Genomic DNA, 72,089 nt, shown 5'->3' on the forward strand with positions numbered 1-72,089 from the left:
CTGCCCTCTGTGGGATAAACTGTGCAACTGCAACTTTTATCAATCAAATCTGCACAAATTTAACTATGCCAGATAAATGGAAGACTTGTTTTTATGGTTTTCTTTTTTATTATTTGAGAATCTGGTGATTTGAATTTGTTATATTAGATTCATCAGCTTAAAAGTGGATTCACTAAAAGGCAAAAAATAATGTTAGCTTGACATTATGTTGTCAAAGACTTATACAATTGATATCAGTAAACATTTCGGTGTGTGATTTCCGATATTCCTTTGATTATTTTTGACCAGTTTATATTGTGTATATCAGTGGTCTCAAACAATTCAATTCAATTTATATATACATTATCTCAATGCACTGTACAGAGACAACATCATCGAGAGCAAAGAAACCCAACAATTCACACAATGAACAAGCACTAGGAATAAATCTCTGACAGAACCAGACTCAAAGATGTGCAGCCATCTGCCTCGACCAGTTGGGGTGAAAGGAAAAACAAGGTTACTATAGTTGGATGGAGAATCAGCACTGTGGACTCCTCATTGTGGACGGTATTGACAATTATGGTTGTATTGGAAGGGACAATGCATGTTACTGAATATTACAGTAATGTAAACACACCATATTATAGCCAACGGCTAGTTTCCATCTGTTGTTCCCAAATATGTTAACCAAGGCAGAGTTAAAAAAAAAGAAAAGTAAAGAAAACACAGGTAAAACACAGGCTCCTGGGTCATACACAATATAAACTGGTCAAAAATATTTAAAGGGATTATAGGAAATCACACATCAAAGTTTTAACAAGTATACATTCTTAAGTCTTTGACAACATAATGTGAAGCCAACATTACTTTTACCTTTAAGTGAATCCACTTTTAAGCTGATGAATCCAAAATATCATATTTAAAAGTAGTGTACTGAAGCAGAAATGATCACCAGATTGTCAGTTTTCCTGTTTTCTGGTGTTGTTAAATTTGTGTTGATTTATTGGTAAAAGTTGCAGTTGTGTAGTTTAACCCACAGGGGGCAGCATTGACCCGTTTATTCCTCAGCACTTTGAGAGAGCATTGGTTTGTTAGAAGCACAAAACAACAGAGCTTCTGTGGTAACTTTTACATCAATCATTATTATATGGATTCTTCATTATCAATAGACACACATGATTCTTAACTGTGAAGAAGCGCACATGGATGACCGGGCACTGATGGCTTTTATTTGGCACAGGAATATCTGCCCAGGTGTGACACTGATGGCACAGCTTTAAAGGTGCATTATGTAATAAATCTAAAGCAACTGGCCATAAAATCCTCCTAATATGTCACAGAGACTCAGGAATAATGTTCATATAACAAACTGAACTCACCAACAACAACAGTAAAAAAATTTTTTTGCAGACTGCAAATCATGTTTTGGCATGTGGCGCCACCTATCGCTGACTACCAACCATTGCATTCAGTAGAGTCTCTGCTGCCGAGCAACCACGGGTTGCCAGTTACGTCGTTACGAAAATGAAACCTGAAAGACCTCGGTATTTTGAATTTGAATGTAGTAACAGTTTTTGGCCACATTCTTACATATGGCACCTTTAAAGATGGCAAACAAGGAATGGGCTGGGAGGATTTATTTTAATTTGAACGCATCAAGGGGTGTGAATTCATGTGAAAAGGCCACACAGAAAGACACGTCTTCTTCAAACTGTCATGGGAGAAACCTGTCAATGTTTTTGTTTGCCCTCGACTTTTTTTAAAATAAAAACATCCAATAAGAGGAGAACAAAGGTAAGAATGCAGAAGCAATGAGAAGAAAGAAAAGCAAGTGGACTGAAAGAAACAGAAGATATGAAAGGATAATATCAAGAGTTTGAGACACTGGGCTTGTACATAATGGGTAAAACATGACTCAAGTAAATGTGAATTTTGTTTTCAAAAAGAAACAATTAAGAAACATGTTATAGTTAAGTGTCCATTTTTAAAACTCATCTTAAAACACATTTTTATTCTTCTGCGTTCAACTCAGCATGAGACTCTGCTCTTGTTTTAGTGTTTTGTTGTTTTCATTGTTTAAACATTTTTATTGTTTTATAGTTTTATTGTTTTTTATTTGTTTAAACATTGTTATTTTTTATAGTTTTATAGCTTTTTTATTGTTTAAACATTGTTATTGTTTTATTGTTTATATATATATATATATATATATATATATATATATATATATATATATATATATATATATATATTTTGTTTGTTTTATTGTTTTTATTTTGTCTCCTATGTTTTATGTGCCATGTTTTATTTATTGTACTGTTAAGCACTTTGTACCAGCTATAGCTACCTAAAGCGCTCTATAAATAAAGTTGAGTTGAGTTGAGTTGAGTAAGAAATATGGGACAGAAAACAATATATAGAATATAAATATAATATATATATAGAAATAAAAGTACAATTAGACCTTATAGGCATTTTATGAAACAGTTCATGAGAGGTATAAAATCACATTTCGTTATCTGGCAGTATCTGGTATCTGGCTTGCTGTCTTGATTCATACTCCTCGCCAGTTGGTGGCGGTAATGCACCATAACCTTGTTTGCCAAGCGCCAATAAACACAAGAAGAAGAGGAGTACGTCATGGTCTCGCGATAGCACACGCGTTTTATTCGAGCTAAACTGGAGGGATTTGTGTGCGGTGAGTGCCGACTGAGCAAGCTAGCAGGCTAACAACACAGTGGACATAATTTATCTGGAACTGAACGTGCTGCTCTTCACAAACTACTCAACAACTCTGAGGGGAGGACTTTGCCACCAAACGAGGTATAATGGCGTGAAAATTAAGCCTGATACCGTCCAGCAAGTTCACTGCACAAACTAACACTCGTCCAGTTTTAATGTAAGCCATTCAAGAGTAGAGTTGAACATGTTTAAACAGCGAAACTAGACGAACACATGAACGGAAAGGAAAAGCAGTATGGTGTAACGTAACAGAGCGACTAAATATTGGCTCTTGTTTTTAGCTGCTAAGTTAACGTTTAGGGCTTACCTTTTATTACTTTATAACGTTAGAGGCGTGAAATAAACGTTGACACTAAACTCTGTTTGTCTATATATGTAGATTCTATGTCTATTAATTGTTTTAATAATAGCTACTGAAATATCCAAGTTTTGGTTGTCAGTGGTGCATCATTGTAGTTTAACTTTCTGGCTCCTTTCCTTTCTTTGAATCTTCAGTTTTTGTTCCACAACCACCAGTGGCTCTTAAAATGGATTTAGAAGACGACACTACAGTGTTAACAACCTTGAAGTCCTTCAATTCCTTCATCAGCCACTCAGACCGCCCACAGAGACTGTCAGATCACTCTGCAGGGAATGGACATCTGCAGAGTCAGTACAAACGCAGCATGGAGGTACTGTAGACACAAATGGCATCATCAGTAAATAAGTCATGTAGTAGAAAGGCTGTCTGCGATGACTGATTTGTCTTCTCTTGTAGCTTTTGGGAGCTGCAGAGAGGGTTCAGTCAAAGAATCGCTACCTTCAGTTGGACCAGGAGAAGCGGCAGATGGAGCTTAGTCACAAGCGAGCCAGATTTGAACTTGAGAGGGCTGCTTCTGACAGTGCACGGACTTTGGAGGTACATCCCTCTGCGTTTATATTATGCAAATGTGTTTAGGGTTGAGTTATATTTACATCTATGTCACATTTACCCCCCCCCCCCCCCCCCCCAAAAAAGAAAAATCATACATGGGATACAAGTCTTGTTTCAATCTTCTCTCTCAAACTTTTGTTACAGCACGAGGTTGACCGTAACCAGGAACTCTTGGGACAAATAAAAAAGTTAGCTGAAAGAGAGACTGAGGCAGCAAAGAACCTTTCAGAACAGGTGGATGCAAACCATGCTCTGCGTAAGAATCTGGAGGGCCTGAACAAGAAACTGGAGGAGCGAGATTTTACATCGAATTCTGCTAACCAGGTAAACACGCACAGAATTTTGCATATGCTTATTTTCTACTTTGGTCACATCTCTTATCTCATGTTGACTTACTTCTTACATATGTTCCCAGACCATCACTTCTTTGAGGGATGAGATCAGAGAGCAGAAGCAGAAGATTCAAAATAAGGACTCAACAATTTCAGCTAAAATCCTGGAAAACCAGGAGTTGCAGGAACAGCTAGATTTACAACACAGGTATAGACATGTTTAGAGACTATTGCTTATCTAGATGTATGTTATGTTTATGCTTGGTGATTTATTGACCACATTCTTGTATCTGATGCCTACTATAATCAGGAAATATCAGGAAATCTCTCAGCTCTGTCAAAGTCTCCAAGCTGCAGAGTCGTCTTGCTCCGAACACATCATCAAGATTAAGGTACACCTTTGTTTCCTCAATTATAGAGTTTTGGCATTGGAATTGATGCGAGTCAGTTTGTTTGCAGCCAGGAGGTTTCTATGTATCTGCTGGCACCAAAAAGGCAATGATTGTTCACATAACTTGTTATTATAACTGTTACAAGGTATTACTGCTTGTTTTTGTAACTGTTGTGTGGTCATCAGGTATTTGCAAAGTTTCTTGTTGATATGCTTCAGAGATGTGTGAATTAACCCCGATGTGAAGTGTTTGCAATACAACACAATTGAATATTGCATGCTTTTAGGAGAAATGTCCGCTCCTCTTCTCCCCCTCACACACAAAATGAAAAAATACCACGTACTGGGGGAAATGGGAAAGAAGAGGTTAAAGTAAAAAAGGTTTTACATCTTGTTGCTCTCATTGCTCGCATTACCCATACATTTGAGAAGACAAATCCAGTTGAGGTGTGAGCAGCATTGTTTCAGCTTGTACCAAAATGACAGTGAAGAAAAGTATTGTCCTGTGTAGACATTCAGAAACCTGGATTATAGAGGGACTGAAGTGCTTTGGACATAAAAACATTACATTTTTTTTATATTTTCCAATTGCCAGATGTTGCTTGAGATGTTTGTTTTTCGTGTCATGCTTGTTCCACTTGTTTGTGTATATTGCTCATATTTACACAATTAATATTCATGTCCATGAACTGGTAGAGTGATTCAGTTCTTAAAAGATCTTTGTGTGTCATAAAGACATTAAATGTTTGCTCTGACTGCATGTTGTCACTGTCATGTCTTTGCTCTCATTTCTTGTGGCAGGAGTTGGAGAGACGTCTTGTCTTCCAGGAGCAAGACATTGCAATTGTGAAGACTATAAAGTTGGAGGCGGCGAAGGTTCCAGATCTGGAGAAGGAGCTGAAGCACCTGAGAGATGATAACGCCTTTCTCAGGTGAAATCCGTTGAGTCTTGAATGGTGTCCAAATAGTTTAGCAGTAGACTAGACAAACTTTGGCCTGGTTCACACTGGCCTGGTTCACACTGGCATGGTGTGAAGGTCACTACTGCGTTCTGTCATGTTTTGGGCATCATGTTCGGTGCCCATGTTAAAAGATTAGAGTGGTATACTCCCTGTAAAGTCCTTTTTTCAAGTGATGCAAATAATCCCATCTGAATGTTTGTTACCACCTTACAAAATGTGGTTTAATTGTCGCTAAGTGTTTGAAAGTAATGTTTTAAATCATGTGAATTTCAGATTCATTCTTAAATCAACATGACAAGACTTTGGGGGTGTGGCTGATATACCTGTTGCACACACACACTATTCTGGTCTACCTTCTTAAATGGGGGCGCGTCAGTGTTTGTACAGAATATTAACATAAACGCTTCAGTAAAACATGTAGAGAAGTGACATTTTCATCACTTTGGTGGCAGTTTAACAATATATCGCACATACAGAGAGCTAGTTTAGCAGCAGTCCTCCACCCTCTCGTTCCCTCTTCCTCTTTACCAGCAGCACTTGCAGCCTCACAGCAGGAGTCTGCTGCTCCATCTGTTCTCTCTACTTCATTTCCTCATCTTTAGGTCATTTTAGATAAAGTGTCGGAGCGTTTCTGTGTTTTTTACATCCATGCAAGACACATTGGACAAAGACATCTCGGCTAGCTAGCAAAACAAAGGCGGTAGTTGAGGAGACAGTAAAACTGCAGTTAAATGCACTGAGAGTCTATATATTAACACCGTGTTTGAGGAGGAGTTATGCTAACTATGGCTCCTGTGCATGGTGACGGCATATTTTTAGACAGGCCTAACACATTTTGAAAAGACTAGTAGAGAGAAAATATTCTACATATGTATTTTTTTTCACATGTTCTCAGTGTTTGTGTGTGTGTGTGTGTGTGTGTGTGTGTGTGTATATAGTTACTATGATCTCACTATATACATTATGATTGTGTGAGTGTTTTCAGCTGTCACAAGTTGACATCATCTACCTATCATTCATCGTGCACTAAATCCCAAACTCTGTTCACTGTTTAGGGAGAGCAGAGAAAATTGCAGCCTGCTGAAAGAGGAGGTTGAGGGTCTGAGAAAGAAGCTGGAAAGGATGGAAAAAACCAGAGAAGAGCTGGTCAATATGGAACTGGAGAAAGAGGTAAGTCGTGAGATGGTATGCATTTCACTTTCACTGTGAGATTCAGTGTTTCCCTTGTTATGTTATTACGGCATCAACAAACTTGTAACCTGATGTTTCATAGAGACTTGTTGAGAAGCTTCAAGCCTGGGATAACCTGGAACAATCTACTGGACTCAACATCAGGTCAGAGACTGTCTTTATTTGTGACTGTGAGAGGAAAATTGATAAAAGAAATATGGAACTTTGTCACTAGGTGGAGCTCTGGTCACACAAACAACAGGGCATCACAGTTACTGTGGGTTGAGTGTGTTTTTTTAATACCAGCTTATGAGTGCTATGACTGTAACTTTAAGCATCCTTCCAAAAGTAATGAAAGAATGATTGCATGTATCCGTGTGAGCAGTGGAGCAGCTCTGACGGATTATAATGTATGCATGTACATACACACACGTGCGCACATAATTTTCTCTGATTTATTCTGGCTGTGATATTAACGGAATACTAAACAGAACACTCTGCATATCTGCCTATACTGTTCAACCCTGCAGAAGGACAGACAGAAAAAGGGGACACTATTAGGGATTAAAAGGAGAAGTTTTTTTTCTTATGCAAGTCTTGCTTAATTTAGTCTTGCATAATGTCTTATGGAACCTAACATCACTTGTTGAATTTACAGCTATTAAGAACTTTGATGATATTTGGGTTGTAAAAATCATCTTAATTGAATATACACATGTGTGTACCAACCCTACCTTACCTATTTTTCAACACAACTGATTTGATGGTTTCAAACTCCTGAGGAGTTGAACTCTTGACAAGGCACACCTGTCAACTGAAAACCATCCCAGGTGTCTTGCTCATGAATCCGACTGAAAGAATGCCAAGAGTGTGCAAAGCTGTCTTCAAAGCACAAGGTGATTACTTTGAAGAATCTAAAATATAAAACCTTGTTCTGTATTTTTCAACTCCATTTGTTTACTACATAATTTTGGAAGCATTTAAAATCAAGAAAAAGCATTACATGAGAGGGTGTGTCACTGTCCTTGAACTTTTGACTGTTACTTTATATGTGATCATTTTGTTGGGGTTGTTTCATTTCTATGACAATTTTAAGGGTGACTAGAGAATCTGTTCCAGGTGTTTAGAGTCGTCTTAACATTGGCTGCTGAGGGGTTAAAAATAACTGTTACAACTGCGAAAGGGCAGCTTTCTATGTGATGGTCATTCTGATCAAAAGTTATTGCACATTGCCAATTAACATTTAGAAATGTGGTGATGTTGGTTTTACTGATTATTTAATGTCCAGCTGAATTGGACTAGGATGTTTTTTTCTTTTTTTAGTTTAACCTGGGATTTGTAATGCAGGAAAAGATGGCAAATGGCAGGCCATATTAAAAATAAATGATACACTCTACATCAATTACTAAATTAATCGTCAACTTTTTTGATTGTTTCAGCTTCTTAATGTGAATATATTCTCAAATATATTCATTATTTGCTCCATATAATGAAAACAATCATCATCACCTGGAACATCATAATGTCCAGGTTTGACAAACACTGATCACTTGAAGCCTTTGTCTGTTGTTGAACTGGGAATTTTTGCTGCTTCTGTGAGGCAATCTCTGCTCCTGCCTCTCCAACTTGTTGTAATGTTCATTGTTGGTCATATGCTGTGAGAGCATGGGCAGGCTTTGTGTGGGTAGACCTGTCAGTTGGTGACGGACAGGTGCACCAGTTTATTCTATGCGATCTGATGAAACGGTTGTTATTATTATTGTTGTACACCTTTTTTTTTTGTCATATGAAACCTCTGTGCATCAAAACCTTACAATTAAATTTGATGATATATGTCATTGTCCTTGGCCGAAAGCTACAATGGGGTGGTCATTATTGTTGTTGTGCTGTTATGTGGGAGAATAACTTTTGGGCTGAAGTTAACTGTCCAACAGCAACAATCAATGTGGCTCCCTGGTGGAGCAGACAAGCTCACAGCCGCGGCATGAATTTGCCAGCAGTTGGCTGGTTGCTGGTGTTTGCTTCCTTTCTGTCTGTTTTGTGGTCTGATAACGTTTCGCTTGCTTATGTGTTCATGTGTTCAACAATTGAAAACCAACAGCAGCAGTATGAAAATATTGTCTCGTGATTAGGCTGCTCTGTGGAACAATTTCGAAGAGACAATATGTGTGGGGAGACTTTCTGGAAATGTGTGTCCTTTTCACAACATTTGCACCAGCTCAACACAGAAAGGAAACCAGTATATGGGTGTCTCATGTTTTTACAGCTGGAGGAATAATTTTCAGGCAGAGATGGAGCTAATTGGGCACATGCTGCCACGTCCGTGTGGTGCGTTTAGAAATGAGGTTTAGGATGCTGATCTTTGTGTATCGTGAAAATGTTTTGAAGTTGGCACAATAACAGGGTGTCCACGGGGTCTTAAAAAGTATTAAAAGTTGATAAATCAATTTTGGGGAAATTAAGGCCCTTTAAAAAGTCTTAATCATGATTTCATGAGGTATTCAATTTTGCTCATAGTTTGACTGCAAAAAGTATGCATGAATGTATTTATTTTCCTACCCACGTTTGTTAAAAACAACATTGCGTAGGCATGCTCACCCTGCAACATCAGCGTAAACGTGACATTACGCATCTAGCGACAGCGAACACGCTCCCCCAGGTGCGAAATAAACTCCAAAATGATCAGAGATGGGAAAATATAGGTTTATTGCAAACTACAACTGTTTTGATAGTTAAATATGTGTTGCTGATTACAGGTTGAAGTTGTTATTAGGTTCTGAGAAGGTCTGAAAAAGTCAAAGTCAATTTCAAGTTATTGAAATTAACCAATATTCCTGCCCTGAATAATGCTTTTTGTGTGTCTGACCCTGCTCCTTAATCAACCCAAATTAGTAATGTCTTTTTTTTTATATTGTGTAAAACATTCTTGCACAAATTGCTTTGATTCCATGCACTAATAAAATGTTCTTATGGCACAGCTATAAAGCTCAACCCAGCACTCAGAATGCCAATGGCACGCTCCCTCATGATTTGTGACATCTGTGGCATATTGACAAGTGGCAAATGTCCACATTTTGGTGTGCCCTTTTATTGACCAGACCATAAGGAGTGTCTGTGCACTGGTCACACATATTGACCACCACTCTACCATTTCAAGTTTATGCGTGTATATTTTTACCAGTCGAGATGCGCCGTTAGTCTCCGCCTGTAAGGCTCTGTGCATTACAAAATTCATAATAAATTATTATAATTCTCTATCATATACTGTATGTATTGTTTTAACCCAGTGTTCTCAAACTGTTGTACGTGTTCCACTAGTGGTACGCAAGCTTCTTTTGATGCAATTTGGAGGAAAATCAGAAATACTCTTCTACTGTATAGGGTATGTGATCGGAGTGGAGCTGAGGAGTTTTGACCACCGTGCGTTGAAAATGAAACAAATACATTAGATAATGATTAGAGTCAACCTATCTTTTGCTCCAACTTAATCTAATTTCACTATAACAGTGTGTGAAATATATGTGAAGAAGAGGAGGGTGACGCCAGAGCAAATTATCTTATTGGGAATAAATCTGCCTTGTGTGAAAAGTCAGTCGCTGACTTTGCACGACCTATTTACACCAATGCATTTTAACATTGGGGATTGATTTCACAGCTGACTTTAAAAATGGTCCCTTGTTTGTCTGAAAACATACACAGAAAGTGGCTTTGTCTTCAGGTTTGTGACCACAAATCGTTTTCTAAATTTGGGCACACAACAGTTTAACAAGACTCTGGAGTAAACTCTATTAGATCCACTTCCCTCAGTGAATGTATGTGCTCAGAAATGTGTTCACAGGGTTACACTATCCTGACGGCTCATTTGCTTCGAACCGTGTTAACAAATCATTAATAATAATAATCTATAATTAACATGACATTTTATTTACAACGCCAATAGGGATGTGTTTGTTTATTTTTTTGTCTGGAAAAAACAACGACAAAAACTCCTGTGTTCAGGGCAATTTGGAATAACCTACCTTACCATAGTTATTCCACCGTATGAGTCATTAATTCATGTTTAGGCATGAGATTATTTCCATAAATAAGGTTCCACGCTGCTAAAAGGACGTGGTGATAAATCCACGCCAGCCAAACTTTCACATGATGGCATACTCTGATATTCCAACCTTGATGTTAACCTTGACTGCTCAGCCTTTTGCTTTCATGTACCTAATTTGTCATATGACTCGGTAGACTGCTGAATGTTGCAGCAAAATACCAGGTCAGCTCTCAAGATACCACACCGACCATCTCTAGCAAAAGCTAAAATTTGATTGTGTGTTTTTTTTTTTTTTTTAAAGTAGGAGTAACTGCCTGTCAAGTTGCGCTAGTGACTGAGCTACATCACATTTTAACCCTGTAAAGCCCAAACCATTAAATAATTGACAGAAAAAAAAAAAAAAAAAAAATTAAACTGGAGCCTTTATTGGTCCTTCTGAACAAACACGTTTTTTTTTTTAAATAACAATTTCCATATAGGGGTTTTAATTTGTATCATATATGATACAGCAGGTCACTATGCTCAAATATTCTTTTTTTTCTTGAAAAATACACAAACCAGTCCAACAAATCCAACAAAAACAACAGCAATGGAGCTGGCAGGGTGGAGGTCTGGAAGACATAACATTTCCTTTATTTTTACTCATTTTGCGGTTCACAACCTTTTTATTTTGAGTGATGGTAGGCTTTAAAACAGTTGTTCAGACAAAGATGCACTCTGCATTTCTCACAGTACACATAGGCAAATTGGCCTACGCAGTGCTTGCATCTCTGTTGAATTTCTCTGTCGGGTTTTCCTTAATTTTATACATCGGGTTTGTCAAGGAAAAAATTCACACTGCTCGTGTGGGGGGCTCAAAAACAAATGTATCACAGATGATATGTTTGTCGTTATAGGGTTAATAATTCAAATAATTCAGTATGTGCAGCTTAAATATTAAATATCCTAGTGTACATCTGCTCATAAGTTATTCAGTTATTTGATCATCATTGGTTGAGTTAAAAGTGCATCTTAACTATAAATATGGTCTGGTTTCTTTGACAGTAAAGGCACTAACTGTATTTTGTGGATGTGGATTTTGGGGATTGTCTTAATTTGAGGTGTTTTTACCATTAGGAGACAAACATCTAATTGAAAATTTGATTGATTTAAAGTTAAAATTAAAACCTTCCTTTTTGAGAAAGCTTATAGTTGGAGCTGGCTCAGAGAAACCTGGACCATTTATGCTGCTATAGACCTAGACTGCTGGGGGAATTCCTGTGGTGCACTCGCATTCACTCTCTCACACTCAGGGTATGAATATGACTTTATTATGTCATTTACCTTGTTCTTTCTCTCCCTCGTTTGTGTCTTTCCGTCCTTTCATCCTCATCTTGAACGATCCAGTTCCAGTTTTGAGGCTGCTATTATTATCATCATCATACATGTCATCACCATTATTATTATTATGCTATAATTAAAAGTTGATATCAGTATGATTTTTTTTATCCACAATCTGACACTTTAGTTCTATAAACACGTCATCACTTACTAACTGTCCTGTATAAACTTATTATTGATACAACAGTTGTTGTATATCTGCTCCTGTTGTTTCTCCCTTCTGTCCTTACACCCCAATCGGTCGAGGCAGATGGCTGCACATCTTTGAGTCTGGTTCTGTCAGAGATTTCTTCTGTTAAAAGCGAGTTTTTTCTCTCCACTGGCCCCCAGTGTTTGCTCATTGTGTGAACTGTTGGGTTTCTCTGCTCTCCATGATGTTGTCTATGTGCAGTGCCTTGAGATAATAAGTTATATGTTAGATAATATGTTGTGATTTGGTGCTATACAAATGAAATGGAATATTTCTGTCAGGAGTATAAGACCCACTGTGTTTTGCCTTCCAATTATGTTTTTGTTCGTTTTGTGTTTTGTAATCTTTCAATCTCTCCCATGGAGGGAGTTTATTTTGCAGAAGTGTGACCAGTATTTAGACCACTATCCAGCTTTCATATCTCACTCTGCTGCTCATGTTATTTTATTTCCAGCAGCTCCCCACTGGCCAACACACAAAAGAATATGGAAACTGTCATTTTCATCTATTTTCTCTCTTCTTTTTCCTTTTATCTGTGATAGAGATTTTTAGATGTTTGTGTTTCCTTACACATGTGTAAACAAATTGTTCTGTGCTGTGTGTGTGTGTTCTGTAGAAAACCAGACGATCTGTCCAGGGAGGTGATTCAGATCCAACAGAGAGAAATTGCTCTGAAAGAGCAGAACTACACACTCAACAGCTGGTAACTCACACTTCCCCATCCACTCTCTCTCACACACAGACACACAATCTTTCTCTGCCTTCAAACCCTTTCTCTAATTCTGTCCGTCTCCATCCCCCTTTTCACACCATGGATCTATTAGAGCATATCTCTGAGAAGTCCTTAATTGTCACAACTTAATTAAACTGGTCCTGATTCTGATAGCTCTCCTGACAGTAACCACTACTATCTATGTGTGAGAGACTGTGAGCAAGAGTTGGGGAATTCACTAATTAAACCTGTCCTGTTTAGGCTGAGGTGATGTCTTGTGGGGAGAGCTGCACACATGCTCTTGTACATTCATGCTGTAGCTAAGTGTAGCCAAGAAAACGTTGATTATGTAACAAGCGTCTTTTTTCTACTCAGTGTATTGGGCTCATTATGAGATATTCGGAACGTCAGGATGGGAGTAGACAATGAATGGAGAATGGTGTAATTGTCCCCCAGTGTTGTCATTAACCAGACTTAGGGAGTATTATTATATATAGTATAGTCTATGGGTTGCTTTTCTTGGGTTGTTTAAAGGTGACATAGAATGGTCCTATCTCACATGTGAGCTATGGAATTCTACTTACAAATATTAAAGCGGACCTAGAGTGGTCCTGTTGCACATATATGTTAGTTATGGAGGTCTTCTTACATACATTAACTTGTTTTTATGGTTAAAAACCTCCTAGTTGCTGTAGACGAGCCAATAGAAATCCTCTTCTCTGACGCTTTTTCCCAACTGCGAGACTTGAGACTCAAATCGCTCACCCAGAAGACAGTCTTGTGATTGGCCAGTATATTCAGCACACCCGCTCTCAGAAGCACAGCTCCCCCCTCTGGAACGGTGGATGCACTGCTCCTCATTATCAAAACACTGTTTTAACGATGTTTAAAAATAGCTTCTTCACGACTCCCTGCTGCAGTCCCTTTTATGACTTTGACCCAGAGTCAGAAGCCACTGTCGCTCGTGAAACACCTCCACAATGGACGTTATTCTTCTTCTGCGGTTCAATGTACGTAACCGGATGTGCCCTGACTAGTGCCCGGAGCAGGACGATCTGAGATTACAATAAAACACAGCGTTCTCAGCAGTGGCTGAACTGTTTGTTTTGAACCTTCAGGGCTTCTTAAACAAGGTATTGACGCAGATTACTAAAAAACAGCATTAATTTGAACTTCCTGTCTAGGTCCGCTTTAACTTGTTTTTATCAGACTGAGTATGGCGCTGTCTTCTTAAGAAGATGTTTAGCAGCTTTTCTTAAGTGTTGAGTGCTGGTTTCTTCAGCAGCAACAGAACGAGCAGTTGCCACAGCTCCTGCTCCAAAGCTCCTTCTTCTGCTCCGAAGCTGCTGTTCAGAGGAGTGGTGAGACCTGCTAGTGACGTCACTAGCAAGCACTTTTCAGATCCGCTTCGGAGAGCTCAGGAAAACAATAAAACCCTGTGTTTTCATCAGTGGCTGAACAGTTTGTTATAAAGCCTTTGGGCTTCATAAACGAGGTAATGACGCATATACACACCCAAAAGCAGTGTTAATTGGAGCTTCCGGTCTGTGTCACCTTTAAACGTTCAGAACTTACCTTGTCCCTTCTCCTCTGGCTATGCACTGTTGTTACTCCCAAACACACACCCACCCACCCTCTTGCTTTTCACCTATTCATTTATCTTCCTCTGTCAGTGTAAGGAGTGTGGAGCGCTCGCAGGCTGAGCTCCGCGCAGAGCTTTCCCAGCAGCGCAGCAAGACCCTGGAGGAGCAGAAAAAGAGGGAGACGCAAGACGCTCTCGTCCGACGACTGCAGAAGAGAATACTGTTACTAACAAAGGTACCTGGCCCTCAATATACAGCCACATTTGCACCCATTCATACTATACCGCCATGATACTTAGCTAGCTTTTTTAATTTTACTTGAAGCACTTGAAGGATGGAGCGCGAGATTGACAGGCGGATCGGGGGAGCGGCTGCAGTAATGTGGTCGTTGTATTGGTCTGTTGTGGTGAAGAAGGAGCTGAGCCGAAAGGCAAAGCTCTCGATTTACCAGTCAATCTACGTTTCTACCCTCACCTATGAACTTTGGGTTACCGAAAGAACAAGATCCCGGACAAGCGGCTGAAATTAGTGTTCCGCAGGGTGGTGGATCGCTCCCTTAGAGATAGGGTGAGGAGCTCTGTCACCCGGGAGGAGCTCGGAGTAGAGCCGCTGCTCCTCCACATCGAAATGAGCCAGCTGAGGTGGCTCGGGCATCTGTATCGGTTGCCCCCTGGAGGCAGGAGGGGTGGTTACAGGGCGTCTATTCAGCACCCACCCCCAGAGTGCCAAAACTTGAAAAACATGTTTTCATGCACACGGAATTTGGCCCTATAATGACGCCATAGTTCCCGTCAACAGCAACCAAGCATCCCTGAACAGCTGACCAACTACATGCTTGTGTCAGTCTGCCTGTGTCTGCACCTCACAGGTCTTATGGCAAAACGGTGTATAAGGTGCAAACAACAATATAAAACAGTGCAAAATACATACTAAAAGTCCACATTTAAAGACTTAAATTTTCCCATGGGAGGAGCTGATCCCTATCGAGAGTTTTTCTCCTTCTAAGTTCTGATAAAACCTGTTTATATACTGTATTACTATTATAGTCTATTATAGTTTGTTTTATGACCATTGCACATCGGGCTTTCCATAATTGTGAGCCTACAATGCAGATGACCAACTGCATGAGGTCTTTATCTTTCTGGTTTATTTGTTATCTATAAGTGAGTAAATTATTGTTTTATAATTGATGTCTAGGTTTCGCCTCGGCATGGCACAGTTACATTTTCTACTGGCTTTGCACCTGGTACCAGGAACTTTTATTAGTACCTGCCCTCGCGACCTTGGTTTGTAAAACACATGTGGAAAGACTACAGCAACACTTGCTTACAAATCATTAATGATTGATGTTAAATTGATGATTAAATTCCTCATTCTGCAGAACCTTGATTGAGGTTCTTAAATAAGTAGAGAGAAGAATACATTTCTAGTTGTTACAGTGAAATAAACCCTCCCCATCTCTCCTGCTGCCTGTCTCCCCTATTCCACTATTTCTCACATTTGTTTCTTTATACTTTAGTGGGACAGAATTACAGATCCATTAGACGCTCAGTCGCATTTTTTATCAAATAGATAAAACAGCTGACATAAAAGCAATTTAAAAAAAAGTCACAGTGATGGTAGTGTTTTCACTCTGTCTTCCTGCTCCATGATTATTTTCAAAATGAAAGTTTTATCAGAGAAAAGCCAGCAGATTTTTGATTTAGATGGAGTGAATTTCATTGCACATTAGTTGACAGTAAATAACCCAAGGGCCTGTTGTTTAGGATAGAAATTAAACTCCTACACACTGACCTCTAAATGTGTTTTCACCTTTTGGTTTTTATTTGTGTTTTGTGATTTGTCTTCCTATTTTTTTTTTTTATTGTCTTTTCTTCCCAAGGTTCTCACAAGGATTTTAGTACCGGGCAGTTGTGTGATATTACATGACAAATGATGCTGCTTCAGTGGCAAACAAAATAAAGTTGAATTAATGGAGTTTTTAAATATAGTATTTTTTAAGAACCTGACGCTGTCACTTTAAAATTGTTATGTTATGTTGCATAATTTCTGCTTTGGCTAATTACAAGCTGAATCTAATCAGCCAAACGTTAGATCTGTTTAGATCCCCATTACATCAGTTTGTCTTTTGATTGTACCCCATCAGCTAATCTCACATGAAAATTGTGGCTGTGTGGTTTATGCATAGAAATACATTCCACAATTCCAAGATGCTTTTAAGCCATTCTAGAAACACAGCACTACCTAGCACCCAACATATGGTTTCTTTCACATGGCTGTTTAATATTAGACTATTGAGCTATAAAAAAAATCCAAAATCCAAAAATCCTTGCAACCAGCAGGTACAATATTTTTTGGAAGTCTGATTGCCACAAAATGTAGCCTTCTCTGGCCAGGCACGTTTATTTATCTAGCACCATTCATACCCAAGACAATTCAGTGCTTTAAAGATGGAGAAAATACGATACACAGACATCTGAAATTAAACATTACATTAAAAACATTGGCATTGAAATATGATGCAACGTGTAAAAGTGTGATTTAGAAACAATAAAACCAAGAAAAGTGTCAGTTTCGCTTGGATTCATGACTTAAGTGCATATCAGTGTAGTACAGGGAGAGAAGGGAAACCGATCATTTCAACTGTCTTGACTGACTGTGTAAAATTGACTGTTTGTCCGTATTTTCATTAGATTATACTGATTAGAAGTCCCACTTATTCTTCAAACCTTTGTATTGTTATATCTTCTGCTTCTTTTTTGGCACATATCGTGTCCTGCAACATTCATCATTCAAATAATTCATAGCATAAATGGAGTGAGAGAGTTTTAAACTGTTACTAACAAAAACATTTTTTTAGTTTGCCTCCAGCCAGGGCCACAAGTTTCCTTCTACAGTGTATGTAATGTATGTTAGTAGTCTGACTCGCTGTACTTGGACATGTTTGCCTGCTGGCCATGCCTGTAGGCCATGTGTCTCACACAGCATCCTGTCCTTCTATCCGTCTCTTACTGTTGCCACCAAACTAGAATCCTACATGTTGAAAAATGGCTTTGACACAGATTTGGACTGTGCAACCACGCATTTGTTATACTGAGGTGTTTTCTTTGGCCAAAATGAGACAATTTGCTTCACTGTGTGCAAATGGGCCTTGTTTTGTTCCACTTTAACAAGCCCCCTCACCACTGTTTTGAAGTAGCACCACTAATGTATCCCAGGCTTAGAACAAATACAAACCAGAGTGTTTTTTCCCCCAATAGCGGAAAGATAATGGGTGCAGCCAGACCATTCTGCAACGCTGGCACCGTGCAGTGGTGCCTTTGAGAAACTATCAAAGCAAACATTCTTTGTAGCTTTGTGAGCTTCTTATTATCATACAACTGCCCTAAAGACTGCAAAACCAATTAAGAATCAGAGATATAAGATATAACTTTGTAAATATTCCATATTTTGTACAAGGCAAATAAATAATTAATATCACTACATTCAGTGGTTTCCTGCCATGTTAGGCCATTTTTAACATGTGTCGTTTGTTATTCATGTTCAGAGTGGTAGAGGCTTAGGTCTCTTAATGGTAGACCTGAGTTTAAGTCTTCATAGAAATGCATCCCTTATCACCATGGGAACTCAGATCAATTGATAGAATGACTCCTCAACATAATGACTGACATTAATGTCAAAATCTTGCTTCATGCTTTCGCCACAATACAACTAAGATTTGTGAGTCATGTCAACAGTTTCCACTGTAAACACTTTTGTCTTAGCTTTATTCTGGAGCCATGCAACTTTTTCCAATGGTGCTTTTAGCTCAACACACACACACTCTCTCTCCCTCTCTCCAAGACATGCACGTTTTATTTGTGTGTGAGAATGTCAGACACAGACTGACAAAGACTTGAATGCTACTTGGAGATGTTGTGTTAGTCTGAGTGACACTTGTGATGATGTTGACTTGAAGAGGTTTGATTCTCTCTTCTCCAAGAAAAGCAACTACTTGATGTAATGGACAGATTACAGTGTTGAGGATGTTCCGGTATTACAGGGGATGATTGCTCTGTCGCAGCTCTGATTTATTTTTATTTTGTCTTTATGTTTGGTTTATTACATCGGAAATGCAAATGAACATGACCATCACCAAGCTTTTGTTAAATCCTTTGATCAAACATCTATAGTTGCCTCATATTCTCTTTATTGAAAGGCTTTTACCTATTCTGTGAACACACCCAACAGTCAAATGAGAAAATTTGATGTTCTTAAATATCTTGTTTTGTCCACAAACCAGAATTATTCAGTTTTAATGGTTTCTTGTTATATGGAGCAAAGAAATTAAATAATTCACATTTAATTTATTTAAAAATCCTCCTTGAAAACATTTGGCCGCTAATTAAGTAATCACTTAACAATCTATTATTTGTTACAGCCCGATACAAAAGTGCCACATCAAAGAGAGCTCAAATAGTTGATTATTCATGCACATAAATATTGCATGTTTGATATCACAAAATCTTTCTTGGTGATGTTGCAGCAGGATTCTGGGTTTGTAGGGCTGTGTGGTAATCTCTGTCTGTTTGGTTGCGTGTGTTGCAGGAGCGCGATGGCATGCGGGCGATACTAGAATCTTATGACAGCGAGTTGGCCCCCACCGAGTACTCGCCTCAACTCAGCAAACGGCTCAAAGAGGCCGAGGAAATGCTGCAAAAGACGCAGAATCACAATGCGGAGATGGAGGTTTGTGTGCACTTGCACTTCAATACGAAGCTCAAATTCCTGTTCAATTTCTTAGTCTTCCATATAGCCAAGTGTATTGTTAGAAATTAATCAACTTAAGTTTAGAAGATACATTGCAGTCTTGCACTTGTAAATTGCTGGTTGAGGCAAGTTGACAAATTCACTGTATGCATTACAAACTGATGAATCTGCTCTTGTGATGTAAAGAGGCATTATATGCAACTTTAGAACAAAGTGATGGAGGCTGGGGTGTTTCAAAAATGAATGAATAGCACATTTTTCTTGAATTATGGTTGCACTAGCTTCTGCATTCTGCTCACCGGCGCGGTTTCTGTCAACATTGTAAATCCATAAGACGAAAAGTAACTTTTCATGTGTGTATTTTCTTTTTTCTCCAATGCTCTCCTTCAGGTCCAGCTCTCTAAAGCACAAGAAGAGACGGGGACACTCAAACTGCAGCTGCAAACGGTTAGTAAACACATACATGGTGTGTGCCTCATTAAAAAACAAACAACAAAACTAGGGATGCATACTATAAAAAAGTAAAACTATACAGATTGTGTAATTACTCACACTGTCAGAGGGGGATAGAAATGTTCTGTACTGCAAGTTTAAGCTGTATCAGCTGATTTTTGAGTTGCAAAAGTTATCCTGGCTGCTGTTCTGTGTCAAACATACTTTATTATGTCTGTGACCAATGCACTATTACCAGTGACGTGCGGTGAGCTCTAGGGTAGGGTAGGCAGGCAGTCACGGACCAAGACGTACACACACTAAATTAGTATTTCAAACGTTCCAGACAGTGTACCGTGCAATCTGAGAATATCAAGATTGTAGTACTGTCCTATAACAGAAACTTAAACGGTGTGTGCGTGCTTGTGCGTTAAAACTTGCTTAGTTCATTTGTAGATGAATTCCATGCGCCGATCCTTCTTCAAAGTTATCGATGACAGTGTTCTAAAAGTCTCCTGACTTGGCCTTCAGTTTACAGAGTCTACAGAGTTTACAGTTGATCTGTCCTTTCTTTTCTTATACCACTCCTTTTGAAAAGTACATATAATTTTCTGTCCCTTCCTTTGATGAAGGTCCGGTAACTCAGGCGTGGGTCTCCTGCTAATAAAAGCTTCCGTTTTTCATCAAATGCCAGCCTTAAGAACTGTTTAAGCCTCTCTTGTAGAGCCATCATTACACCTCACGCAATGGCAAATGGCTTGTCCAGCCGCTGCCTGACCAGAAAACAGCGCCGTTGAGTCGCTTTTATTAGACTATGAAAATCACCAAATGCGGACTGTAATTAAAAAATCCCCCCCAAAAAAAAAAATCAAACCTTACATGAACTCAACCTCAAATTTCCCCTGACTGCAAGTGACATTTACTGATCATTTATACACTATAACTAACAATCAAGATCATCCTGCAGACACTGGAACATGCATCCTCAGTAACACATAGTGACAGGAGAAATTAAATGTTCAATTAAATGTGGAAAAGTTCTGCTTAAAATTGTTTTGCGACAGGATAGTGTGGTCTGTGAGGGGGTTCTGGCATTGAACGTTTAAAAATTAGAAGTTTTCTCCTGTGTTTTCACAACTTTAACAACTTGTTTAGTAAAATACTGATAAAGGATACCAAGTGTAAGATACTGGTACCTGTATCAATTTTAATGTTCACAGTGCCCAACTCTATCTGTGATTGACATTAACATTTCAACTGATATGTTTGCTACGTAATTTTTAATTTTAGGTTGGAGAAGTTTGAGAAAAGTTCCTGAAAAGTAAACTGCTGGTGTGTTGCATCATGATAGAAATCGGGGAATAATGTGAGGAGTTGGCATATGTGACATAGACACTATAACACACACACTCTGTGACTCTGTTTTTGTCTCTATCTATGATCCCCTTTATTTTTCATGGCTTCTTGTTACCAAGGAGACATCAACATAGCCATGGCAATGAGTATTGAAGTGTGAAATCCACCTGGTATAGCGGTAATTACTTACTCGTCTTGGGAAGACTGTGAGTGAGGATGTGCTAAGAAACGGACAGATGCTGTCAGACGGAGAGGAAAACGGTTGTGCAAATGGAAATGGGGGATAATTGTCAGGAGGAGAGTGTAATCAGAGAGAAACTAACTAAGATGTACACAGAATAAAAGCAAGCACTAGGGGAGAAAAAAAACATGACATTGTGAAATGAAGAAATGAGTCTGAGGACTAATTGTGAATCCAGGATAGAGCAGTTGTCTGTCTGGAATAGATGGCAGCACTGGAAGAGAGTAACCAAGATGTATTTGTAGACAAAAGGTGTCTGCCAGGCACATGGCTAAAGGTGGTCTGACATAAGTGCACCATGCTCGTTTCTGGTCTGTCTCAGGTGGAGTTGGAGCTGGAGTCTCTAAAGAAGCAGCAGGCCTCTGCAGGTGACAGCAGCTCCTTACTGACCAAAGAGGAGGTCAGCATACTCAGGTAAATTGGTGCGCACAAACACAACACAACCCCAACACGCAGCTATCATGTCAAAGCCTGAAAGCTGCAACCATCAAGTCAAAGCTTGACACATTAAAGGTTACCTTGCATGCTTGTCTCTGAGGATTATTTTACTTCTAGGTGTAAACCTATTCAGTTGCTATTATGCATAGACTCTGTTCTACCTTGTAGATATTAATTGCTAGCAAGTGAGTTTTTGCGTGTGCTGTTTTCAGACAAAAAATTGAAGATTTAGAGGCAGAGCGGCAACGTTTGGAGGAGCAGAACAACATTCTGGAGATGAGACTGGAGAGACACAACCTGCAGGTAGGCACTAAAACCTCAAACTGTTTCTTGTGATAGATATACTCATCTAGCACAAAGGAACCAATTTAATAAACCCAAAGGCAGAGGCCTAGTCTGTATGACACCTCAGATTGATACGCACAAATGCACCCCATATCTGACAATATTTCAAACACAGTTGGACCCAGGTGTGATTCCAGAAATGACCAATGGAGAAATTGCAGAAATTGTAGCTGGTGTAAAGTCATCCTTTATTGGCTGAAAAGGGTTAGAATTGGGAAAAACATTTTGGGTGGAGGTTATCCTCAAAACAAATGTAGGCATTCCCCAGTGTTGGCTGTAAATGAAACCGGATAAAATGAAGCCTGGTTGGGAGTCGGCTTAACATTACTCGCATGCACAAACGCATACTGTGGCTGTGAGAATCTAATCCAACTATTTTCATCTCAGGGTTACTAACTAAGTCCCTGTTACACTGATCTCCTCTCCTTTTTAAATTGTCTGTGTGTCTGTGTGTGTCCGTGCTTCACCCCAGCCAGGTCCTCTAACTGACTCATATTGTGCCAAACCACATCTACCAGTGCACTTTAATGAAATGTGTGTGGGCAAGCGTGTTGGGTCCATTTAGCCCGGGGCTGAATGAAATCCATGTGTTGTGAAGCATGACCACCACTTTTAAGGCAATTGACAACCGTGTGTGTGTGTGTGTGTGTGTATATGCATGTGCAGGTTTCAAGGCTGCACAGTCAATGGATCAGGTCAGTTCTCAGGAGTTAACTTTTATGATTCCTCCATGGTCTAATGCACACAGAGGGACTTCTATCAGACAGAGTGAAGAGATGAGTGACTGAGTAACGAGGCATTTGTAAGGGAAAATTAATGAATAGGCACGAGTGATTTTGAGAATTGAAAGCTTGAATAAAGTAACAGCAGGATTTTTCATTATGTCAGCCTGCACTACAGATTACTGTGACGTAACCCATCATTTATGCTCAGTGTTTGTGTTCAGATCACACTGAGTAAAATGACTGCCAACCACTCAGATTACCAGTATAATGAGGCTGCTTTTTGTGGATGCAATTTTTGCTTCAATCATGCCAACCAGCAGTCAGGAGGGACTTCTGGGAATTTAAGCTTGTCTTATATCAACATGACACCTTCAACTCTATTTCAAATATATACAGTTCACATTTGCACATAACATTAAAGTGTGGGAAGTGTAATTCTTTATTTTGGCGACATAAATAATTTGTAATTCATTGACAAGGCAATACTTAATAAGATACATCAACTATATCGATAACAATTTAGTTTTTATTATTCATTATGTTGAAAATTCCGGTCCCATTCAGAGAGTCCCATATTTTTACAGCTTTTAATGATGTTGGTATTATTCATATTGATTTCACTAACCCTTGTTATATAATCACAATTAGAATACATTATTCTAATTGTGATAATCATTCACCAATAGTTCTGAAACTGGAACCTGGAATTACGACAGAACAAATGCTTTCACACATGCACTACAACTATAAAAGTATTTCGAGGGTTAGGCCTCTCGACAAATAGGTGTGGCCTATTTATCTCGGGTAGTAATGCAGTTTTCCTTTTAAATAGTCCATGACACATGACATGCTAACCAATGGGGGGAAGGAAGGGAAATATGTAATTTTATGATATTGATTTGATTGATTTAAAGCACCACTGTCCTTTCCGTCTGTCAGTTGGGGACAATTTAATGGAAGCTACTGAAGATGGATAACCTTTTGTATTTTAAAATTTGATATTCATATACAATGAAAGCTTAAAGCACTGTTGACTGAACTGCACGTGTAGTCGCTGTGTGTGTGACAGTGAGAAGATTGATTGGCGCATTATTTAGGTGAAATTGGGTGAAAATGTGGAAGGATTAGTAGGGTTAGTAGTTAAACTAAAGTAGTTTTTCCAGAAAAACATAGTTATGGACTTAATCATTTACTCTTACCAAACAAAGTCACATAAAACACATGAATCGAGAACATACACAAAAATACCATATATCACCAGGAGCCAAGAGCTACTGTACTTATGCATGCTGCCATCTTAGATGGAAGAGTCCATGTGATTCATTTTGTGAAAGCCCTAGTGCATTTCAATGATTTGGTCAGATTTGTCAAACTTTTGAAATTAAGGCAGTTGCTATAGTGCCACACTCAGGATGAAGGCTCCCTTAATTACATTTGGTATGGTCACTGGACCCATTGTTTGTTTACTTGCATGGGAAGTTTGATTCCTTTAGAAAAACAGTGATAACATCAGGCCAAAAAAAAGGGCCTCTGCACCACTTGGTGCTTTGTGGCTTTAAATGTGAAAACAGAAACAAGTTGGATTTGAACAGAATGTGCTGTATAGTTGTTTTATTGAATTCTTAAGTGTTCCCTCTGATTACTCCACATTTGTCAGTCATGTTTATTTCTAAATGGCTGCAGTATTCTGTTCAATTTTGTTTCAAGGAACTAAAATTTGCAGACGGGCTTTTATAAACTGTCAAGAGCTGTTCTGCTCTCTACCATGTGTGTTCTATTTTCTTATTTTAAGTAGCTCCTCTGTTGTTTGGACCCTGTGTTCCTTGAGCTGAGATTTTACATCATCGAGACTTCAAAAAAATCTCAATTAAGTCCAAGTTTTTTGAAGTATTAAGTTACAATCAAGAGCCTCTTATCAGGCCATAACCTACAACTGTCCTCCTTATTATGCACCAGAGGATGTATTGGCTTCAATAGTGTAGACACTACTGTCCTTTATCTTTGTGTTTTTGTTGTCATGTCGATGTCTAGACAGATACTATGGTTGCTGTTGCAAGAGATTGCATCACTGCGGCTTCTCTGTTGTGCATATACATAGTCAAGTCCATAATTTGCAGCCATAGCAACATTAAGAGATGTAGTGTTTGATGACAATGTGATAGTTTGACTACGCCATGCTTGTAGCAGTGGTGGTATTAGTGTTTCAAGGTGGATGACTTTAAGAAATACCAGTCTTTATTACTGCTCATGGTTTTAGTAATTCTTGATGAATCAATGGGTAATTGCTCATTTTAATAGCCAGGCAATGTTTGTATAATGTAATTAACCTTCCACATTTAGCTAGGTGTTTCTTCAACTATGATATTGATTCGTTGTTTTGTTTTAAACCCTCGTAGGTTAGGCAGAGTTGCTTACGCACACTTTTAAAGCACACCTTTGATAATCTCTATTTTTCATTTAATTCAGTCATTTTTAAGAATTATTTTGTATTTATTTGTTATTTTTATTTCATTTTATTTTATCATTTAAACAATGTGTGTGGACAGAATACAGTTGCCCGCTATTATCTAACTTCTATCTTTGCTTAGCAAAAACAGGCAGCTCTTATAGCTCCTTGTGGTTAGCTTTTGATATTTCTCAATTTTTACACAAATCAACATCAAACCTTTCATACTACATAATAGAGATTTTTCTCATACTTATTAAATGTGTATATGGTTCCAATCATCTGTATTTGATGGAGACTTCTTTATCTTCATAAACTGAGCACTGTAGCCTTATAGTAAGATTGGACCCCGGTTCAAATTCTTGTTTTACCCAGCCCCTCTTTGTGGAGTTTGCATGTTATCCCTGGGCATGTATGGTGTTCCATGGTTGAAGTTCTCAAGTAAGTTCTCACTCACCAACTATAACAAGCACTGACAGTCGAAAACGGAGAGCACAAAAAACAAAGCCACAGTCAGATTTAATTTAGGCCTGTCTTCAAGTTATGCACAAAATTATTATTATCTTTTGGCTCCAGCAGATATGATGTACAGCTGAGGACTTTTTTGTTTTGTCAAATTGACCAGCAAAAGCAAAGCTCAGCACCAGCTGAAACTTCTAGGTTAACACTTTCTACACAATTTTGCTAATGTGATATTAGCATCGGAGCTCAGTGTATCTGTGATTCAGTGCCCCTCCACTGCTGTACCCAACCAATATTTCACATCATACACAGTCATTTCTCACTAGCTCATGCAGTGGACTTTTGCTGCACAGTGGAGTCTTGTGTGCTAAATAGTACTAAATAATACTCATGTTGGCTAGTTTAACATACTTGTATTGATTGTTTTTGTTATTTTGCTGGTGAACCACGTTCCCCTCTCTCTTGTTGGCTTTATTAACATCTTTGTTTGATTGTTGATCTGTCTCCTCCCCTATTGTCCCCTATTTACTTCTCACCCTAACCAGTCGAGGAAGATGGCTGCACATCTTTGAGTCTGGTTCTGTCAGAGATGTTAAAAGGGAGTTCTTTCTCTCCAATGTTGCCTGGTGTTTACTCATTGTGTTAACTGTTTGGATTATTTTTTGCTTTACTTATGATTGATTAGGCTAGATTGGTCTGTTGAACACCTTTTAACATTTTGTTAAGTGCTATGCAAATAAAGTCTATTATTTATAATACATTATTATCATTATAGAGTAATGCCTAGTCCAAAGATTTTATGTGCTATTTTAGCGGAAATTATCTCTGGAGTGGAACTAAAATAGATCTTTTATAGTAACTTGGGACATCATCATGATTTGATGAAAAACATTAAGTGTCTACACAGTTACTGCCCCAAATGAAATTATTTTATCGTTGACTCAATCACAGCAATTACAATTATATCTCCGTGCTTTCTCAACATACATAGCCATATATCTTTTTAAATGGTAAGCACATTTTAAGCATTTTCTCATTTTACCGCTTTTCAGTCACTTTGGAAATTTGTCACAGGCCCAACTTGTGGAAGGCTGAAGTTGACTTCAGGGGACAATGTACTGTTGATGGGTTTTCCCAAAAAGGGCACCAAGCTTGGATTGATTTTGATATATATAACTGTCCGATTGCTGCAGCAGCAGTGATTTTCTCTTCCATGTCTGTTTTGGAAGTAACTTGGTTAGCATCAGTGCCAGACATGCCTTTTCCAGTATTGAATCTGTCTAAATGAGAACCAGGCCTTTATCACTCCTATTAACTTGTCTTCCACTGCTTTTATTTTGACTGATTTTTGACTATGGCATATGGGTTTTTGTTGTAGGGGAGTTGCTGAATAAAATTGGTGCCAGCTTACGGACGTTTTAGCAGAAAAGAGTATGCAGTGCCACTCGGTTTATATTCATATAAATCAATGAAATGATTCAAGATGTCAGTGAAGAGTGCCTCATCCTCCCTTAGCCGGCTCAATACAAGATGCAGTTTGAGAGAGGAATGTCACTAAAGGCATTTAGGGGGAAATGATTATGCGTCAAAGTATTTTTGCAGCTTCTTCAAGCAATACAATGTAGAAAATCTATCAGTCTTGTGGCTGGTAAACTACAGCAACCAAATGGAAAGACCAGTTACCAACCCAAAGACACAAGGAAGTGCCACTCCAGTGGTTGTCATATTTCACACCCCAGTTGTTCCTAGCTGTCATGCTTTCTGGGTTCAACCTCAACCTCCTCTTGTGTATCCATTAACAACCTCAAAGAACCAAAAGTGTATATGGCAAAGACCACTGGAAATGTTGATGCTAAATTATTGCATGGTCTAAAAATCTCATCCTGCATTCTTATCCCATCCTGTGTCTTGGTTAGATTATAAGGAGGGGAAGTTAGGTTTGTAGTGCATCCAAATTATTACTTGGGGGAGTTGAGGTAGTGGTATTAGGTCCGCATCCCCTTGTTTGGTGTTTTTTTTAAAGGCATAGATAATTAAAGAAGCAAATGGACATATGAGTGCTCAGCAAAGATATGCTTTTTAGCCCAGATAACCAGATATGTGTGTCCTGAACTAAGCCTTACCTGGATAAGCCTGCTAACCCAACAAAACCTTCATGCAGTGATTGCTGTTGCTCTAAAACCAAATGCCCCACTGTGTAATAAACTCATGGCATTTTGAAAGATGAGACATATTTTCTTGGTATCTCTTGAACTCTTTGATCTTTAACACTAGATGTGTGTTGCCAGACTTGCTGTTGTGCAGCACTTATCAGTGGGCATTTTGGGATTTGTCAGAGTTGCCACATCGACGACTGCTGTATCACACCACTTTCAGTCCACACACACACAATTGACATCAAGACAGTAAGAAATCTAGACCCAATATGGTTCTTACAGTTTGACTCAAGATGAAAGAGATTTACTGTTCCAGCATATCTTTTAATTCAACCACACCATAATCAGAATTGCCTGTGTTGTAATTGTATCAAAATTCTACTCTATGGTGTTGGCATAAAGCACACAAGTTATTATATCAGCTCAGTAGTTTAAGGGTGTGTAGGTAATCCTTTATTTTCTGATAGTACCCCTCTCTGCTCACACTCACATGAACATACAAGTGCAGTGAAAGGTGAATTCCTCCATTTTACGAATTATCTTCCATTGCACTGTGCCAAAAATAAATAAATATCAAATGTCAAAAGACAGCTTCAAAATATTAATGAGGCAATTTGGCAATCGGATGAAGGAGATGGTATGTGGAGACTGTGTTTCATTGATTCACAAATATGGAGTTGAAACCTTGTTAGTTTTTTTCTTTCTTGTAAAATGTCCAGGTGATCACTAACTCTTCAGTTGTCATGAGTTTATCTGTTGGGAAAATTTGCTAGCACAAAAGTGATTTAACTGACTGATGTCTAATCTTTGTCTTTGTCTCTTTTTGTCTCAGGGAGACTATGATCCAGTCAAAACCAGAGTTCTTCACCTCAGAATGAACCCCACAACTGTTGCCAAGCAACAGCGCCATCAGGAAGTGGAGGCTCTTCAGGAGGAAGTGACACATCTCAGGGAACTTGTGCGCTCCTTGCAGGATGGTGGCGCTATGGGTCATTCTCAAGACGAATCCAGTCTGCACAGCTCCAGCCTTGGCCTCAGTTTGCCGCCATCAAAGGAGGTGTTGGGTAAGATCAGTGACAAAGACACATTGACACACATTGTACTGCAGCTGAGTTTAGCTGTAGAACAAATAGTAGTAGGTCTTGAACAGGGCATCTTAAACATATTGGGATATTAAATGTGAGAAACGGACAGCATGTGCATGGAAATATAAGCTATGGATCTACATGCTGAGTTATCCTTGGGCAAGACACTTAACCCTCACGTTGCTCCAGAAGACTATGCCGGCAGCATGTGAATGGGTATGAAAGTGTGAGTGAATGGCAAAACTGTAGTGTAAAGCAGCTTTGAGTGGTCATTGATGTACTGTATATCAATTTAAAGGAGAGAGAAGCCTACCCCCTCTGGTGGCTGTTACTACTACCAGAGAAAGCAGATAATAGCTGCATTGATATTTAGGTCACTGACGTCTTTATCCTCTTGGATGTGATGAGCTAGCGGGAAGTTGTGTAGTTATGACATGATTTAAAAATTACTAGTACTTAAGGAAAGGAGGTCTGGTAATATCTCTCTGTGTCTCTCTGTCTCTCACGACGCTCTTAATTTATCGCTTGATCCGTTTTTCTTCTGTATTTGTGTTATTTTTTCCATGTGAATGATTGTCTCTTATCCAAGGGTGGGAATTATCACAATATTGCGCTATACTGTGTATTTGCGAGACCTATATTGCGATATAGAGATAGTGAGCATTGGCACCATCTAGTGGACTAAAATGTCTACTGATTTTAGTTAGTTATTCTTTATTTGTATCAGCTAAAACAATTGTGTGTTGATAAATTGAATCATGGTGTCTCAAAAGCAGTATAATAAAGGCTCGAAAAATGTTTTCCCTCCACCCCGACTTTCCCCGTGTTCTCAGTTGAAACTCTAGCAGGTAATGCAGACCTAATGCGTAATATCTTTTGTTATTATTCTACCGATCAGGGCTGATAATATTTGTAAAGAAAAGTTTTGCTCTTTGTTCATGAACTACGTATATGAACTAAAATACTCATCGAACCCACTCTGTATAGTGGTGGAGCCTCACATTAAAATCTATGTGCAATTTATATGCTTTGTAAAATTATGGTTCACAAGGAGACAAACATTGGAAATAGTGTGTGCAGACTGTGTGCGTATGTGTGTTTGTCAGCAGTGTTACCATAGTTGAGAAGTAAGGTTATTTTATAATTATGCCTTTTAATGAGACTTTAAACCATTATGTCTGCAACAGCATTAAGAATGTAGTTTGCAGTGAAGCTGCAGGAATTATTGTTCATTTTGCACCAGATTAGAAATCCTTCCATTAGACTCATCAAGCTTAAAATAAAACCTGAATTAAACCAGCCTTAAGTCATCTTTCAAACCCTACACATGACTGCATTTTGTGAGCATGTTTTTTTTTTTTTTTTTTGCTTCTCCTTGGAAGCATCCTGAAGGTTACTTTGCTGTTGGCAGTGAAACGTGATTGAACATATTGAGGTTTAATACTCAATTTAAATGCCTTTTGCTGTAGGCATTTAATTTCAGTAAAACATTGTCAGTCTATGATATAGCCAGAAGGAAGACCAAACCACATGCAGAATCATCCTCCCAGACCACCCCCTCCTTACATTCATGCTATTCTGCATCTCTTTTTCATCGCCATGCTCAGAGAATTTTACTTAAAGCTATACTTACCTTCCTTGCATGTCTCACAGCACTTAGTAAAAATTTAAACATGAACACCTCCACCTCTGCGAAAAGTGTAAAAATGCAAGAAAGGTAAGTATAGCTTTAATTATTAATGTAAGATCTCAGTCATTACCAGTTGTGACAGGGAGTCGTATTATTTTCACCTTTGGGAGTCTGTGTGTGTTATGTGTCAAAATGTGGCCCTGAAAGTGACGACTGTAGCCGGAATTACCAATGTTGAGGCAGTTGAGTACTTTGGCAGGTCTGAATAGATTTTGACAGTTCAAAGTAAGTGTAGGATTTGCTCTCGGGGTCCGCCTACAGTTGGGAAACAGTATTGTATTAAAATATATGTTGTAGTACCATAAGCATTTGCAGACGAGGCATATGCATACAGGCGTATTCTGAATCTATGGCATATGTGAGTATAGTTTTGTAGTTCTTTGGTTTTTTTTTGTTGGAACTTGTGGCAAACTCCACTCAGAAATGCCTGAACTATGATACAAACCTTTTTGCTGTGAGGCACCAGTGGGCCACCAGGTGTCACAACCTTGGAATTTGGTCACACAACTTTAAATAAGTGCTTAGTTTATCTGTAATAATGTTTTACTGACATGACTACTACTAAAATGTCTCTAGAGTACATTCATGGAATGTCGTTGTAGTTTGAATGTAGTTTGCATCATTACCCACTATGTTCTATTAATTTAAAAAGATGCTGAGGGAGCTCAGTGGTAAGTATATTTTACACACGCACACACAGACGATATAAACTGTGTATACATGAAAGAAACTCCCTCCGTGATGAAATGTTTTTGACAGTTTTCAAGAGAGGGTGCACACACAGCCGCAGAGACCAATTAAGGGAAAATGTCAGAAGTCAGCGACTTTCTCAAAACTTGGCGGTTATTTAAAAATCCTCTAAGTTTAATACTTTGACTCGACTACTTTGTTTTAGCAACTTAACACGCACAATGACAATGATGTATATCAGTGTTGACGGTGGTGATTGCAGTGGCAGTAACACTTGCAGTACAAAAAAATGTAACAATGTTTTTACCAGTCACTCTCAGGTCAGCGTGATAGCTGCCACACATTGACGGTTGTGTCACATTCCCAAAGTCTTGAAACGGCATTGTCATCTATGACTGACACTAAAGAGGAGCCCAGTTATCTTGGAGACAGACGGGCGCACAGACAGACTTTCTAACCATCGACTTGCTTAGTGTTGACAGACTAAACTGTAATAGGCCAAAGTATAATTTATGTGCCCGACTTCAGCTCATATGCAGTATCACTAATTGGTGTGTATGCAAAAATAACACATTCTATTAAGTTAGGGAAGGCAGTGAAATAATTGGCGTACAGTAGCTCTCGCTCACACATACATGTTTTGCAGAAGGCCTGGTTGATCCTGTTAAGTCGTGATTGTCCAATTCTGATTAATTAATTTTTTTCCCCTCTGCACAGACACATTGTCTTCCCAGAGTTAAAACTAAAAACGATACAAATGTTCCTTTTCCTCATGTCCAATCTATTGCTATTCTATTATACTATTCATTTGCACAGTTCTTGAAGACACTGTTCTCATTTGATCATTTTCTATCACACTCTATTAGCAGTTCTTGAACTTGAAAACTGTTGGGAATTGTTTTAAGTTGAGCTTGGATGTGCTTTGTATGTCTTCTCATTTATTTGTTTATTGTCTTTCTTCAGTTGTTGTTTTGTACACAAACAATGGAAATACAATTTGTTTTTCAATTGGCTATGTTAGCATTAAATCAGCCTTTGTCTTTTGCCCCCGGAATTTAACTTTGACCAAATGACCTGATTGAAAACAACTGTCCTCGGTCTTGTTTCTTCATATAAATGCTAACTTACTGCAATTTATACCCTGATACTCCACTTGCAATGCATGCTATGGTTGCTCACAGTTTCAGTGTCGTGTAAAAGGTGGTTCACTAAATAAAACCTTTTTTGGCCGAAATCATGATGACTCGATATCAGTGGAGAGTCTGCTTCACTGTGATGAAAACATTTGCCCCATCTCTCAACTTAAATTCATGTGGAAAAAAGATGATCACATATTACATTACCTTCATAAAGCTCCATTCAAAACGGTGTCCGAGTACATCAGGAAAAAAAAGAATGAAGAATGTCAAACATTACAAAAGTGATTGTAAGAGTGTTTTTGAACAGTCAGAAGAGAAACATCAGAAAATTGTTTGTATTGTTGTTCTAATCTCCTACATTCGTGAGCTATGTTCATGCACAGTTTCCCAGGCTCACATGCACTTTAACATTTGCTGCAGTGATAACATTGTAAATAATTATATGTAAATTGTAATGACTAATTTTAGCTCAGACAAACACATTTTCCCTGCCTTCTCATACCCAGCCTTCAAATTAAAGTCATTATGGTAAATTGATTTTCAACAAATTAAAGTCGAACCCATTCCTGCTTCTCTCGGCTCCCAGCTAGAATACACTACAGGCAGCTTAAGTCACCGCTGTACTCGCTTGCATTGTAGTGTTGAGCAGCTGGTGAGCTGCAGACAGAAGCTATTTGATATAGAGCCCTCCATCTATGCTGCTTTCACTTAGTGAGTTGGATGTCCTTGCACTGCTCCACAGAAGAGTCTTGTACATATTACACACATAAATGAATTACACTTTACAAATTAAAAATAAAACAACCGTCCATATTTTGTTGACCTGCATGGGAACTAATATATTCTTCTAACTTGTGTTTGTGTGGCAGAATTACGTAAGCAGATGGACCGATCTGAACTTAGGAACCAGAGGCTGAAAGAGGTGTTTCAGAAGAAAATCCAGGAGTTTCGCACAGTTTGCTATGTTCTGACTGGATATCAGATAGATATCACCACCGAGAGCCAATACAGACTCACCTCAGTTTATGCAGAGCACATGGACGACACCTTGCTCTTCAAAAAGGTATGTAGAATTCGCATTTAGAGGCAGGTAATGTGGACACAGTCATTGTTGAATAAACACATGAAAGAAAAGATTTTTGCACAAGTTTAGAAATGTTTTTTCTGTAATGCAACCCTTAGAAGAGAAAGTGACACGTCGAAACCATATTTTACCACAATTTTAACATCAACATAATCCCAGATTTTATCTTTCATATGATATGTGTATTTATTTAATCTTACAGGCTGCAGTATTTGTGTGAGTGCTGATATCAGTCTTTTACAAGTGCTTCTGAAAGTGCTTATTTGACCTTGCAAGGTGTTCCATTTTTCTATTGCCCCCTTTTTTACTGTGCCCCTCCCACATCCATGTGTATGCACCATTACGCCATGTCATAGCTTAGTGCCCAAGTCGGCCATGCAGTGAGAACACTGTGGCGACAAATATTTTCTGTGCTGTTTGTATTGAATGAGTCGAGGAACGGGGCTTGTGTGTGCATGTTTTAACTATGTGTGTGGGGAAAAAGAGACGGGGAGGAAGAGTGATGACTGGGCAATGTCACAGGGCTGGGCTGCATTAATCGATCACCACTCCCCATACACTCATTTAATGGGCTAAATAAAAACTTTAGTTCTGTCCCTAAGCTGTTAGGCAAATCCTTTTCTTAAGCAGCTCTGCAGTGAAAATATCCTGTTGTTTACACTTAAGGACTGCTTTGTCTCTTTCCTCTCATGTCTCGCCCCTCCATCCCATCCCTGCACCTTTTCTCCATTGATCTGCTTCTTGTTGTTTTTCTCTTGCTCTCTCTGATCAGAGTGTGTCGCAGTAGCTAAACACTGTGTTACTGTTTTGTCCTATGATAGGTGTCTTCCTACTAGAAAAGAAGCCACATAGAATCCAACTGTACTGCAGGTTAATTGTTATGGCCAAGCGGGGTTGACGATTGCATCTGATCATTGCCTTGCTCAAGGACTGGCTTGATGCAGAATAGTATTTATTTTTACAAAGTATTTCTCTTTTCTGTCCAATCTGTTCCCTCCGAACCCACCTGCGACCTGCCAGAAGAGATAATTCACTGACAATATTTATTAACCTCAGGCTGCGTTCCATACGACACACACACACACACACACACACACACACACACTCACCCCACCTCACCTCCCTACTCTGGTGAGTGCACATGCATACAGATGTACAAAGACACACTCACAAACGCATAATAAAGATACCAACACCTCCAGTATTAGTATTCGGGATGTTCTCCACTGCCTGTGTTGGACACACACGTCTGGTGGCCTATGGGAGCAGAGAGGCATGTACTATTAACACAATACGACACCCAAACCATACACGCATGTAGAGAACACACAATCACAAGTTGCATGCCCTTTAGGTATGTGTATGAGCGTAATCTGCGGTATGAGAATTGAAAGTGGCCTAATTGTAGGATGAGGCAGGAGTAAGTGGATAAAAAAGTGGGAAATTTGGATATGGAGCAAAGGCATTTTTACAAACAGGATTCCAATGTGATTCACCTCAGCCACAGGGTTGCCATATAATCCTGCTAATATCCGTCTTTTGCAGAGGCACCTAAATCCCTATTCCTTGGTCTAAGCTGTTTAACCTGCAGCTGTTATACCCCCCCCAATTCTCACTCTCTCTCACTCCAAATGTTATGTCCAATGAGAGTACATTTAATGTTTCAGATTAAATTGTTTGCTACATATGTGCAAGATATGGAAGTGTGTACAGTCAGTGCATTCCCATACATGCTTTTCATCGGATAAAGACGATAATTAATTTGTCTTAATGTCGTGTAAACACAGTCTTACTCTGGGTACTCCTGCATATATGCCCTTAGACGGACTGGAGTCGGACTTGGCGTTCCCTTGTCCCGACATGGAATCCCAATCCAGCATTAATACCACTGTAATTACTAGTTAATACATTACAATTTTTCACCAGTTTCACCATATCGCAATCCTAATAAAGGTTGTGTTTTGCAAGGTCAATGTGTCACATTGCATTTGGGCTGAACTGTTAAATGTTTTCTAATTGTTGTTGCGATGTGAAACAACGCAATTAGAAAATCGTAAAGGCTGCAGTTTAATCAAACTTTTATTTATTGTTCTATATTCAATGCCAGTAAAGAACACTATAATTGCATGGCACATATCTTTAAATTCCCAACTGTGCATAATTATTTATTATATAATATTATAAGGGGTAATATTGTCGTAATGCCCCATCTTGTTTATATCACAGCAATATTGACCCAAACCTTTATAAAAAAATAAAACATCTGAACTGAAAAATAGTCATATATTTATTTTTTGCATTACGTTTTTTCATGTTCTTGTCGTGCGTCTCTTATATTTATTGCGACATATCTCCAGATACATTTTTACACTTCAAAGTCAAACGCAGTCTCTATTATGTTGTCACGATCATGCCATTATTTTTTGATCAGTGTTACAGAATCAAGTCAGAAGCTCAGCTGTGTGTTTCTATTATCAGACAGTCTTGAAATTGTGGGAGATGAAACAGTCAGTGTCAGCGTTGCCTGCGTTTCATTCTTTCTATAGTGTTGCGTTCAAGTACCAGTGCAGTGCCACATCTGCTTAGCCGTAGCTGGTGTATGTAGAGAAAATGTGTTTGTGTCAGTTAATGATGGATAAATGTAAAGTTATGGAGAAATGTCTGTGAAGTTGGAACTATTTTCACCATGAACATGTAAATGTGCATTAGTCTATGCTAGGCATGTGTTTCATGTTTATTTTTAGCCCAAACCTAGGTGAGAGGGCTGATGAGCAGAGGCTCATAAATACCTAATCACTGATGATAATCAGCAAGATAAACACCTTAGCTGTATGAGCAACTTATATGAACATTTTTCTTCTTAAAGTTTCAAGTATAGGGAGGGGCATTTTACATTATTAACATAACCCAATTTAAGTATTCTAAGAAACGTCCTACTTGTCTTGAGAACTCAATAACGGCTTTGTTATTAAAATCCATACAAGAGCAACCTTAGCAAAGTTACTTTTAGTCGAATGAGATCAGTTAAAAACAAGATTTTTATAGACAAACAAGTTTGACAGGTTGTTTGTCTTTACGTAATCTTGTGAAGCAGATCCTCTGCTGGGCTTACACACCTCTACTATTGATTAGCTCATTAACAAATAAACAAGCACAGAGGCACAGAGCTGCTCTCTCCTCAGCAGTCGGTAATAGCTTCTTGATGTTACTGATTGACTCACTTTTCTCTTTTTCTTTCCTTCCCTTTGCTTGTTCCCATTCTACCCACATTTTCTTGGGTTAAGCTTGTCATCAAAGTGAGATTGAGGGAAACTAAAGAATATTTAGAGAAATAGAGTGGAGGGTGGATAACGCACAAACGGAGCAGAATTTTTTTTTTTGCCAGTGGTTTAAAGAAACGATGAAGTCATTCGTTTAAGAAGAATATATATATATATATTTCTATGTGTTAGTATGAGATTAAAGGTGCCATATGTAAGAATGTGGCCAAAAACGGTTACTACATTCAAATTCAAAATACCGAGGTCTTTTATGTTTCGTTTTCTGACGTAACTGGCAACCCGTGGTTGCTCGACATCTGAGACTCTACTGACTGCAATGATTAGTAGACGGTGGTAGGTGGCGCCACATGCCAAAACATGATTTCAAAACATAAACATGATTTGCAGTCTACAAAATATTTTTTTTAATGCAAATATTTTGGCTGTACTGTTGTTGTTGGTGATTTCAGTTTGTTATATGAACATTATTCCTGAGTCTCTGTGACATAATAGGAGGATTTTATGGCCTGTTGCTTTAGATTTATTACATAATGCACCTTTAAACGTGAGAAGAGGTCAGTTAATAAAGTACAGTTTATGAACAGTGCTGAGTCAAAATGAACTGTCTCTGTTTTATCTACCACTTGGGAATGATTAACACGACACAAATGTGTGTTTGCCCGCAAGCTTGTGTGTGGTAAGACAGACAGATTGTAAGCCATCGCTGCTTGAATGGTTCAGTCGTATGTCTCAGATAAATTTAAAATTACTTACAACTTGAAGCACAGCAGAGCTCGTGCAGTGAAGCCCGGCTGAAGCAGGGGCCCAAAAGCTTCCTAGTGTGTCTTTCTTGGTGATCCGCCCGTTTTCTCTTCCTCTTTTCCAGACCAGTCAGAGTTGGTCATTAAAGTCTTTAAGTTTTAAGCAGGCAGATTGGCACCTATTTAAAATGATAAGCGCTCATTAAGGAGTTGCATTTCTTGTTAAGCCATTTTAAAATCAATTTTGTTGTAAAGTTGGATGAGAGCTCAGTTTAATGGGAATGGTAGTTGGCACGCATTTATTTTTCACAACCGCACTATTGACAGCTCTCCATGGGGTGTAAAAAATATCAATACGTTTGATTTTAAAGACGAGGACAATTGGAGAACCATTCTTTTTCTTATCATGGCTGTCATAACATTTTACTTCTATTATATTACTCTCCTTATGTTGATTCACCTACCACACATGCTTGTAGAAGCACCAGATGCAGTAGCTTCAATTAAAGCGGACCTAGAACGGAAGTTCCAATTAACACTGTTTTTTGGTGTGTATCTGCTCCATTACCTCGTTTATGAAGCCCTGAAGATTCGAAATAAACAGTTCAGCCACTGCTGAGAACGCTGTGTTGTATTGTAATCTTGGGCTCACCGAGGTTTCTGAAAAAACCCGGTCAGGTTACATAAACAGCATTTCTCCTGAACAGCAGATCCTCCTGCTCCGGGCACCTCTGGTTGCGCACATTGTACCGCAGAAGAAGAATCCCTGTTGTGGAGGTGTTTCGCTTGCGAAAGTGTCTTCTGACTCCGTGTCCTACTCCGGGTGAAAGTCGTAAAAGAGACTGCGGCAGGGAGTTGTGACAAAGCCATTTTTAAACACTATTAAAACAATATGTTGATGATGAGTAGCAGTGCATCCACCGTTCCAGAGCTGCACTTCTTAGAGCTGGTGTGCTGATTACATCACTTCCAGGTATTGGCCAATCAGAAGACAGTTGGGAAAGCTGTCGTTGGCTGGCCAATCACAACACAGTCTGTCTTTTGGGGGTGAGATTTCAGTTTGAAACAGCGCGACTGACGAGATCTTCACTTAGGAGAGATTTCTATTGGCTCATTTACAGCAACTGTAGGTACCCAGCAACACATAAAAGTAAAGGCTCTTTTCAAGGCATTCCAGAGACTCCAACCCATTATCAAAGCCTATCAATTTTAATCTTGTGATTCTGTGTCCAGCATGGAATTTAAAACAGTCACATCAGAAGGCCGTATTTGTTTCATTGGAGACTGAGAAGAGCAGGTTGGTTGGAGTAAAACAGATGTAAAACAGATTGTGATTCATAACTGTGTGCAGTAAAGAGACTGGAAAACACTTTTTGTTTGTTAACTAAGACACAGATTGAATATGGGTATGTGGCCATTTGGAAGATAGGAATCAAGTTTTGAAGAAAATCCTGAACAATATATGTTCAGGAAGAAAAAATATATACCAGGCATGGTCCAATAGACTTGAAATTATAAAACACATATGTAAGTGAAATATCAACACGACTGGGGGAGGATTCCATGCTGCCCACCATCCCCAGTTTGGATGAGTAGAATGAAGTAGAAGAGAGGTTACTGTAATCACCAATATTTCTGACTTTATAAAAATAAGAATAAAGTGAAAATAATGCAGTTCTGATTGGTCAAAACTACCCACAAAAAGTCCTGAAGTAACAAGGTTTTTTAACATTGTCAAACAGCAATTTGTGGCTTTGTTTACTCCTTGAAAAAATATCAGCAACAAAAAGAACCCCTTGTATATTTAATCATGCTGTTTAGCTAAGTTAAAAGGTCTTCGTAATAAAGCCACTCAGCATGAAGTTCAGTGGATTTCCGCACTCATTTTGCCCTCTGACATTTACACAGGAAACAACAAATACATTCATTTAACTCATGGGATGAGTTAACCAAGGGGGGATATTGCATTTTAATAGGAGGCCACCTCATTCAGAACTGAAATGCAATGTCAGGACTGAACTATATAATCTACATGTGCACATGAGAAGACAATGTTATCCGTGGGTGAAAAGCTGCAGAGAACATTTTAGCAATAAGGTGATTTAAAGAGTGCACCAAAACATGAGCGCAAACATGCTATGTTGACTTCCGTGCTCATTGGGACTTCACAATGTGATAAATTCCTGGAATTGTTGTCTCAAGGAGCTACGCTTTGTCCATAAAACATGCGAGAGTGCTCGCAAGGGCAACAGTATTCGAAAACCAGAAGTCCACGAAACGTTCTATTCTTGGCTCCACAGTGCAGCACAGAGTCCTACACAAACAGGTTTGGCAGGTGATTGAACTGCTGTGGTGCTTCATTCTTATGGTATTTTGACCAAAGCATGTCACAGACATGTTCATTAGGACACCAGGAAACTAGTTTAACTTGGAGAAATAGGTTATAATATGTCCCCTTTAATGAAAATGAGAATAAAAATGTTAGAACTCAGGGATGGATAGGGACATGATTTCATCAATACTTGTACTGATACAGTTCTGCTATAGTTCTGATATTTCTGTATCAGTTACATCAGCTTTTCATCCCCCAGTGAGTTTTCCTCATTTGGACTGTCTTCTGTGGCTGCTGCTTGTGTGACACATAAAAGTCCTTCAAAGTAATGGCAACAGATTTTTCTGTAACAAGTGAGTGTCACCTTGTCGGGTTTCTATCAATGTTGGAGCCACAAAGCTGCACCTGGGACGCTATAGTTCTGTTAGCAGCAAGAGAAACGATCTTGCTGGAGCAGTCACACATGCTTAGCTACCTCACATTAATTCTAGACATGATGCAATGCACAATGTCAGCAGCTGGTTCCCATCCTTTTTAACGTGAATTAAGATATAAGCAAAATAAGTATTGATAGCGGCATTGTTTGTCCAGATGCTTATTGATTCTTCACTACTGACCAATGAGGAACCAGTACCAATTTGACACTGGATCTCCATACATTACTTTTAAAAAACCAGTGCATTTAGATGTCATGAAATGCAAGAAAACAAAACAATCGGATTAAATCAACTAGACTGGATGTTTTGCCTGAAGGCCACAGTGAGTCCTCCACTTAAGCTTGTGGACAAAGTACAGTACAGTTACAGGGCTTTTATCCACAGACCTCAGACAAATCTTTTTTTGAATGAGAAAATCCAGGGTTTCTGATGTGAATGAATCATTCAGAACAAAGGATTTTTTAACCTGTCCTGCCCAGTACCTAGGACATGTAATATGGTTGACTGCATGCCTTGTGGTGTCAGACAGATTTGCTGTGCACAGGACGATTCTGTGTAGTTATTATTATTTTTTATTCCTACTTCTTTATTTTATGATTATGTGGTGTGGGCAAGCGGACCGGACAGAGACGAGGAGTGAGAGAGAGAGACAGATGGGTAGATAGATGGAGTAAGGAGGATAGAGAGAGGCGTGGACACCTATATCAATGTTAGTATTATGTATAGGTTAGCACTAGGGATGTGAATCTTGGGGTGGCTCACGATTCGATTCGATTTAGATTCTTAGGGTCACGATTCGATTCGAAATCGATTCAATGCATAGGACCATAGGATTGATACAATGCATATTGTGTTAAGGCTGATTATGGCATCAAAACAATACAGTTTTTATAAGATAATGTGATCACACAAAGGCAAACTTAAGACAAAAGTTAACATTTATCCATTCAAAACAAATAAAAACTTACTTACTGTACAAAAAAAACCTTAGGCTAGCTGCCTTTTTCTCCACAAAAATAAACTGTACACAAATAACACAAACTGGTCTTTTGTGTGGTTTTTCAAAATAGAAACTTAAAAAAAAAAGATTTTTGAAGTTTATGCATTGATTCAGAATCGTGGATGATTAGAATCGCGATTCCTATGTGAATGGATTTTTTCCCCCACCCCTAGATGGCAACATAAAACAATTAAACTGATATTAAACCTAAACAGAACATACTTAACAAAACACTGACATTCATTTGTATAACAGGTAGTTTCTGTGGTAATCGTTAACAACCACATTAAGAGCAGGTATCCAAGCTTACAACAGATGCAGCAGTTTAAATTTATTTTATAATGTAGTGGGTGTGTGTTTGTGTGTGAGAGAGAGAGAGAGAGAGAGAGAGAGTATGTGCACGGCTTGTCATTAGATGTGGTTGGGAATCTGAGTAGCCTTGTGCTTGATGATGCTTGAAGACGTACTAGACCAGAAGTGATGCTTTAAAGGGCAGCAGGTGTGTTAAAAGACATGGGGCCATATTTGTTGAAAAGCATCCGTGTGTGAAAATACATAAACTGTGTTTTCCAAAACCAAATAATTGATATGATATGATAATGAACATGCACAGAAACATTCACACCTTTTTAAACTCATGTTAGATGGAACTGGCTTTATTAATCATTTACATATGATTGGGGGTCTTGTGAGGGGGGGTCTAAAGCTATAGCATTTTACTATTTTATTCACCACTTTTAGATTACCAGGTTTCATTCATTCATACTGTGCCAACTTTATTCATTTTGGAAAGATATTTTCAGTATCTGTTAATACCCATTTTTATCTACATGTAGACAAAAGAACAATGCAACTGGAAAAAAAGAGATGCAGATATTGCTGAATGATTGCTTGTAAGTTTGTGGATGAATGTTGTCTTTATCTATAGTTATAATCTTGCATTGATAACATTAAGATCCATTAGTTCTTGCATTCCTCCCTTTTGTTTTTAGTGATCTGAAGTATGTGTGTGTCAATGAGGCTCTTGTTTATGTGCACACGTTAGAGTTGAGAGCAATGCAGTGAATACGAGACAAACAGAAGTAATGAGGCCCTGGATGGAACTGAATTTCACTTTGCTTACAAAACACTCACTGATATATTGCTGATGGCTATGAAGATAGACAATGGGCAAAGCGCTAATATACAGCAAGCACAGAGGCTGACGGGAATACAAGAGTGTATAAATTAATGACGTTTGCAGTGGATATGACTTTGTGTACTTAAGCCATCTGAGAAAAATCTTGCAGTGAGAAAGAAGAGAATGTTGTCTGTTATTTTTCTCCTGACAGTTCTGTGCCCTTCTCACCCTCAAGGTGTATGTATGTGTGCATGTGTGTGTCTGTCCGTCTGTCTGCATCACTAGCTGTTCTGGTTGATGTTGTGAACATATGCCCCTTGTCTCCATGGTAACATGATACATCAGAGCTACACCACACAGTTCACCTCAATATCATGGATATTTCAGTAGAAGAAGGCCACAGACTTGCTATAGTCGAGTAGGACAAGTAGGGCTGGATATTGGCACTGATCTGTGGAATTTATTAACATTTCAAAATTAATTACATTTGATCTGTAACCTGATGGAGCAGTTGTATCAGATCAGGGTATTAGGGTTTGAAGATAATATGTTAATATAATAAAGAACAAATTCCACTAAAGCTATTTTTGCCTTTCGAACAAAAAAGACTAGAGATGGATCAAAGAGAGATTTGGCCCTAAATCGTGTGCATTTTAGCTGAATGGTGTTGAGTTTCTGGCAGATTTTGATGCCTTGAAAAAAAAAAAACAAAGAAACAGGCAAACGTTAAGTTTACACTTCAAACTTACACTTTAATAGTAGAGCTGGGTATTGCCACCAATTTTCTGAATGGATTTGATTCTTATTCACAAGGTCTCAATTTGATTTGATTCCGATTTAATTAGGAATTTCACAATACCACAATTACAATACCACTCTTAATTGTTATGAAATTTTTTTTACAGAATGAATACTGTTAATTATACAAAGATTCCTCACAGCTGGTATATAGAGAATATTTGTGTTTACATTAACAACAGAATCCAGCCGTTACATTAATGCACTTTTTATTTAACATGACCAGCACACCGATCACGTGACATTCAAGTGCTACATTTAGTACCGAGGTAGAATGCATCATACATTCCATTACCTGTATTTAATAAAACACATGTAACTAAATAAATCTGAACAGCTGCCCAGTCCCTGAGAAAGACGGTAGAATTCTGAAAATGTAAATAAATTACACATTAACCAGCACATTTACAGTATGTAATAAAAAAACTGCAAGAAATCTGCTTTTAGCAGAAAATTAAAAATTAAAAAATCAAACTCTGCACATGAACAGTGCAAGGCGCATATATAAAAGTGTTTCACGCTGGCATAGATGTTTGGGATAGCCACTTCACTCAAATGTTTGTGTGTCACGGTTCCAACAAATTAACAACACTCAAGTCTCACGCATTTAGCGTGAGACACGCAATTTCACTCTCACATGACATTTGGCACGCTGAGAAGTGATCAAACTTACTGCACATAAATTAGTAAATTAATCTATGAATCGGTAATGCGGAGGCAGATTGCTCTGCGTGGTTCACGCGGCCTCGTCGTTAGGTTTGTATTTCAAGATTGATCACGGCAACTAGAAATAGAAAATTCTGACTGGGTGATAGGTTGCTAATTCAAGACAACTGGATGAATGAATTACGTAGAGCCATCTGATTTGAACAGTAGCCAAAAACACAACACGTTACAACAAGGAAATCGGCAAGACACTGAAAATTGTGGACCATTGTGCTCGTTTTTGTCCTCGACATGCGCTAGCTAGAACCCTGGATACTGCAACCAAGTGTAGTACATCCACTTAAATGAATGCCTTTTCACTTGGAATGAGCTGCAAAACATAATTGCACAGTAGAAACTGCTGCCTACTTTAAACACCTTCAAGGGCATTTTATGGACCGTCATGGAAGAAACATGTTGTTTTACATAGCCGTTTGAGTGATTTAGAGGATGTTGTTGGTATGCCCTGTATACTTCTGCACTTTATTATGTCTCTCTTTTTTACTCTCTTTAACTACTTCCCTTTAGCTTTTATGTTCTGTTCTGAGTTTTATATCTGAAATTGTTTTGTCTCTGTGACTATTTGTGCTGCTACCCTGACCAGGACTCCCTGGAATGAGAGATCTTGTATCTCAATGCGACCTTCCTAGCTAAATAGAGGTATAATATAATAATGTATTTATATTAATATTAATATAATAATCAATTCACATTGTTTGTGTTGACATCAGCTCAACTGCTATTCGAAGACGCAGAAATGTGGCAAAATCAAACGGCACTGGAAAAGAGTGCAGTGCTCAAGTTTGTTGCGATACTTTTCATTTCCTCTAATGGGAATCAATAGTTGCTATGGAAACCTATGATTAAAGGTTGAAAGATTGAAGGAACATTTTAATAAAACATTTTGACAAGATTAATGATTAAGGGTCAAATTTCAAGTATTAAATTGTTGTAAGGTTTTTTTTTTTTTTTTTTAAATGAAGCATATATTTATTAAGTAATTAAGTAAGATATCCAACTTAATTGACTAAAAAACATAACAAGTGACAGTTTACATTATTTTCTTCATTTTTTTCCAAAACCAGTTGTAAAACTGATTAATTACATTTGCACCCTCCCATTAAAGCAACCTCATTAAGATATCGTTAGTAAAGCAAAGTTATGATTAAATGTGTGGCAAGTTATTATTGTTAATTGCACTCTTTGAAATTGTTATTTTAATAAATATGATTAATTATACACTTAGCCTGTATCATGGTTATGTATCCTCAGCAAAATTAGCTTTTATTAACCTGGTAGAAACGAGTAGAGGAGCTTTAATACATTCAGTCCAACAATTGCCTTTGAGTTCAATGCTGATGCTGGGTTAGTGCACCTGCGATCTAGGACACGTTTGTGTTACACTCACAAATGAATGCATAAACTAAGAAAGTGCTCTACCAGCACATGCCTCCACTAACAGGAAAGTGCTCTAACCAACTGCCAACTCCTTTTTGCTGAACTCTGCTTTTTCACATCTTCTGCCATCATCGCATCGCATATTCATTCATTTTTAAGTTAATATATTTTTCTTTGGCATTTTGTAGCTCTTTTTTGACAGGACAGATTGTAGTGTGAAAGGGGGGCACACACTAAAGAATAACATGCCCTCACTACATGTGGCACCTGCTGCTCTACCAGCTACTTGTGAGCTACTAGTGCACCAAACACCATACTATTTCTGCTGAACACAACACTTGCATAATAACAGTAGCATTACATGTCTGTCCTAACAGTAAATACTAGGGGTGGGTCAAAATATTGATTTGGTGTTGGTGATTGGCGGGATAATGGCGGAGAAAGCTATGTTAAGAGATGCTCCATCCAGGTTCAATAAATATTCCACTTTATCGTTTTATCTCTATGTTGTGAATGAATAGAGAAATCCTGTCCTCAGGGTTCCTACGCAGCATGGAAAAGTATGGAAAAGTATAGAATTTAATTTGAGTGTTTTCAAGGTTTGGACAAGTATGGAAAACATGGGAAAAGGTATGGAACAATGTTTGTGTTGTTTCCAGACTATTATCCCACTTTCTAAAATTAAATATATTAATATATACAAATCCAAACTAACGTAACATAGCCTACCTGTAGATGATATGAAACTAATCAAGCTGGCTGTACAATGGTGTCTAGTTACCTTGGTTACTGTTTGCCGTGCGACTGTGATTCTCATTTATTTATTATTTTTCCATACGTGTAGCAGAGTCAGCCACCTATTGTCGTCAGCGGATGCAAGTTTTCTGAGGGCTGTCTTCATGGAAAAAGCATGAAGGATTTTAAAAACCATTTATGTACATAATAAGCATCTAACAATTAGTATTCAGAGCCAACCAGGCTGTCAGAGTATGGAATTTTGAAATGGAAAATGTGTAGAATCTCTGTGTACTTTTGAGGGGCGTTTTGTGTGATTGTCTTGTTGATTATCACAGGAAAGTTGTATTGTGATATTATTGGTATTGTGGACCATCTATCATACGGTATCGCTGCCATTTCATAGTTTATGTAGGGGAAAATTTTTTTCAACCTTAGAATTTGTTTATTTTTCAATCCAATTAGTATTGCATCATATATATAAGACTCCACAGTGGTTTGTGGCTGAAAATCATCCTGCATATAAATCAGTCATCTCTTCCTCACCTGGAACACATTGTTTTGAATTTTAAGCAGCAAACCTTTCAGCCTGGTGGACGTACGTCTTCTGTGAGAGTCTCAGTTGTGTTTCATGCTACACAGAGAATGACCTGTCAGTCACCAAACAGAGGTGACCACCGGGGCAGAGTGGAATTGCATAATTACAGATATGTGAGATTTTCTCACTGGGAAAAAAGTAAAGACAGTAATATCTAATGTATTTTCTTATGCAAAATATTAACTTATATTTACTACACATTTCCTGTTGCTTTACAGAATGTTAACAATATAATAGTTAAGTATTATAAAAGTCAGGGCACATTGTAAGTAGTAAGATGTTTCCTTCTGACAACTGTAACTAATTAATGTTTTATGTATCTGTGCCAGAGAGAATCAGGTTGATCAGTTTTTTTTACGTAAGGTGTAAATTGTATGATTTACAAAACAGTTTTTGTTAGATGCTTAGTGTGTAGTCATTAGTAACCTATTCCTTAGCGACATGAGCAACACTTTAAAAACAGTAAACAAAAAGCCTATTAGAATAAAAATGAGAATAGAATAGCTGCTGATTTATTCTTTGGAGAGGCTCATTCTGTCTCTTGCTGTCATTCTTTCTCTGACATCCTCCCTCTGCAAAAAAAAATGCCAAAATCTGCATTTAAATTGAAAGCTATTCATCTGCATATTTCTGATTATTCAATTAATTTCCCTTCTGCTTTTTCACCCCCACCAATCAGCAGCTATGCAATCTTGTGGAATTGTTTATTGTTGATGCTGCTGCTGCTGCTGCTGCCACTGCTGGTGGGATGGTGATATGTGTATGTGTGAATACTGAGTATGTCCATGGATAGATGGACGCAGTGGTGGGCAAAGGTGTGATCTGAAGGGGAGGCTAGGATGTAAATGAGAAGTGAATAATATTATTTATTTCTCTATTTCCCAGTTGTTCTCTGTCACTGCACTATGGTAACAGAGGTAGAAGAGAACACGGCAGAGGAGAAAAGGCTCTTCATTAGTTTGTGGAGATCAAAGACGGAGGTCAACTGATCTATGAGCTGCATGTCACCACCTCAATATAGATCCATGTGTCATATTCATGCATGCTCTTACAGTCCAAGGCTTCTGTTTTAACAATACAGGTACAAAAATGCCTGTGTAAAGCAGATCTATTCGGACAGTGAAGAAAGATTAACAAGAGTTTTAGTAGAAAATACATTTGAAGCTGAATTTCAATAGGTTGACTAAAGTTTTTGCATGTGGAACTTTGATATCTGTCTTCAGTGAGGTGTTGGGATTTTTGAATCCAATATTCTTTATTGGCCCTAGAATATACATACACATACAATATACATTTGCTCAACTCAATAATAGCAATATATAATGGCAAAGCGAAATAGTGAGAAGATCCTGTAAAACAAATTCAGCATTTCTTGTCTCTTGTAAAAAAAAATGCACGTGTAAAGATTTATGGAGTTAAAACTGAAAAGTTTCTCCCCAGTAGTCTTTACTTTTTTTGTTGTTTCTTAAAATATGGCATCATGTCACAGAGCAGCCACAAATAGCGTTGCTTCTCCTCAAACAGTGTCCATATAAAAACTCTGTTCCTCCTTTAACTGTGGTCTCCCTTTCACTCGTGAGTCTCTGCACCTGCACTCACTGTCTTTGTTTTACAAGCTAGCAGAGATGTTTTTGTCCACCAAATGTGTCTTACCTGGATGTAAAAACATACAAAAGCTCTGACACGTTATCTAAAATTCCAGATGATGAGGAAATGAAGTGGAGAAGAAGAACAGAAAGAGGAGCAGACTCCTGCTGTGAGGCAGCAGGTGCTGCTGATAAAGAGGGAGAGAGAGAGAGAGTGTGAAGTACTCCTGCTGCTAAACCAGCTCTGTATATGTGCAATATGTCATTAAGCTACTACCAAAATGGTGAACATGTCTTTTCTGTACATGTTATCGGAGCGTTAACATTAATATTCTGTACAACCACTGATTAACTGTGACGTTTGCGGACTCTGGTCCTCACTTGGAGAGAATAGAATGTTAATGTTCCAGAACAGAGCAGAGAATGGAGCTGAATTTAACATCATTTAAAACCGTTTTGCGACTTATTTATAATCAGTCAAAATTGGTATGGTAGTTTTTTTACATTTTCCAGGAAGTGATATTTTACCACTTTACAGGGACTTTGAGACAAGTAGCAGCTTGAATGTTGTCCTTCATAAGGCTGTTTTATATTTTGGTTTGAATGCGGTTCGATACTGTACAATAATTTCATCCTGGTTTAGTGGCATGAACTCTTGTTATCCTTGCTCTTGGGTTTATGTCATTGCTATGTCAACCAACCGCTAAGTGGCTAAATGGTCCCTGCCTCAGCACTATACAGCTTCAAAAGCTCATGTTCCTTTATATGCCTAATCTTCACATGTCTGATGAGGTTTGTTGTGTGGAAATCTTTTGGTGGTTGTTCTTATTTGCCTACCATAGACCTTGAAAATCGCTGTTTTCAGACTCCAGATTGAGTCCAGACGTTCTTCCATTTTAATAACAATAATAATAATAACAACAATAATAAAAATGACCATTGTTTAGTTATCTCATGGCCACCTATGAGGTAGGTGGGACCACCCACTGTTCAAGGTGCAATGCTTATTGGACTATGTCCCTAAACACATTGAAGGTTTGTCTATTATCTAAGCATTAGCCAAAAAACCGATGCCTCTTTTGTTTAGACTTCCTTTTCTTTCAAGTGTTTCCTGTCTCGCTGACTGAGGGTGTGGATGTGCACTTTTACGCTGATGTAGTCTGCATTAGGAGAGCATCATCATTGTCATTCAGGGTGCGTGTAACTCCTAAGTTGGATGAGGTCACGATAAAGCCCCGCCCTGCATCTCAAGGCAGGAAGTATTGATTTCCTTTAATTGGATGAACATATGAAAAGAGGGGATGAAAGAGACAGCACTGTTCTGTTTTTACATTTTGTGTGCGCTTTAGATTCTTCCGTCTGATCTTGGGGGGGAGGGGGCATGTGGGGGGGGTTTCTTCCAACGAATGAGGTTGGTTTTACCTAGGAGTTGGTGTTACCCAGCCCACTGAATTTGGTAAATCAGGTTGTTTTTCTGTGTAAACAGAACCTTGTTGTATTAATGAAGGTCAGACATTGTTTGAAATGCTTCTGAGGGGTGTGAGAATATGTGAACAGCCATTGATAAGGTCAGTATTTGAATAGATTTGATTATTTATTTATTTTTTAAGAAAAGAAAAAACTCATGTGACCTCAATATCAATGTATTTTTGAGCTAGTCCCTACAATAAATGTGTAGGGAAACCTTTTGACAAGCATTTTCTTTCACCTGTCAAACAAGTCCTATTATCTTGCTTTTAAAAAAAAAAAAAAAGACAAACCGTCTTGTAAAGACATAATTAGTTTTAATCAAAAACTATTAATGAGTCATTAAGTCAGACTAGGGATGCACCGAAATTAAAATTGTTGGTCGAAACCAAAAATCAAGAAACACTTGGCCAAAAAACTAAAATGAAGCACAGAAATAAATTCTTATGCAAATTCCGTACCATTGTTTTTTTGTTTTGTTTTTTATGTAATTTTGTTTTTATGGCTGGGACTGTGTGTACTTGGCTCACTAAAGTCAAGGCATTGCTATTGCATGTATATATACATGTATATATTTATGTACGTATACATATGTGTATATCTATAAATAGTAATATTCATGCTACAAATAATAAACAATTAAGAATCTATGAAAATAGTTAGGAGGATCTCATCGTACATATCAGACAACGAGGCTGACCGACGAGCCTTTTTTTCTGCACGGTCTCTCGAAAATCCTTTTTTGGCCATTTCTGGCCCAAATGTTTTTCGATGGCCAACTTTTTAGTGCATCTCTAAGTCAGACCCTCCACTACCAAATGCAGGAGCATTGCTCTCCAACTTCAACAATGTCTTTGGAGACTTGTCTTCATGGATAAACACAACCACAGTCATAACATGCTGAACTAAAGTGCACTTTCAATGCACCGTGTCCAAGTTCTTTAATGTCTTGTTTTGTCCACAAACCAACATTATTGCGTTTGAATGATTTCTTTGTAGTATGGAGCAACAAAACAAAGAAAATGTTGTTGTTTGCTTGTTTTAATAGTTGATAAATAATTTAGTAATGGATTAATTGTTTCAGCTCTAGTTGTGACCCAGTTCACAATAAAGAATCGAGACGAGCAAATTCAATGCAAACCGTCATTGTGTGTGATGAGCGATATATCATTCTTATGCATGTTGTTTAAAATATATACTCATAAACATTAAGTAAGAGGTTGTTACAAGTTTGCAGGTCTGAGCCAGTCTCCAGAAGAACATGAATAGAATCATGCAATTACTGCCAGGCACTTCATCAGGTAGATTAGCCAACGTGAGCTACAGATACAGTTAGTGGTGTGAGACAGCCAGGTATGAGCTTTCAGTGAACATTGCTACAATACGCCTGTTTCCCTTAATTTATTTTTATCATTCGTTTAAATTATTTGCCGATTAATATTAAATGAGAGGAAATTAACATTTAATTTTAACTTGGCCTTCTTTCCCTCCAGTTAGGCCTTAATGGAAATCAGGAATGTTTAATATTTTACTAGTTCAAATCTTTTGAATTACTCCAGTCTACCAGCACATTCATTTCTGATTTCAGAAAAATAATCCATAGCCTCTTTGTTTTTGCCAATGTTGCACTATCGTTACCTGATTACAGATTCTGATTTGTTGCATAGGGAAACCTACATTCTTATTATACAACAGTGCAATTCTGTGGTATTTTACTGCAAATGTCAGCAGACTCTAGACAATTATGTTTTTATGTTTTAATACAAATAAATTGGTAATGAAAAACAAGGAAAGGCCCCCCGGTGTTTGGTTTGGATAAAGAAAATACTGGAGTAAAACAAAAATAAAAAATGACAAGATGAATCACAAGCTTCAATGTGTGGGATGTTACTGAAGGCTTTTGTACTTCAAGTGTCACCATATGATTAAGCAGTTATATGCCGTCTTTGGTTATTCGTGTATTTTTGTATTGCCTCACAGCCTTGTGGGGAAGAATAGGCTTATTTGAAATGTCTATGATAAATTACCTTTTCTTCATTGACAATGTTGATGTCAGGAAGGGAGGACAATGTTAGCTAGTTGTTCTTCCACTTTACACTTACTGGCAATATTCATCAAATGTCCGATATATCCGATATATTCATAGTTTGTAGAGGATGAGAATGATCCCAACTTGTGTTCTTGTGCCACCAATGGTGCACAATTTCACCTTGAACAGTGCTTAAGCGTGCACAGAGCCTTCATTAGGATTAGGATGTGCCCTCTGCACAAAGCTGCAAATTACTTAGAGGTCAATATTGACACACCCTCACTTTTCACATTAAACACAACACAATTAAGCGAGTCAATTATACAGACGGGCAAAAAAACATGAGGTGTGTTTGGTCAACACCTATTGGTGATAAGTCGGTGCGTTGTCATTTTGCCTAATAAAAAGAATAAGAAAAGACATATCTCAGTACAGCAAAAATAGTACTCCACTTCCGTTTTCAAGTCCAGGATGGACTTGTGGTTATTTTAAAATGAAGGAAAGGTCCCATATATTGTTTTGTAATATTCTGTGAATTTGCTTACATCATCAAATCAATATTTTTTGATTGGTTGGTGTGTATCCATTAAAAAGCGATAATTTCGCTCTGCAAATTATATTGCTGAAGCTTCATTGACTGGATACAGGTTTGAAAAATACCTTTGTAAATTGCACCAAAAAACACAACTACTCTGCAAAAGCCTTAAATATCCACTGTGTAATATTTCAGTGAAGTTATTTTAATATGCCAGAAATTGAAGATAGAATTATAATTATTATGCGGTATGCAATCACCTGATTGTATGACGTGTTGTTTCTCATTACCCCAGCATCAGCTTTTTAAATTCATTATGAAGGCACTCATTATGGACCGCCATGTTTTTACAGTAGCCCACAATGGACAAATTAAGCAGATTTGATGTTAACTGAAGGCTACAAAGGTTCTTCAACACATGAGTGAGTTGAGAGATATTCATGTATTCATATTAACATGCAACTTCACCAATGGACATTGCTAAATTATACACATTGTACCATTAAGTCTATAAATGAATAATACTTAAAAAAAAAAATAAAGCTGCAGCTACGTTTTAATACATGCAAGGCATCAGTCACTAGGATTTTATGTTACCAACTGGGAGTAGTCGGTTCCAATAGACCACTGTTATCTTGTCTGCTGTCTATCTCTCACAAACACACACGCACACACACAAACATGCCCACTCACACGTACAGTCTGCTCCGACGACCAACTTTGGCAGAAGGTGTTTCCGACACATACAATCTCCATGGTAACTGGGCTCCCTGCATTTCTGTGATATATGTCCTCCATGTTCTCCATGTGCGCGTACACATGTTTGCGTGAACATGTGATAGAGCACAGCAGCCTGAGGGTATGGCAGAGTTTTCACGCAGCTACATGGGAGAAGAAAAACACCAGGGAGTATCGGGGGGGGGGGGGGAGAGAAAGCCACAGAGTGAAGCAAATCAGAGTTCTGTCACAGGAAAGATTGTGTGATTACACCCTTCCCTACTCCCTACTACTCTTCATTCTGCAGACGGGTGTAGTGAGGATTGATTTTGAATGAAAATCAACACCACATGATCAGATCCATGTAGATTTGTGACGTCATCATATAGTGTATAATGTTATACAGGCACATGCTAATTAGCGTATCTGTGACTGATGGTACAAGGCAGCTGTGAGATGGTTCTCTGGCACTCAGCATGTCTTCTTCGCCACTTGTTCACTTAAGTCATATTGGTGTAAGTATCTTTTGCCCCAGAGGCTGAATCCTTATGACTCAGTCAGATTTAGTCCGTCAAGTGATATTGAAATGTGCCAAGAGCTGCATTGGGAAAGTAATTTAAGTCACAGTACTTGCACTCAAACTGAGGAAATACACATTAGTCAACGCTCTGAAACCATCTGATTTTTTAACTCTGTTATCTTTAAATGCATTAAGTGCATTGTGTAATAAATCTAAAGCAACTGGCCATAAAATCCTCCTTATATGTCACAGAGACTCAGGAATAATGTTCATATAACAAACTGAACTCACCAACAACAACAGTACAGCCAAAATATTTGCATTTAAAAAAAATCTTTTGCATACTGCAAATCATGTTTATGTTTTGAAATCATGTTTTGGCATATGGCGCCACCTACCGCCGTCTACCAATCATTGCAGTCAGTAGAGTCTCAGCTGCAGAGCAACCACGGGTTGCCAGTTACGTCAAAAAACGAAACCTAAAAGACCTCGGTATTTTGAATTTGAATGTAGTAACCGTTTTTGGCCACATTCTTACATATGGCACCTTTAAAGTTAGAAATTTATAAAAATGTATTGAAGTCTTATTTGCATATTATAATAATAGTATATAACTTAAAAAGTTAACGAATTTAACACGATGTACACATTTAAAACTCATCATTACAGTCCAGTGGTATGGTGACCTTACCACATAACTTCAATGAAATTATGGTGAGGTATTTGTTGTGTGTGGTCTTCTTCTTTCTTTTCTCCAGCTACTAAGCTGTAGTCCGTAAGAAGAGAGAAAATGTACATTTCTTAAAAAAGCCAATTCCCTGTTTTGTTGACGAGGATGACAGAAGTAATTAAGGCACTTATGGATACTATCTATCATTCCATTTTCAAATATACATGAACCTGGTTAATTTTCAAGTGTGCTGGGCTTTTGTATGTCCACTTAAAATATACAGAACTTTTTTTTTTTACAGAACATTTATACACTTGACACCCATTTGTTTACTTTATTATTAGGTGTTGTTAGTGGTAGTATTGCTTAAAGTAACAGAGCTTCACAGTTGCAGTTCACCACAATGTATGCAAAAACATTTCTACATGAAGAAATAATAATTAGAGTCACCTTATCGCTCGCTCCATCTTAATGTAATGTAATTGTGAGGAAGAGGAGGATGATGAGAGAATTGGGAATAAATCAGCCTCCTGTGAATAGTCTGTCGCTGACTTTGCTCGGCCTATTTACACCACTGTATTTTAACGTTGGTGTTACTTCAAGAGCTCAGTATTTTCTTAGGTGCTACTTGAGTTTGAGAACCACTGATCTCGATCATAATTCTTTGAACCTTAACTGAGTTGGACCTTCAGTTCTAACTTTTACCCCTAATGGTTGCTCCTTGAAACTGTGTTACAAGGCTTGGTGGTTAAAATGTAGCCCTATGAAATGAGACACCCCTAAATAAAGGACTTATCTTATCTACGTTATGCAGATGTTACATTGAGATGCTATTTAAATGCTCATTAAAAAAAAGATTGTCCAATGTTGTATCGCTATTGTTGCAATAAATAGGCATTTCTGTGCCACTGAAAAATGCTGCCTTTTATGGTAAAGTGGTAGAAGCAATGGGGTAAAATGGGCTGGAGCTGACGTTTTCATGTGGTAAATGTTTACACTACATCTTCCAGTGATTACAATAACTTTTAATGATTAATTTAAAAAATGTTTTATTCAATAGTGTCCCTTTACTCTCTGTTACATAAACCCCCCCCTCACCATAAATATGGCCACGGTTTCACACGTTGGCACGAGGAATTTCTTGGATGTCTCGATGTCTTCCCAGCATGTCATGGGACTCTGCTCCTCTTGCTCTCTTCTTCCTCCCCGCATCGATTTAATTACTTTATCCCTCGTTTCCCTCATCCCTTTCTCCTTCACTCCATCGCCTCAAGCTGCTTCCGTGTTGCTTTTAATTAATCCACACAGATTTGGACACCTTCTCCCTGCTGTGACTGTGTGTGATATACACATTCACAGCAGGGAGAAGGTGTGTATATATATTATATATACAGACACACATGCACAGAGGACATTAACACATTTAAGCATATTTTTTCCCATCAAGCAACATTTCTCTGTGGATATGGATAAAGTATATCTATAGATCTCATTTTTTGATAGTGGATATTGTTTTTTGATGAACTTGTGTTGTTTGTTTGTGTGTCTGTGTGCAGGGCTCTAATGGAAGCATGCAGCTCATGGAAACTGAGTTCTCCAAAACTCTGGGTGAGATGGTGGCCCTTCACCTGCATCACCAGAAGAGCATCCCAGCGTTCCTCTCTGCAGTGACCCTCGACCTCTTCAGCAGGCAAACCACAATCTGAAGTAACCTGACACATGTCTCAGACATGGGGCTATAACATCTAAGAATGGGATTAGTTTTGATTTTTTCTGATTTTGCCTGCCCCCATTTGAAAATATTATACGATTAGAAAAAAGCAAAGTGTAGATTTTTTTTAGTGCAGTCAGTGATTTGCCTTGAAAGATGAGCACCTTCAAATTCTGCCATCTTTCATCCAAAAGGAAAGCAATTTGGTTTCACTTTGCGTGCTGTGTAATTCACCGGTGAATCTCGGAGAAATAAGGTTTTTTCCTCACAGGACAAAGTTGTTCGGGTGAAACACAGAGAAAGCCACTGACATTTAGATGTGGAGCATGTGTTTCAATCAAATGAATTTGACATTTCCCAACAAGTTTTAACACAAACAGTGTAAACGATAAAAGAAACACTCGTGTTGTCTTCTGAATCTGCATTAGCTGCGTCTTGCATGGCCTTTACCAAGGCAGAGTCTTGATTGATTTTTACTTAGCTTTTTTTTGTCTTCTTCCTAGAGGCCCAACATTCTGCACATTTTTACATTAACTTCCTACCTATTTTTACAAAATTTCTGTTTTAGTTGATGCCATAGATGCAATGTCTCTTTTCCTTTAGAAAAGCAATAAGGTAGAATTTGAAGCATTTAAAAGCATCATAGATTAATGCCATGCTTTAATTCCCCAAACCGCATTCAAAATTCACTCTACTCCTCCAGTATGAGAAAAACAAAATCTTTATTAGATGATCACCAAATTTCAAAGTGCAGTGTTGAAGCTGTGCCACGTATGTTTGTAATCATGCCATGTGTTGGCTCATCTATTATGTCTCACTTTAAAGCAAAATGGAAATAAATCGTGACATAAAAATGTTATAAATCACCATGAACAAATAAGAAGTGTGCATTACAACTGCATTACATTGTGAGATTAACACAACAACAAATCAGACTCTCTTGTTTTCCCAGTGGCTCAAGTGAGATGATAGTTACTGTGAATAAAAGGAAAAGTGTTGATCTTACAACACAATGTCAGTGAAGGATAAGGTTATGTGGGCTGACCTGATTTGATTCCAACAAATTGTTATTTCCTATTTAGGAAACGAGGGCAGAAAGAGAAAGGAGTAAGACGAGCAGTTAGTCGCGCAGCTGGGAGTCGAGCTGCAGGTGAAGTGGTTAGGCTGGTTTTACTCAAACCATTCATTTTTTTAAACCCATATATTCATCATAGCATATGTATATATTTATTCATCAATTTTGTTTTCCTCTGCTGCTCATTGGCCTCATAAAAATGATAGTAGATGTGTCATGAAGTAGAGACAGGAAAACTCCAGGGAGGCTTTAATGTCTCAGTTCAAATATTCATTAAAAATCCTAGAAATTGACAGAAGATGCATCTGTGACACAGATTGTCTTTGGATATGAATTTCATTGTGAGGAACTCTGAATAATTCCTCTTTGGAATTTAGTTAATGATCGCGCCTGTGTATATTTGTGTGAGTACAAGCATGAGATAAGTCGAGGGAAATTTCTTGGCAGCAATAAAGAGAAATGGCAGAAATAAACATGGAGTGAAGAGGGAAGCAAGGGAGCAATCCAATAAAACTGAGAAACGAAAGGAAGTGAACTGAGAATAAAGCCACTTATCATAGCAACAATATCAGAGCTGCAGCTGGTGCTGCCGTATGTCTCAAGAGAAAACATATTCTTCTGTACAGTACATGTCACAAACTGTACCTTTTTTTTTCCCTCATCTTTTATCTCACACTTTACTCAACGCAGCACATGGACTGTACACCCGACAGCTCTCACCACAGTGTGGTAGTTTAGAGGGATTCAGATGGGGATTGTGGTGCATGACATACATTAGTGACGTACACAATGTTCTTCCTCAGTAGTGTGAGATACACTTTGGCTTCATATTTTCCTCCCCATGACATTGCTGTATCCCTTTTTTTGCTTTGTTTTGAAGTTAAAATTGAAAGTGGTAATAAATAAAGAATTTGTCTGACTGGCTGTCAAAAGACTGACTACACTAAAGTGAATATTAATTTTGCTGTGAGACCATATCTGTCCATTGACAAACGGGTGGAGCCAAAAAAAAATTCTCTCAGCACTTTGTTGTTGCACATCTTTATGTGATAGGATGTAGTCAGGAGGGACTGACTGAATTAATTAATGAATAGGCTATAATATAATAAGAGCTGTTCCTATTCCCACACGCTTTACATTGCACTTGACAGGTCAGTTATTTATAGAGTTGAATACTTGACGAGGCAGACCGTTATATAAGCAAAATTAAGTTACAGTCAAGAGTCAAAGTAGTAAACCCGAGCCTGAATTACTTAAAGACAGGAAAATCAACAAATAACATGACAATGTTGGGCCAATGTTCGGTCACAAACAGTTTCAGGTTAACATTTCTGATAAATTATTTGTGTTAAAGGTGCATTATGTAATAAATCTAAAGCAACTGGCCATAAAATCCTCCTAATATGTCACAGAGACTCAGGAATAATGTTCATATAACAAACTGAACTCACCAACAACAACAGTACAGACAAAATATTACATATATATATATATATACATTAAAAACAATCCTTGTGGACTGCAAATCATATTTATGTTTTGAAATCATGTTTTGGCTTGTGGCGCCACCTACCGCCGTCTACCAATCAACCACTACCAATGCTGTCAGTAGAGTCTCAGCTGCAGAGCAACCACGGGTTGCCAGTTACGTCTGAGCTGCAATAGTGGAGAAAACTAAACGTAAAAAACATTGGTATTTTGAATTTGAGTGTAGTAACCGTTTTTGGCCACATTCTTACATATGACGCCTTTAAAGTCTTTACCTCATGAATGCTGTTATAGGAGAATAAATGCTACTGTGACCATTTTTCAGAGCAAGAAAATGTTTTCCTGTTTTATTATAGAGCTCCAGTAGCTGATGTTACACAATCCCGTAATGCATTGGCAGGATGAACCAATGTCATTTTGGCAGGAAGCCGCACAGTACAAATCCATAGACTACAAAACTGTATATAGTACTTGTATATTCCTATGTTAAAATCTGCCAGGGAACTCTTTTGCCAGCTGTTTTAAGTATAGATTGGTTGGATAGCTGTTATGCCTTGGAATGCTAAAACAGCCAGGGAAAAGCAAAGGTCAGAGCATTTTATTGGATCCCCAAAGATCCTGAGAGAAGACGGAAGTGGATTACTGCCCAAAAAAAATCTCAAATTGACCATAGAAGGTAGAGTATTGGGAATCCGCAGCATACAGTATCCAATTCTTACTTACATCATGTTTATGTTGCATGCTTTTATTGTCTAAGTGTTCTCTAGACTACGAAGACGGAAAGTTGTCAGGTCTGGATTAATATGCTCTCTGGCTGTTTCAGTAGTACTCTTTTAAAACTATTTTAAAGTTCAGGTACATTCAGTTTGTTCAGTTGTGTCATTTATTCCTCGATCGCTGTCAATTTAAACTGCACAGTGAACTCACTTGAAACCAGCAGTGATGCCGTTCATTTTTTCAAAAACTTTTCCTGCCAACATGGCGGTGCAAATAAATTGAGACGCATGACGTCCCCAGGTCAATGAACCACAGTCAAGTTTTGATGTTTGTGCCATTATAATAATGGATTTGGATCACATTTCATCATCTCACTGACTCCTCAAATAATACACCCCCACTAATGCAGAAAATATGACTCAAAGTTCTCTTATCTGCCCAAGCTGTAGGATACTGTGCTTTGGAGTTGGGCGATAATTAGATAACATTAACTCATTGGCTGCCAGCCATTTTCAGCTCAGAAATGCCGAGCATTTTACAGCATTTTGACTGATTTTCCACAACCCACAAAACAGTGCGTTCTATGACCATGTAAACACCGAAACTACCAAAAAAAAGAGTAGACTCTCTTTCATCACACATCATTGGCAGTGAACGGTTGTATTTGAATTGACGTCTATAGACGTCATTGGCAGCCAATGAGTACCATATTTGCATTTACTAAAAAAATCTGTTTTGATTGTTTAACATTTGCCATGATAATTATTAATATCAACAGCATCGAAGCTTTTTATTGTGATTATCACTCAGTTCTACTACGGGTTCAGAACACCTGAACACATAGGTGTTCTGAACCTCATGACACCTGCTGTGGTCTCCATAGAACTTGGGTAGATGACATCAAGCAAACTCATCATAATCCAATGTCGATGTTTCTGGAGGTTAAAAAAAAGCTATGGGTGTTTTGTTTTGACGAGTCACCAACGTGGTGAGTGTGATTCCACTGCTGCTAACAGCCGATGACTGATGCGTTGAACAGCAGAACTAATGACAGAGCTAACAGAGCTCCTGTGAAGTACCATAACGATTAAAACAAATTCTGTTCCCAGGAACGGGTCCTGCAGTGGAAATGAGCCCTTAGTTTCTACTCCGTCTGTCCTGGTTGTGCTATTTCAGAAATTGACAGCAGAGAAGAGGTGGTCAGAAGGATGATGTTCACATGGGTGTTGGTCTGGGGAGCTTATTTAACTGGCTGACTGAGTTTGATTCACACTCTCTCTCGGCTCACCCCATGTAGGGGCTTTATTCACTCATCCGTGCAAATCCTTACATCGCTGTGCTCTCACAGATTGTCACTTATTCACTCGTTTTTTTGTGGTAAACACAAATGTTTCATAAAAATCTGCTTTAGACCTTTTGCGTGTTTTCCCCTCCTGAACATCGAGCCTGTTCTTGACAGCTGCAGGAACACTAAGTGGGAAGTGATCATTCGACATGGACATTTTGCTCAGGCAGCAAAGAATGAAAGATATTTTTGGCTGGTTGTAGCAGCACTTTGAGTAACTTTACACTTTACTTTAAACTTTACACCCAACAGCATGCTCTGCAGAATTTGAAATTGCTTTTAAACTCAAACAAAACTAAAACCATTTTTTTCCTTCACGGTATTTCCAACTGTTCCATTAATACTCTTGACTGTATGAGTCACCTTTCAGTCGGTCAAATAAAAAAAATATATATAAGATATAAATATCTGTGAATATGCCTGCATAAAAGGTTACATTTTAAAATTTCATACCGATCTAGCAAAGAAATGGAAATTCATGCCAGGATTTCTGTACAGACTTATGTTCTCGCCGGCCAAACTCAACCCCCCTGAGATGCATCACCAACTGTGGCTGTGACGACCCATCACTGTTCTCTACACAACCTTTCATTGGTATGTTTTCATTTGCAAAGTTATCCCAGGTAAGCTTCCTTCTTACTCGAGGCAGAAGTTTACACTTGTACAGTTCTTACATCCAGCTTTGCTTTAAAGTGAAATGATCTTCAGTCTAAACTCAAACTTGAGGCCAATAAGAGCTTCCTTCACTTCAAACAACTGATACATGGATGACTATGGGCCAGTTCCTATCTTAACCCTCAATCTTAACTGGCCCTAAAAACCAAGTGTTGAGGGTTATTTTGTCACTTAGAAATGGGACACTCCTTAAATGCAGATACGTCTTCAGACTGTGGGGGGCAGAATAACGCGAAACCTGCGTCCAGTCTGTCAACTCCAAAAAAGAAGAAAAACACATTTATGTCACTATTATTTATTTATTATTTTATTTCAGTCAAGTTATTAGGTTGTCAGTTATAAGATGATACTCATACAAATACCACAACCACGGACATATTCAGCTGACAGTTACCACACACCACGGCTTATTGAAAAGTAAACCATAGCAAACGATCGCTTGCCCGCACCGGCCGGCTATTGACAAAAGATCGTAAAATAAAAATAAATGTTACGCAACAATGACGTCAGTAATCCATAATATGGGTCTAAACTAAGATAATACAATGGTTTTCATCATTTTTATATCTCTATTAACAAAGAAAATACTTCATTTGTAGCTGTACTCGTTTCGCTGCTTTCGGCGCCATCTTTCTTATGTGAAAACACGCAATGCATTCTGGGTAGCCCTTGCTCCCAAGGGTGGTCTCGGAAAATCTCAATATTGAGGGTGATACAGCCCTTAAACTTGCCACTCAACTTAATTTTTCTGAGAATCGGGAAACAGCACTTGCACTAGAGGGAGTGCGCATTTTTGAGATTGAGGGTTAAGATTGAGGGTTAAGCAAGGAATTGGAATTCACCCTAATCATTGCTGCCTTGTGCTTTGTTTGTCTTTAATACTTGCATGAATAGTTGCTTGATGTTAAGTGTTAATAATGTGGTTCAGCTCAAACTGTCACTTGTAAGATTTTAATCTCAATGTGATTTCCTCATAAAATAAAGGTTTGATGAGACTGTCCAGCACACCCACTGAGGACAGAGCAAACGTTATTGAAATGTTTCCTCCCATTTTATTCTTCATTAACGCAGTGAGACTGTCAGGACTCAGAAAAAAAAAGAGAACAAAGAGGCCGTGTCAATCATTGTTCAGAGCTTTGGCTTGTAGTCAATTTAGCTCCATTTCACCAGTGAGACTTGACTGACTCTGAAGTCATAAAGTAAAGGCATTTTCTGTCCATGAAGAAGATTTAGCGCTGGTTTCATAGTGTTATAACTACAATGTCACACCCAAGAAATGTGTATTGATAAGAGAAAAGAAGGATCCTCTTGATATGATTCTATGGCTGTAATGTGACTTTTCCCAATAGAGAAAAAGTGCTTTCCCATTCAGTGGAACTATATCACTTCTATTTCTGCCTTTCACCACCTGTTATGCCCTAATTAACGTCCTGCTTCTCATTCTTCCTCTGCTTCTTTTATTCAGTCCTTATCTTTATTTCATCAGTCCATCATCTCTCGGTCGAAAACAATTAGTCCGGCCGTGATATCTTATTAACTATAGATGAGGTGAGGTTGAGAATGCCAAAGCTGAGCTTTGTTGCTCTGCAGCATACATCAGCTGTCACACACTCACAAAAATGCACCGCTTCTCATCAAGTGGTAAACGATCAATTCTGAAAGGCGCATTCTGAAAGATTATGCAGCAGAAATCATTTGGAGGCAGCACTAAATCTTTAAAAGCAATTCTCATGCGTGTTTAATTTATGAGCGAGTACAGGAGTGGCATTTGAATTTCATCCTCGTGTAAATATATATATATATATATTTTTTTTTCACTGCAAAAATATTTGTGAGCATGGTTCACTGAGGAGAGAAGTCCCCACTATAGTGGAGTCCTCCAAACCAGAGAGGTCTGTGGGACAGAGTGAGAGGACACGGCGCGTCCTACCTTTCATCTCTCATCCCTTCCTGTCTCTACCTTCCTCCGCTAAACTCTCCATCTGCCTGTTTTTTTTTTTTTCGCACAGGAAGCGTATAATTCTCTCTCGTGAGTCTTTCTCCAATCTCTTCCTCCACTCCCTGGCTCTCTGTCAACTGAGAGACATAGCAGCTCTCATGCTTTAGTTCAGATCCCAGTTCCTTTTCCGCAAGTTCCCCTCAGAGGAGAAGCAGCATGATAGTGTACCCACTGAGGAAGGTGTATATGAATGTGTGTATGAGTGCTTTATGACCTTTTTTGCTGCTGAATTTATTGCAGCACTTGTGTAGCATGTTCACTGTATAGATTGTAGAGGATGCTCTCCTTTTTAAAGGGTTGTGCTATTTTTTATTTACCTGGGGATGTAATTTGTTTAGCCCGTCATTTTCATATGTCATATAATGTGAGTTATGGAGGTCTACTTGCATACATTAACTTGTTTTTATGGTCAAAAACCTCCTAGTTGCTGTAAATGAGCCAATAGAAATCTCTCCTCACTGATGCTCTCGTCAGCCGCGCTGTTTCAGACTGAAATCTCACCCCCAGAAGACAGACTGTGTTGTGATTGGCCAGGGAACGAGAGCGTCCCCAACTATCTTGTGATTGGCCAATACCTGGAAGTGACATAATTAGCACACCAGCTCTCTGAAGTGCAGCTCCCCCCTCTGGAACGGTGGATGCACTGCTACTCATTAGCAAAACATTGTTTTGACAATGTTTAAAAATAGCTTCATCACGACTTCGCCGCAGTCCATTTTATGACTTTGATGTGCCCGGACTAGAGCCCGTAGCAGGAGGATCTGTATAAGGAGACAGGATCCTTACGTAACGATAAGAGCCTTTTTTTTCAGAGCACTTGTAGATCCCGAGAATGCAATAAAACCCAGCGTTCTCAGCTGTGGCTGAACTGTTTGTTTCAAAACTTAAGGGCTTCATAAACGAGGTGATGGCGCAGATACACACCGAAAAACATCGTTAATTGGAACTTCTGGTCTGTGGGAGCTTTAATAAATATTGAATTTATCATTTAAAACGCATGAATACTCATCAGTATGTAGTTTATAAACACTGTTATAAATGTTTTACTCATCCCATCAGCTGAGGAACAGTGCCATAAAATAGCTGCTGTACTCAAGCAGCCGATCAGCATCCACCTCCAGCAAACAAGCTCTTTGATCGACTTACTAACAAGCTCTCTGCTCTCTCACCTCTCTGTGTGTCCAGCAGTCGCTCAGTGCATGCCAACACTTCAATAACATTAATTAATAACAAACAATCATCATCTTCATCATCTCGTCCAGGTTGTGACATATCTTCTTGCCCCATCTGGGATTGGTTCCAGCTCCTCATGTGACCTTCAGAAAAGGACAAGCCATAGATCAGAGGTGTCGAACTCATTTTCACCGAGGGCCACATCAGCATAATGGTTGCCCTCAAAGGACCAGCTGTAACTGTAAGATAGAATAAATGTAACTAAATGTAAACGCAAACTCAGACAAAGACTTTGAATCACAGGTGATTTCTTCAGCCACAATAAAGTTAGCTTTCACTGCCGCATAGTTTTTTAGGTTATGGCTTTTTTGAACACATTCTGCTACGATCGCAGTTTGCCTTTTAATTACTTGACAATTTGTTTTTCTATGAAGGCTAACTTTGGCATACTTGGCTCCTTGTTCGGTGTCAGCATGCCGACGTAGATTATAGTCTTTGACGACTGTCACCGCCTCATAACACAAAAGACATACCAGTTTTTCTCCTTGAAGCACAGACGGTATTCGCCTTCCCATCTTTCTTGAAACTGCCTTCCATCTGCGTCAATCTTCTCTCTTCTCTGGACATTTTGGGATCAGTAGTGGATATTTCAATCTCAATTTCATTTGTCACATGATGCATATACAATGATACACTACAAAGTAGTGGCGGCATCGCCATGCGTTGCGGGAAATGTAGTTTATGGTCAACACAAGCCTTAAAGCAGCATAGACCTCGCGGGCCACATAAAATGATATGGCGGGCCACATCTGGCCCCTGAGCCTTGAGTTTGACCCGTGCCATAGATGAAGGGAGAATGAGGGTAAAATGAAAGCAGTAATGAGTATCTATATGATACATAATAAGAGTTATTGTAATTGAGCTGTGGTGTTGAAGCTTTGGAAGTAGAACAAGAACAAAAGATTAAACTATTGTTTGCGAGGAGAATGATCTCATCCCTCAGGATGGATGCTAATACCAGGTCTGATGTGGGTCTGAGTTGCTGTTCTGTGGCCAACTCTGAAATGTCAGTCGACTGCGTCTCTGTGCTTGAAAGCACCTTTCGGGAGAGTTCTCGGTTTTACCCCGTGCCCACGACAAGCTCTTAACTTTGACAACACCTGAAGGTGAAGAGCTGCTCATTGTGATGGATGACCAAGTTCAACCACATTTCACATTTCTGCGATTAGATTTTCATGCTTCCCTAACATGCAGCGATATCAGAGGGAAGACATCTATCTAAAGCCCTCTAGTATTTCTAATCTGCTCACCAGCAATGTGATGCACATTGTAGATGGACTTTTGGTCTCTCAGTAGGTTCAGTTCCTGACGCAGATGCATATAAAAATGTAAAATCATGTTAAACTCTGCTGCAGATGAAATGGGCACAGAGCAGCACACAGGTTGTATTTGTTTATTGTTTGTTGGGATAAAAACGTCTCATGCAAGTAAATAGAAGGATGCTGTTGAATTATATTGTGATAGTTGATTGGTTATCTGCAGAAACATGCAAAAGTTAATGTACAATATTTATTGTTTATCTGTCTTTTAACGTATCCAGACTGCATTCAGGATATTTAGAGCTGCCTGGTGCAGCAGCAGCTCGATCTGCATGGCATTCAATGACCAAAGAAGGTATTTTCCATTTCAGAAGATGACGATCAACTGCAGTCCTACTAAACATGCAGGTTTAATCTTAACTGTAGAATCCTCTTTGAAAACTTTTCGTACAGTCCAACTTGATGCCGCCGTCTGACTCTACGAGTGCCATATACCTGTCGTGCTTCTGCCTTGCCTCAACTCAATCAGTCATGACATTCATAGATTCCTGTGTGCGGCACAAGAATGTCACCAGTGCCACGAAAACAAACCAAAAAAGAACTATACTGAGAAACACACAGAGAGGTGTGCAGAGCTGATGGGCTTCATCAGCATTGTGTCAACTCATTTCTTTATATTTGAGTTATGCACTGCATCTTTAGGCCCCGTCCCATTTCTCCCCCTTAAAATTTCCACTTGGTCTGGAGTGCCCTCAACCGAAGTGGCTTCCCTATGGAATTTATGCTGCGTTCCAGAGCCCATCCAAACCAGTTGGACACGGGACTTATCCTACCTCCAACGAGAAAAAGTGCACTGGAATGCCTTATCTCAACTTGTTTTTCATGTTATGGCGTGAAATTATGTCGTTGTTGTTATCCGTTAGCATGAAGTTATGTAGGGCTACGGTAAAAGTATACTCATGACGTTATATGTATCGCTTTTACATAAACGGCTTGCTTGTTTAGACTGAATTGCTGACAGTCAAAATGCCTCTTCAAACATAAATCTAAAGCGCCGCGATCGTCTTCGTTTTTTAACATTCGACTTCAATTGCTGGAACGCTTTGAAGTAGGAGCTAGTACAATTCAGGTAGGATGTCCCACATCCCATTTGTTTGGATGGGCTCTGGAACGCAGCATTAGACACCACCAACTATGTAAATTAACGTATTGAACGTAATGAACGTGCTAACCTACGTCACATGTTGACAATTCTACCGGTGGAGCGTGCTACTACTCTCTCGAAGCACTCAGCAAATAGCCGCTAGCTAGCTAGTTAGCTAGCAGCTTTCATAAATCATCAGTTATTTTCTGACATTAGTGTTCAAAGCTCAACGGTCCTTTGGATGTATATCAAACCAACATATTCCAACACATTTCCACATTGTAACATGCTTATTTGCAAAAATATACAACAATATTGTTCGGCGGCCACATTCTGCAGATGTGCAAAGCATCATGGGTAATTTCATTTTCCACATCGTTTTAAGCCCGCATCAGAGCTCACTACATGTTGAGGGTTGATTATAAGGGCGTATTCACACTCTCCCTTGCTCCGCCTACACGAGAACGCGCAAAATTTAGGATTAAGGCAAAAATTGAGGGTTAAGGGAGGTATTGGGATGGGGCCTAATCATTAAGGTGTATTCATATGAAATTTTAGCCATTGTCGGCCACAACCAGAAGCTATGTAGTGTTCATTGTCTGGCCCTAACTGTTGGACAAAACTAATGGTGCAATTACGCGGCTGATGCCAGTTGGTGATGGGCCAAGTGGACGATTTTGGAAGGCGCTGTAACGGGGCAAAGTTTATACCTCTGATGATGGACCTCGACAGAGCGGCTCCATTAAGAGTTCTCTCCCCATTCATTATTGCATTTTGGAGTTGTTGCAGTGTTTATCGTCTGGCATGTGTAATTCTCAACAGCCGCTGCCTCTAATCCTCACTCCCATACAGTATACATGGCTGCTCAGAAGGCCTGTGGAAATGTGCAGGCAGGTCTCCAGGCAGACTTCAACATGGCTGCCAGAGCAGGAGAGTGACAGTTTGGCTAATTAGAGCACTTTTAATTTGCGCTGCCTTGATCTCTCGTCTTAGCCTCGCTCAATCAGTGAGTGGGTGTGCGTGTGCAGGAATGCCTGCTGGTGCGTGTTTGTGTAGCTAGAGCCAGTGCAGTGTCACCTTTAGTGGTTATATAGAAAGGAGAGATAGTTTAAAGGAAGGCCAAATGCCAAAGTACGTCATTTAGTCTTTCACAAACTTTGTCTGTCCTCTGCATCTCGTTCCCTGCTAATTCATTTGACTTTTTAAATGCTGTTTTTTTAACAGATGACTCACTCTGTCTTCCCTTGAGTTTCATGCATCTGGCTCCACATCTCTACACACACTCCTCACACTCTTCACGAAAACTGCTAATGCCCTGGTTTTGAAACTAAATACAATCGACCTAAATATAATTACACTTTTTAGACTTGTAACATTGCTGCTCTTCATCATGACTGGCCTCCATATAGGCTCTATCTCGGACGACATTGAGTTTTATGACCCTCAAAGATAAAGTTAACAGTTTCAACAGTCCTGAGTCACTATAGCATTAGATATTAGATATATAACATTTTACAGCAGCCAGATTTGAACCTATTCCAACATTATGGTCATCCTCATCTTCCCTATCCTCCGTCCACCAGTATAGTGCACCATCTGAGTGAATTCACAAAGACAAGTAACAAGTATGAGACAGAGGCATCTAAAATGTTGAGTTTTTCCACACCTGCCAATGAAAAGGATGTGAATGACCTGGCATTTTTCCTTCAGAGCTCCTCAGTGGTCTATGGGTGCAACAATTTATCATCATTTACAAAAATCAATGACAAATTTAATTGCCAACGATTGTGTGTTTCATCATTGTTTTCTACTCATCTCTCTCCACATCAGCTCTAGCAAGACCTCACTTACTAATTTAACATCTGAGTCCACAGATTTGTTCGTTACAACAAAACATGTGGAGACCAGTAGTGATGTCAGATGCTGTAAGAACCCTGAAATTTGAAGCCATGTTGAGGTTTTGCAACAGCAGTTCACAGATGTCACCTGCAATCAGGCTCCCATTGGACAATTTCCGCTGTCAAACACGCTTGTGTCCACTCAGGTGTTGTACTTTATTTTCCATTTTCCTCTCAGTTTTCTATTGAAGAAGACCTGAAACTAATGATTGAGACCATTAACTCCGGTGGTCATTCAATATATTCTTACTTCCTGTTTAGCTTCAACTGGCAAACTAAAAGACTAAAACATTTTTTTTAGTGTGAGCTATGAAAACAACACAATATCACTATGGTCAGAGGCGCAGCTCGTGAACAGGCAAGGCAGGCAACTGCTTGGGGCCCCGAGCTGATAGGGGGCCCCCAACACTCGGAGCCTGAGGGCTGTTTTTACTGAAATATGCAGTGTGCAGCCGCCTCCCCGCCCCCCTTAAACAAACAATAGGCGATTTGCAATGACATCTCAGTAGGAAACCTCCCTAAAGGGGCCCCACCTCACTTTAACCTGTGTGAAGTTATCGTTCTGCAAGTTGGCAAATGAAGAGGATTATTTACAGTATAATGCATATCGTTTATATATGTTTTTTTTCAGTTATTTACAGTATTTTATTGTTAATAATGTGGGTTCTTTACAGTGTAATGTATTTTTTTTTAATAAGTTTTTATAGTTTTTAAAAGCTATTTACAGTACTTTCCGTTCATATGTTCACATACTTTTTAATTACAAGGTTTTTCCATGTTATTTCATTCATCTCGAAAAAAAATTATATTTTGAACGCATACATTTTTCGTTGGTGTCAGATTATTTATAACATCATGGTGATGAACATTGGTTGGAAGGGCCCCCTGGGAATTTTTGCTTAGGGCCCCTGCAGACTCTAGAATCACTTCTGACTATGGTCTTCCTCTAATGGACAAATATAGCATGCATGCAGGCCCTGTTGCGCTCACAGAGCCCTCTCCTGGACAACATGGTAATTACTTGGCTGTTTATTTGAACTTGTATGTTCTTTTGTTTTTTTTAAAGTAGGAACCCTCCCCGCCGCAGTATTAATTATTCAATTCATTGTTTCAATAATCAGTGACTCATCGACTATGTCAAAATTAATCATTAGTTGCAGCTGGTCAGCAGCTGTATGTGAGTGAATATCTGCGTCACCGCTCGCCTGTTTCCACACAACATCTGGCAAATATTTCCATGCTTAACTCATTAAATTGGGGCTTTAATTCCAAACAAAGTATAGTGTTGAAATTATTGGGAAAACATGGTTTGATTATAGCTCAGTAGAGGAGACAGAAGGCATCTGCTTATTATTTGTTTCTGTTTATTTTCATGACATTTTGTCACAAGTCTGAAGTCTAGTGAAGCTAGACACAAGTCTAAATTCAAAAAGTAAATTGCCAGCAATACCATTGACCTATGAACTTATAAGTCATGCTGTTCGCCTGTCAGTCAGCCTCGACCTTTCCAGTGTTTTCCCACTTTCACCGTACATTATTAATGGTGGATGGCCTAACGTTTGCACGTGAGTGTGCTACAGTGAGCAGCCGCCGCCTCCATTTAGTGGCTTGATCTTAATATGTATTAATGCAGTGCTGAGGCTGTTCTCCCTTATTAGCCTTTATCTTCATCCTCAATCAAGCTGCCTCTCGCATGCTATCTTAGTGGCAATCTTAGAGAGACACAGTGACTCCAATTCCCAGTTTAAAGAAGGTTATTTCACCAAGATGACTCCCATGGCTCTGAGAGAAATCAAAACTCTGAAAATCAGCAAATAACCCCATCATTCTGTCCTCTTCTGTCTTACTTGGGCTCCCGTTCTTAATTGTGTTTCCTGTTCATTTCTTTTTTTCTTTCTTCTGTCTGTCCTCCACGCTGCTCGGCGTCACTGTAAAGGCCATGTGGAGACTGATGGATGTTACCGTCTGCTCCTAGGGAGGCCTTTTTTAGTATTTGGGCAGGCCTCAGTGGGGGCAACTGTGGCGTGACAGGGTGAGACAAGCAGCACACACACACACATGCATAGGGAGAGCGAGACAGATATTTTGCTCAGTGCAGCAGTGGCTGTGATGAGCCTGACAAGTACTTGTGCTCCCAGTGCAGATGCCGGCCGAGCTGAAGGCCTCGCCTTCGCTCTGTGTAAGACTTTGCTTTGATAAGACCATATCTGGAAAGGGCAGCTCTCGACCACCGTGTCTCCGTACTAGACTTAATGTGGGTTCTCCTCCAGTGGCAGTAATACAAGAAGTTGTTTGGCCGCCCTTTTCATACTGCCCCCCCTGGGTACAGCACTTCCGAGATCTTTCATTCTGCGGGGCCAGGAATGCTCTGTAATGAACCGCCTCGTGTCACCGCTGCATTATGTGCTCTTCTGTAAATATCACATACATTTTTTAAAAGTTCAACGTATCAAAGTATGAAAGTAAAAACATTTTTTATGTCTTTTTATATTTACACACGTTCCCTGAATGTAGCTCACAAATACACAGTGTCTGTCTGAGGGAGCTTGAGGCAGAGGGAAGGGCGGGGAGGGATTTTAGTTTTTTTTTTGAAGACAGATAATGTAACCATGGAGACATGTCAGCCAAACTCACCTGCCCTAAGTCAAAATTGTACAATACAGAGAGAAGATGGAAGGATAATGAAAATCTCCTGATGGGACATGTTCTCCTTGCACGGCCGCCGTCAGGCCCCAAAGCCACTTGTACCGTGGCAGTTTAAAGATAAGGGGTAATGAACCGCGCTGCTGTTCTGCTGAAGTCATTTTCAGTTTGGGATGGAGTTGAAAAGTGCTCCTGCTTTTGAATTTCACTACTATTATGAATCTCAAGAGTTATTCCATGTGGAAAGATAAGCCCCTGGCCCATTATTGCATTGCACCTTTGTGCCAGTGCCTATAAGTGCACTTAAATGGTGCAAGACGAGACTGCACACAATCTCTATGAGATCGCTTACAATGAAGATAATAAAGCAATTGAAATCATGACTTTAGAGTTCTTGTAAAACTCAAATATTCTTAAATGAAGGGACATCTACTCATTCATTCGTTCATTGTGTGTCACTGCAGTCAATCCCAGCTGACACAGGGTGAATGACAGGGTCACCACACAGCAACAACCATTCACTCTCACATTATTTTGTGTTAAACCCAATTTGTATTAATTTCTTGTTGCCACACAAGTTCTCTTCATTTTTTGTCCTCTGTACTGCACTAAACACATACATGTACAACTCTCACACCATCAAAATGGCAGTTAATGATAATTATGTGATATTACCGGATTTGAATTACTGTTGTTTTCACATATGTGTACGGTTTTGATGCTGTACCTGTTTAACTATTTTATATACAGGCAGCTCAGCCCCTGCTGCACCATATTTATTCACATATTTAGATTTA

The 72,089-nt window shown here is 38.8% G+C and overlaps 1 protein-coding gene across 1 annotated transcript; it reads left to right on the forward strand.

Moving 5' to 3' along the window:
- Positions 1-2,739: 2,739 nt before the first annotated feature.
- Positions 2,740-55,811, forward strand: mad1l1 (mitotic arrest deficient 1 like 1; the record flags this gene model as incomplete). Its single annotated transcript, XM_083909723.1, has 18 exons — positions 2,740-2,805; positions 3,220-3,395; positions 3,482-3,622; positions 3,782-3,961; positions 4,053-4,177; positions 4,280-4,361; positions 5,162-5,292; positions 6,378-6,492; positions 6,596-6,657; positions 12,721-12,807; positions 14,490-14,634; positions 18,987-19,127; positions 19,539-19,595; positions 21,500-21,591; positions 21,828-21,918; positions 28,582-28,813; positions 33,223-33,416; positions 55,662-55,811. The coding sequence occupies exons 2-18, from the start codon at positions 3,252-3,254 to the stop codon at positions 55,809-55,811; spliced, it is 2,169 nt and encodes a 722-aa protein (XP_083765849.1). The 5' UTR covers positions 2,740-2,805; positions 3,220-3,251.
- Between the last annotated feature and the right edge of the window lie 16,278 nt (positions 55,812-72,089).

Source organism: Microchirus variegatus (genome assembly GCF_963457635.1).
Source record: "Microchirus variegatus genome assembly, chromosome: 23".
NCBI classification, from domain to species: domain Eukaryota; kingdom Metazoa; phylum Chordata; class Actinopteri; order Pleuronectiformes; family Soleidae; genus Microchirus; species Microchirus variegatus.